At 49.1% G+C, this 68,426-nt stretch overlaps 1 protein-coding gene, 1 long non-coding RNA gene and 1 other non-coding gene across 3 annotated transcripts; 1 reads left to right on the forward strand and 2 right to left on the reverse strand.

Annotated features, from left to right (window-relative positions):
• Window positions 1-26,729: 26,729 nt before the first annotated feature.
• On the reverse strand, window positions 26,730-31,898 carry EVX1 (even-skipped homeobox 1). The gene is made up of 3 exons (XM_027075167.2): window positions 31,167-31,898; window positions 29,325-29,572; window positions 26,730-28,701 (listed from the first exon to the last, which is right to left on the reverse strand). The coding sequence occupies exons 1-3, from the start codon at window positions 31,591-31,593 to the stop codon at window positions 28,162-28,164; spliced, it is 1,215 nt and encodes a 404-aa protein (XP_026930968.1). The 5' UTR covers window positions 31,594-31,898; the 3' UTR covers window positions 26,730-28,161.
• A 6,446-nt stretch (window positions 31,899-38,344) lies between these two features.
• On the forward strand, window positions 38,345-44,106 carry LOC113604077 (uncharacterized). The gene is made up of 2 exons (XR_003425891.2): window positions 38,345-39,173; window positions 42,569-44,106. It is a non-coding gene; the product is annotated as an uncharacterized LOC113604077 (long non-coding RNA).
• Window positions 44,107-51,844: 7,738 nt separating this feature from the next.
• Window positions 51,845-51,951, reverse strand: LOC113604260 (U6 spliceosomal RNA). Its single transcript, XR_003426138.1, has one exon. It is a non-coding gene; the product is annotated as a U6 spliceosomal RNA (small nuclear RNA).
• Window positions 51,952-68,426: the final 16,475 nt, after the last annotated feature.

Here is a 68,426-nt window from a genome sequence, read left to right on the forward strand (position 1 = left end):
CATTTTGATTCCAACATTCTAGGTCAGCTTCTATATGGCACAAACACAATAGGAGTATTTATTACCACTTAGGGTCCCCATTTTAACAAGAAAAGTCCAGAAACACTAAAGGAGAGCATGGCCCTGAGAGGTACATGACATTAGCCGAGGCTAGAATGGATTAAGAAATTGAATTGTGTACAATAAGAACAGAAAAGAACCTAAGACCATGTTCTACTTTTAAGGAAATGGCATGTCTGCACCAAAGACCTTCCTTCACTTACCAATCATAGAAATATTTAGTAAGCTAGCGAGGACATACTTAATATTTGGCTCCAGGTAGCAATTCCCTGTTTATCAGGTATTCCTCACATACAACCTCCTAGAGATGAAGGGAAATTCATGCTAAAATGGACATTAATACACAGAGATGAAATTGGTTCACATCAGAGCATGATAGATAGAGCTGGATGAGAACTTGAAATTCGTTCAGGCGATTTCCCTCTTTTTATCATCAGTCGTAGAAACAAAATTCCTCCTTATGTTTCAAGGGTAGTAGAAGAGAGGCCCCAACTCAGGACAAGTAGGAGTGAGCACACCTCACTCTGTTTCTCCCACTGAATGCAGCAATAAAACCTAGGCATAATTCGTGGAGTATCTCTTTGAGGATTCTGAAAAGTGAATAGTAGGAGGAAAAGAGGAGAAAAAGAACATAATTCGAAGTATTACTGAACTGGTGGTAAGTTTCCCATTTTTCCTCTGGTATTCCTGAGGCTGGATTCAAGAAACCTGAACCCAGAGTGGCACCAGGCCACTGACAAAGAGAGCTCCAGAACAAGCACTATAGTGTGGCTTGAGAAACAGAAAAGGGGACTCATAACTCCCAGCGAAAATGAAGAAATTCCCCCGTTTTTCTTTTTTGGCTTTTCGTTTCTCCATTTTCTCCTGTCGCAGCCACCCCAAGCAAATTTATAGTAGTAATAGTTGTGTCAGCCACTGTGGCAACAGCAGAAGATACAGGCATCTAAAAACCTGATGAAGATTCTCTGGGATCCAAGAAACTAAGGTCTAAAGGGGATGGTGTGAACTCCCAACATCTTACTTCTGTCTCTCTCTCTGGCTGCTTGGCTCCAGACACTAGGTCAGCCATAAGAAGTATATAGTAAAGCAGGATAAATAAACTCCAGCTTTCAGGTCAGAGGACTAAAAAGGTGAGCTTCAGGGAACTTTCCAGACAGATTGCAGAGAGAGTCGAGCTTGGGAAAGTGAAACCATAAAGCTTTTTAGAATTCCCGGGCTCACTGCTATCTTGTGTATGTGTGGATTTGATCCTACACAGCTTATGAAAAACTTTGAGAGCTGAACTAAGTATATAGTCCACTGTCCAGGTGCCAGACTGACCACTGGGTGGCACACATGTGAGACAGACAGCCCTCAACAGCCCTACAAAGGCTCTGAGAATAGAGCTGGCATTGAAACCACAGCCCACATAAGATTAGTCAGGACTTGGGACCTAAGTACAACTGGACTCATTGACTGATACAAAAAAAATAATATCCAGGATACAATCCAAAATTGCTTAAAATCTGAAGAACTAGGAAAATCTCAACTCATATAAGGAAAGGCAATATGAACCCCAAGATTAAACGGCTGTTGGAATTATTGAAAAAGAATTTAAATTACAGAATTTAAAGCACAGATGCTCAAAGAAATAAACAGTTTGAACCAAAAAGAAACCCAGAAAATTTCAGCAAGGACATAGAAAATATAAAGATGAAACAAATGGAAATTTTAAAACTTCAAAATATAATGTCAAATTTAAAACTCAAGACAAGAACTTGATAGCAGAAGAAAGTCAGCGAACTTGAAAACAAATCAAGAAATATCCAATATAATGGGGCGCCTGGGTGGCTCAGTCAGTTGAGCATCTGACTTCGGCTCAGGTCATGATCTCCTGGTCTGTGAGTTCAAGCCCCGTGTTGGGCTCTGTGCTGACAGCTCAGAGCCTGGAGCCTGCTTCAGATTCTGTGTCTCCCTCTCTCTCTGCCCCTCCCCCACTCATGCTCTGTCTCTCTCTCTGTCAAAAATAAATAAACATTAAAAAATTAAAAAAAAAATAGAAATATCCAATATAATCAACAGAAAGAAAAAAGACTGGAAAAAAGTTAACAGAGCTTTAGGAATTTGTGGAACAATACCAAAAGGTCTAACATTCATGTCATCAGAGTCCGAGAAAGAGAGGAAATAGAGTACAGTGAAGAAAAAACATTTGAAGAAATAATGGCTGAAAATATCCCAAATAAAGTAAAAGACACATACCTACAGATTCAAAAAGTACAGTAAGCCTCAAACAAGATAAAATCCAAGAAATCCATACTCATATCCAACATAATAAAACTACAGAAAACTAAAGGCAAAGAAAATATCTTGAAAATAGCCAGAAAAAATGGCACACTACCTGCAGGGGAATAATAATTCAAATTATTGCAGGTTTCACATCAGAAACTATAAAGTCAAGACACAAGTGAAACATTTTTTTTAAGTGATGAAAGAAAAGAATCATCAATCAAGAATACTATATCCAGCAAAAATATCCTTCAGGAATGAAGGTAAAATACATTCTAAGATGAAAGAACATTAAGAGAATTTGTTGCTGGCAGATCAGCTAGAATTGCTGAAGTCAATTATTCACACATAAGGGAAATGATAGTAAAAGGAAATTCAGAACATCAAAAATGAAGAAAGAGCAATGGAAATTTAATTATCTGGGTAATGTAATAGATTATTCCCTTGAGTTCTTTAAAATACAATTTGATGACTGAAAGCAAAAATTATAAATATAACTTGTATTTAAACATAAATATAAATTATAAATATAAGTATTTATGATGAGTTTTTCAATTTATATAGGTGTAATACATAAAAAATAATATAAAGCAGGGAAATAGCTAGTAAAATGTCTATATTCTGCTTAAAACGATAAAATATTGAAGTGATAAAATGTAAAAGTTGATTGTGAAGAATTGTGTATATTGTAATCACTAGAGCAATCACCAAAATAACTATACAAAGAGGTATATAATATAGTAAAAAACAAACTAGATAAGTTAAAATGCAATATAAAATTTTTTTCAAATAACCCAAAAGAAAGTAGGAAAGGGGAAGTAAAGGAATGAAGAGATGAGAGGAAAAGCAGAAAATACATAAAATATGGTGGGCATAAATCCAAGCATATCAATGATTACATTAAATGTAAATTTCTAAACATGACAATTAAAAGAGATTATCAAAACAGATTTTTAAAAATTTTTACCAAATTATGCACAATATATAAGAAACTCACTTTAAATGTAATGATATAGATAAATTGAAAGTAAAAAGAAACAAAACAAAACCACTAACCAAAAGAAAGCCGGACTAGAAATATTAATATCAGAAAAAGTAGACTTCAGAGCAGAGAAAATCCCCAGGAATAAACAGAGACATATAATGATAAAAGGCTCAATTCACCAGAAAACATAATTCTAAGTGTGTAGGCACTTAACAACAAATCTTCTAAATCTATAAAGCAAAAAAGTGTGCATGTACTTAACAAAGCTTCAAAATACATAAAGCAAAATACATAAAGCAGCATTGACAGGAGAAACAAGGAGAACAAACAGATCAATGGTTGCCAAGGGCTAGGAGTTAGTATGACCATAAAGGGATAGCTAAGGGAGTTTCAGGGGGTGATGAGTTTTTTCTGATTGTGGTAGTGATTACATGAATCTATATATGTGTGAATATTCATAAAACTAGAGGCAAAAAATCAATTTTACTGATTTAATTAACATATTAAACATTTTTAAGGCAATTATTTAAAAAGAAAAAGTATATAAGTGATCCAAAAAGAAGAGCCAAAAGCCTGGACTTTAGTCTTGCCATAAAGGATATTAAACCTTGTGCTTTATAAATCTCAGTTACTTGTCACTGAAATTTCTTTCCCCTAATCACCCCACTCCCACTCCTGCCCCATTCCTACATCAGTATTGGGTTCATGAGGTTCCCTTCTTCTGGAAGACATTTTTCCTTCCATTCTGGTATTTCATCCTGTTCAAATTTTACGTCCTTCAATCCCCAAGTTTAAAACTACCTTCTTTTGATGTCTTACTGACTCATTCTACCCTCACTAGCTGAAGTGAAATTCCCTTTTTCTTGAAAATAGCCAAATTATTCTGTCTGGACCTCTTGTACAGCACTTGCCAGTTTCTCCCTAGTATCATGATCCTCTACACTGCCTTATTGTCTCTACCAGGCTATAGTCAAGAACTAGCAAGGGTCTGAGATTTTTCTCCTGTTCACAAACTAACCAATTAGCCTGCTACTGTTTCATAGATGTTGGCAGAAGACATGAGACTCTTGGGTCAGAGACTAAAGACTTTATTACTCATGGCATAGCAGGCAGGATCAAGTTCCTAGGTTGTCCAAGTCCCGTGGAAGCAATGTAGAGTGGCTTAAGAAGGTGCTGTGCTCACCGTGGGTCTGGATCACAGCTGAGGTTCCCTGAGCTTGGGAAACCCCCAATCTTATAAGAAGACTGTTAGCAAACCTGCCTAGTTTCTGCCCCAGAAAGGGATATTATCTTTATTATACTGGCCTCTGCCAAGGAGTAAGATACTGTCTCTATCCTCCCAGACCACTTACCAAACAAATAGCCTTGAAAATACAGTCCAGGACAAATGCTGATACATGAAGACTTGCACCTGGGGGAGGGGGAGGATGGCTCAGTCAGTTGAGCTTCCAACTTTTGATTTCAACTCAGGTCACGATCCCAGGGTCATGGGGTTGAGCCCCGTGGCTCCACAGGAGCCTGCTTAAGATTCTCTTTCTCTGGGCAGAAAACATGAATAGACACTTCTCTAAAGAAGACATCCGGATGGCCAACAGGCACATGAAAATATGCTCAACGTTGCTCCTCATCAGGGAAATACAAATCAAAACCACACTCAGATATCAACTCACGCCAGTCAGAGTGGCCAAAATGAACAAATCGGGAGACTATAGATGCTGGAGAGGATGTGGAGAAACAGGAACCCTCTTGCACTGTTGGTGGGAATGCAAATTGGTGCGGCCACTCTGGAAAACAGTGTGGAGGTTCCTCAAAAAATTAAAAATAGACCTACCCTATGACCCAGCAATAGCACTGCTAGGAATTTACCCAAGGGATACAGGAGTACTGATGCATAGGGGCACTTGTACCCCAATGTTTATAGCAGCACTCTCAACAATGGCCAAATTATGGAAAGAGCCTAAATGTCCATTAACTGATGAATGGATAAAGAAATTGTGGTTTATATACACAATGGAGTACTATGTGGCAATGAGAAAGAATGAAATATGGCCCTTTGTAGCAACGTGGATGGAATTGGAGAGTGTTATGCTAAGTGAAATAAGCCATACAGAGAAAGACAGATACCATATGTTTTCACTCTTAGGTGGATTCTGAGAAACTTAACAGAAACCCAGGGGGGAGGGGAAGGAAAAAAAAAAAAAAAGAGGTTAGAGTGGGAGAGAGCCAAAGCATAAGAGACTGTTAAAAACTGAGAACAAACTGAGGGTTGATAGGGGGTGGGAGGGAGGCGAGGGTGGGTGATGGGTATTGTGGAGGGCACCTTTTGGGATGAGCACTGGGTGTTGTATGGAAACCAATTTGACAATAAATTTCATATATTGAAAAAAAAAAGATTCTCTTTCTCTCCCTCTGCCCCTCTCCCTGGATCATGCTCTCTTTCTCTCTAATAAATTAATTAATTAATTAATTAATTTTAAAAAAAGACTTGCACCCCAACAGCTATTACCTCCTTGAAGATCTATATCTGATTTCCTCTTCAGTGACTTGTGCATTTGCCCAAAACATACTTTGGGGGTAGGAGATGTTGGGTATTTGTTGACTCTTTAATCATAGGCTTGTCAAAGAAATTTTAAGTTCGGGCAGAATGAATGTGAAGTCTTGAGTGGAAGAGGGCAGTTAGTCCAAAAATAACTCTGAGTTCATGTGCCTAAATGACACCATTTGTATAAATGAAACATTGTGACTGATGTCAGGACACGGGCATCTACTATATGCCGAATGTTTCTCAAAAGATACAGGGAATTGGGCCACCTGGCTGTCTCACCTGGGAGAGCTTGCGACTCTTGACCTCAGGGTTGTGATTTGGAGCCCCATGTTGGGTGCAGAGAGTACCAAAACATAACAATAAAATAAAACTTAAAAAAGAAAGACAAAGGGAATCATTGGACACGAGGAGAAGATGCTCATCAAAGTAGCCAAGAAGTGGACACGCCCCAAGTTGTCCATAGATAAAGAAAATGCGGCATATATGCACAATGGAATATTACTGTGACTTAAAAAAAAAATAAAAAAGAAGGGAAATCCCGTCACATGCTGCAACACAGGTGAAACTACAGGACGATATTCTGAGTGAAAGAAGCCAGTCACAGAAAAGCAAATACTGTGTGTTCCACTTAACCCTGAGATATCTAGAGTAGTCAAACGAATGGAACCAAGTTGAATAGTGGTTGCCAGGGCCTGTGGGAAGGGGAAGTGAGAAGTTGTTTCATGGATATGGTGCTTCGGTTTTGCAAGATGAAAACAGTTCTAGAGATCTGTCGCACAACAACGTGAATATAGTTAACACTACTGAACTATATACACTTAAAAAATGGTTGAGAGGGTGAATTTTATATAGATGATTTTTTCACCGCAATTAAAAAAATTTTTTTTAATTTTTTTTAATGTTTATTTTTGAGACAGAGAGAGACAGAGCATGAGCAGGGGAGGGGAAGAGAGAGAGGGAGACACAGCATCTGAAGCAGGCTCCAGGCTCTGAGCTGTCAGCACAGAGCCCCAATGGGGGGCTCGAACCCTCAAACAGTGAGATCTTGACCTGAGCCAAAGTCGGACGCTCAACCCACTGAGCCACCCAGGTGCCCCTTACCACAATTAAAATGAAAAAACAAACAAACAAACAAAGAAAAAAACAGATTTCTAGGCCCCACCCGTGATCTGAATGAGAATCTTTAGAGGTTAGTCTTGGAATCTGCATTTTAACCAGCTCCCCAAAGTGGTTTGGCAGGGAAGCACATTCACATGTGAGAAGCCCTGCTCTGGAACATATTTCCAGGGACCTCAGCAAACTGCTGTAGTCTCTGTTTGTGTCCTCTCCCACCATTCCCCATGAACAGGTGGGAATCTACACACAGACATCTCTCTGATGTTCACAGAAAACTCTCTCGTTTCATTATTTTTTATTTCTGAGCTCTTTCGCCCCTCAGCTTTTCTTTTGCCAAGAGGAATCTCTGACTGTTCTTTACTTTGTTCTCACTACTGTCAGGTCACCAGCTCTTTCTCCTGATAGTGCCCAAGCAAGGCCTTCACAGTTTCCTTGGGCCGTTTTCTGCACAGACGCTTGTATGCTCAGACCTGCCCACCCGTCTCCTCCTCAGTCTTCGCTCTCAATACTAGGTAACACAGCACAGCCCAATTAAAAGAGCTTCCTCTACTTTCTCCAGTAATTCACAGCATCAGACCTGCTTCAAGTTGAAGTGGGAAGATACTTCTCTTGATGAAGACTCGGTTGACCCTACCACGTTGCATTGGTGTTTTCAGAGAAGAATGCATCTATACAAGTAAATCTCTAATGAAAATCAATTTTCTAACAAGGAAGTTCAGAACAGAGGGTAGGATGTGGTGACAGTGAATCCCTGTCTTACAAACCAGAAGAATCCGAAAATCTTTGGCTTGACCAAAATTCAGCCACAAAATGTAGAAAGGAACCTCTCCCTTCTAATCATTGACTCCAAACCTCCCCTTCTTTCTGTTAGTAAAAGTAATTCAGAATGCATATTTATAAAAATTCAAACGTGGGGCGCCTGGGTGGCTCAGTCGGTTGAGCGTCCGACTTCGCTCAGGTCACAATCTCACGGTTCGTGGGTTCGAGCCCCGTGTCAGGCTCTGGGCTGATGGCTCGGAGCCTGGAGCCTGCTTCCGATTCTGTGTCTCCCTCTCTCTCTGCCCCTCCCCCATTCACGCTCTGTCTCAAAAATAAATAAACATTAAAAAAAATTTTTTTAATAAAAATAAAAATAAAAAAAAGTTCAAACGTGACCATTTACCGATTATACCCCCACCAATTGTCAAGTTGTTGGTTTTTTTTACATCTCATTTTTTAAAATGTTTATTTATTTATTTTGACAGAGAGATTGCACTTGCAAGCAAGGGAGCATTGCAGAGAGAGATTGCAGAGAGCAAGGAAGAGAGAATCCCAGGCAGGCTCTGAACTGTCAGGGCAGAGACCGATGTGGGGCTCCGTCCCATGAACTGTGAGATCATGACCTGAGCTGAAATCAAGAGTCAGATGCTTAACCAGCTGAGCCACCCAGGTGCCCCTACACCTCGTTTTAAAAATAATTCTTTTCCCAAGAGCCTGGGTGACTTCAGCTCAGATCATGATCCATGACCTGAGCTGAAATCAAGAGTCAGATGCTTAACCAGCTGGGTTTTTTTAGATTTTTTTAAAAAGTAATCTTTACACCCAACGTGGGGTTTGAACTCACAACCCGACATCAAGAGTCACATGCTCTGCCAGTTGAGCCAGCCAGGCACCCCGAGGCACTGTGCTATAATACTTATTTAAGAAAAAAGAATCTGGATGCCTGGGTGGCTTGGCTGGTTAAGCGTCAAACTCTTTATTTTGGCTCAGGTCATGATTTCATGGTTTGTGAGTTTGAGAGCCCCACATCGGACTCCTCACAGACAGTGTGGAGCCTGCTTCAGATTCTCTCTCTGCCCCTCTCTCTCTCTGTCTCAAAATAAATAAAACTTAAAAAAAAAAACAAAAAACAAAAAACAAGAAAGAAGAATCTATATGTTGAGTATTTAAAATCTAACATCAAGCCCAGGAAGGAAAATACTAAAGATGAAAAAATAAGAAACAAAAACTGAATGAGATCTTTGAAGCACTGTATTCCAAATATCAAAAAGTAGAAAATACCCTCCCTATAGGCCTAAACTTTCAGATCTAGCCAGGCCTATTATTCAGCAGCCAAAAGGAGCTGAGATAGCCCACCAAGGTAAATGTTAGGACTTGTTATAAAGGATTAAGACAAGGATATGAGGACCAGCATTTAACATTAATTCAAACATAATCAAGGCTTTCCTTTCCTTTTTTTTTTTTTTTTTTTTTCTAAGTAGCCTTCACACCTAGCTTAGAACCCAATGCAGGGCTTGAACTCACAACCGAAACCAAGAAATGCATGCTCTACCAACTAGGCCAGTCAGACACCCTTCTCCTTTTTTCTTTTTCTTTTTTTTTTTTTTTAAGTTTTTATTTATTTATTTTGAGAGACACAGAGAGTGTTCAAGCAGGGGAGAGGCAGAGAGAGAGGAAGACAGAGAGAATTCCAAGCAGGCTCCTCACTGTCACTACAGAGCCCGATGAAGGGCTTTGAACTCACCAGCTATGAGATCATGACCTGAGCTGAAGTCAGATGCTTAATTGATTGAGCCACCAGGCACCCCACCCCTCTCTTTTACTGACTTAAGGTCATTAACTTACCCTTCCTGGTCTCAGTTTCCTCCTCTATAAAAATGTGAGCCTTAAGGAAGTCCCTCTGGCCATGTATCCATAGCTTTCTGATCCAAATCAGCTGTACCCTGACAATGGAAAGAGAAGTCCAGTCTGGAACCTTCTGGGGCTCTCAAAACTATAGAAAGTATATGAGTGACCCCCAAATAGCTAATTAAGTTCAGGCCAGCCTCTGTGGTCCTGTTACAGCCTGGACAGGATTTGGGGTAAGGTTGGAGGTAGCGTGGGTAGGGAAGGTGAATCTAAGGCTGTTCTCTAGTATATAAATCTGTAACATGCCAATATCACTGAGGAGAAGTCATCTAAAGCTAGTGCTTTTCAAACTGTGGGTCAAGACCCTCTAACGAGTCAAGAAATTTAGTGGATTACCAGCATGTTTTGGAATGGAATGGAATCAGAGTGTATGAGTAAATATGAGTAAATATAAATATTTATATTTACTTTTCTTTCAGGGTGTGTGTGTGTGTGTGTGCGCGCGCGCACTGGGTCATGATTTTTTTTTTCAAAACTTTTTTTTTTCATCATTTATTTTTGAGAGAGAGAGAGCATGAGTGAGTGAGGGGCAGAGGAAGAGGGAGAGAGAGAGAATCCCACGAGATACAGAGAAAGAGGGACAAAGAGAGGGTCAGAGAGTGCAGAGCCCAATGTGGGGTTCAAGTTCACAAACTGTGAGATCATAACCTGAGCCAAAGTCAGGTGCTTTAACCGACTGAGCCACCCAGGCGCCCCTCATATGTCTTTATTGTGAGAATCATTCAAGTGTTTGGAAAGCACAGATCTAGCTGTGTGTGGAGAAAAGGAGTTAGAAGAAGTGTCTTTCCAGGCCAGACATAGGCCTGGGAGAGGGTGGGGAACAGAGCAAGATTGGAATTCATACCATGGCCCAAACCCCCAAACTAATCCTCTGAAAATTATCTCAGGATCCTTGAGAAAAGAGAAGAGAGGAAAGCCTCCCATATACAAAAATTGACCCTGGCCTGTTTGCTGAGCTCCCTGGGCACTGGGTCTATGCCAGTGGCTTGGCTTTCCTGTGTATTTTTCATCCAACAGCTCTCTATGCGGAACCAACCAGGGCTTCTGAGGTCTTTGCACCAGCTACTGTGCCTCGCATCAGCTTGATATTTCCAAATTTCAAAACGGTCCAAACGGGATCTTTAACCTATCTATTTAGTGATACAATGTGCAATTCTCACTCCAAGAAGATTTTAGGTATACATCTCCTCCGGGGAAGATTATCCCTGCTGATACAGCCTGCATTTCAAAGCTTCCTACCTTATCTTCAGGTTCAGGAATTGTTAGAAGGATGTGTGTTACTAATTACTCAGTCTTCAGGGAGTTGGGGGGCAGGGAGGTAGTGGCATTGCTATCAGTTTTACATTCCTTACTACACAGGAGCTAGGTAGGCGTTCTTCCTCAAAGGGTTAGGAGGTTAATTTTCACACACAGAGAGTAAGTGGTAAAAGGGGACTTGAACTCGGGCTTTTCCAGTTTCAAAGGCTACACTTTTTCCACTATGTTATCAGGTCACCCTTTCTGTTCCTGAGCAAGCAACTATGATTTTTATGAATCCGGATCTACTCCCATTTGAGCTGCTTTGTTGATTTTTTTTAATGTTTATTTTTATTTTTGAGAGACACACAGAGAGAGCACGTGCACAGGTACAGATACTGGGTAGAGAGGGGAGGGTACAGAGGATCCAAAGCAGGCTCTGCGCTGACAGCAGAGAGCCTGATGCAGGGCTCAAACTCACAAACCGTGAGATCATGACCTGAGCCGAAGTCAGACGCTTAACTGACTGAGCCACCCAGGTGCCCCTGAGCTTGTTTTAGAAAGTATTCATACTGCTTTCCCAGATGACGAGTTGAAATTTCTCTCAAGCAATAGCAAAACCCAGTGTTGCAGCTTCCACAGAATGTACAATAAACACAGATCACTGATGTTGTATTCAATGGGAATTGAAAATCATATAGGCTGATTGTTTTGCTTGACCAGCTTCTTTAAAAAGACAGTAAGGGGGGGCGCCTGAGTGGCTCAGTTGTTTAAGCATCCGACTTCGGCTCAGGTCATGATCTTGCACTCTGTGAGTTCGAGCCCCACATTGGGCTTTGTGATGACAGTTTGGAGCCTGGAGCCTGCTTCGGATTCTGTGTCTCCCTCTGTCTGCCCCTCCCCCGCTCACGCTGTGCCTCTTTCTCTCTCTCTCAAAATAAATAAACATTAAAAAAATTAAAAAAGAGCGAGAGACAGTAGGAAAAGTAAATGTACAGAATAGAGAATACTGCTTGACATGACTACTAGAAGTCTAAAGCTGGATTTCCAGTACATGTTAGGTCAGAATTATTTATATAAAAACATATTCCCAAAACTATAATGCAAATCATTAGCAAAGCATAATTGAAAATACACAATTCCTGGGTTGCCTAGCTGGCTCAGTTGTATATGTGCTGCCAAAGCGAGCACAGATGGCTCAGTTGTAGAGCGTGAGACTCTTGATCTCCAGGTCGTGAGTTCAAGCCCCACCTTGGGCATAGAGCTTACATAGAAATACACACTTCTTTTTAATAAAGCTTTTTTGTGTGCCCACCAAGCGCATAAAATTAAGTCAACTTATATCAAACTTCATATATTTACAACTAGTGCTTATAAAATCCTTGAGATGAGAAGGTGCTCTTTTTAAATTTTTTTTTCAACGTTTATTTATTTTTGGGACAGAGAGAGACAGAGCATGAACGGGGGAGGGGCAGAGAGAGAGGGAGACACAGAATCGGAAACAGGCTCCAGGCTCTGAGCCATCAGCCCAGAGCCTGACGCGGGGCTCGAACTCACGGACCGCAAGATCGTGACCTGGCTGAAGTCGGACGCTTAACCGACTGCGCCACCCAGGTGCCCCTGAGAAGGTGCTCTTTAAGATATGACTCTCTGAAGGGCACCGGGCTGACTGAGTTGGTGGAGCACGTGACTCTGGATCTCAGGGTTGTTAGTTCAATCCTCACGTTCGGTGTAGAGATTACTTAAGAAAAAATAAAATCTTAAAAAAAAAAAAAGGATCTAACTCTTTGAAAGCCACTTAATGATCTTACGTGAATATTCACTTTAATTTGGCTCATTTTTAGCCCCTGAGATAAAATCTTTTCCTCTGAAATAAACCAGCTGAAGAAGCTTAATTTTTCACCTTTCACAAAATCAACATATATACTGACATACTTCACTGTACCAAGTAACTGATAAACAAAATTTTGGAAATCAATTATCCTCACCCCATCCACACTGCACCGTGAGGTCCTTGGGCCATACCCTGTGTGTATTTCTTGACTCAGGGTGATGGAAATGAGACATCGCCTAAAGAACAGGATTAAAGGCAGGGTGCCTACAGCAAGCCCTAAATGAGGCTGTGTCACATACCCCTTCTCCCAACAATGTGTTGCTTTGTCCTGAAACTGGAATAATTGACTTTGAAAGGAGAAAGGAATAAGGTGCTGAATTCGTTCTAAGCCATGTATCTTAGCAAATAACCAAGGTAACTTTCTTTAACCAATAAGATTGTCCATCAACAAAGCATTCAAACACTTACTAAGTCAAGGCACTCTCTCAGGCAAAATGTCTAAAAATTCCATGGTAGAAAAAGGACAAAACTAAATCTTTATGTCACCAAGACTTAACTTCACAGATAAGGAGAAAAATTAAGGGGTCCACAGTTGATCACTGAAGATAGGAATCCATTTCAGAACCATCACTAATGCAAAGTACCATCCCACCCCTAGGCAAACGTAAATATACCACACATCCAGAAACGCATAGGCTGTGTTAAAATAACAGTTAAATTCGCAACTATCCTTCAGCAGAAACTGCCTCTTGAAAGATTTCTAGTAACCTTTAAAAAGTTTGGTGGATCCCATACTAAGGTGAAGAGTCCAATTTGAAAAGTACTCTTGAGTAGTATTGTGGGTAGAGGGGTCATGGGAAATGGCTCTCCACCTCGGTTCACTGCAGGAACGTTATAAGAAACGCAAAGTTTGCACACTTGGAAATTATTTAATGTTAAATAGCAAATTTACTTCAAAAAAGAAATGCAGAGTTCAAGCAATTAGGGGGCTCCGGGGTGGCTCGGTTAAGCGACTGAGTCTTGATTTCGGCTCGGGTCGTGATCTCGAAGTTCAGGAGATTTGAGCCCAACACCCCTATCGGCACAGAGACTGCTTGGGATTCTCTCTCTTTCCCACGCTCTCTGCCCCTCCCCTCCCACGCATACACTCTAAATAAATAAATACACAAGCAGACGATCATTAACAAAAAAGAAGAAGAAATTATGCGTCCAACACAGACGTCTCCGCTAATAGTCCAGGAGACCAGGACATGCCACAAATAAAACCCTGAATTCCCCTCTGCTTCTCCTCAGAGCCTGTATAAACCTCGCACTCTGTTCTCTCCAACAAGAGAGAGGCGATCCAGTGACATACAAACGGAACAGCTGTTAAATGTCCACCCTCCAATAGGCATGCGAAGTCATCTAAGTTCCTACCACTGTGTTGTCCACAAGCCTGACTCCTCCACAGATGGGGAAACACAACAAAACCAGCAAAGGACCTTTTGTCACATCTTCCTGAAACTCTGTTGTGGATAAAGTAAGAGTGAGACTTTCGCCAGGCGCAAGTGGTAGGTAATCCTAATTTACCAAGAGTATCAGACCTGGGGTAGTGTGGTCAGTATATTCTAAAAGCGTGATCATCACCTTTCCTCCTGGTACCTCGAAGTGAGCAAGGACATGCACACTTTACACCATGAGCCCAAATCAGGCGTGGGTCTCCAGACCCAAATGGCATTTCCTGTTTCCACCAGCCTGCTTTACGACCTGAGTCGTGTGCTGGGATTTGCAGTGATATGGAAGCCTTCCTTTCTTTCTTTTCTATCTCCTCTGATCTGATCCAGACATCCTAGCAAATGCAAGCATCTGGCTATGGCAACGGAGAAAAGACATCCTTACCGTGTCTCCAGAGCCTCAAGAACTACTATGTACATATCGAAGTAAATTTATTTCTTTAAAAAAAATCATAATAATAACCTTTCCCCTGCAGAAAGGAGAATTATTGACTGCTTTTCAGGGATATCACGGTAGTTCAGAAGAAGACCGTGTTCAGGCAGTGCTATAGTTTCCTGGAATTCTCAAAATTCTCTTTGGAGGTGGAGGACTGTTTTTGTACATATTTCTTCCAGACTCGCTGGTACCCCCCAAACCTTATCTCTGATCTTCAACAACCATGATTCCTAAAGCCACCTGACCAGTTCTGGTCATCGAGAAAACAGAAACTGGCAGAGCTCTCCAAAGGTTCTCCCCCACCCCCGAGGAACACTGAAGTCAACATGTACGCTTACCTTTTGGAGTTTGCCAGCAGAACTTGTAAGTCTTTCTTTACACTTCTTTAGTGGGGTAACACCTAGGTGATACCTAGGGCCCGATTGCCCTGTTTGTCTCAGCACCTTGGGTTTCACTAATTTCAGTCACTGATCCCAGAGGAGTACAACTGGAATGTCAACTTGCAATGAAGTTCCCAGACTGTCATTAAGAAATGCAGCTTTGGGGAGCCTGGGTGGCTCAGTTGGTTAAGCGTCCGACTTTGGCTCAGGTCATGATCTCACAGTTCGTGAGTTCCATCCCCGCGTCGGGCTCTGTGTTGCCGGCTCGGAGCCTGGAGCCTGCTTCAGATTCTGTGTCTCCCTCTCTTTCTGCCCGATCCCCACTCATGCTCTGTCTCTCTGTGTCTTAAAAGTAAATAAAATATTTTTTTTTTAAAGGCAGCTTTGACCTTTGGATCTGGATGTGTTAGCATTGTCCAAGTGAAACACCAAAGGAATGTGCAATCACACCCATCTTGGCATCAAAATAAAATGAGAACAGAGGTGGTATATTTCCTATGCAACATCCTGTGTCTGCTCCCAATCCACAGTAGCCATACAAGACCATTTTGCCTAGAGAAAACGGAAAGACCTATAAAGTGACATAGTTGACTACATGATCTGGAGGGTGATTCCTGGTTCTAAATGGCAGGCTGCCTCCAATTATGTAGTTAGTATATCCAAACTATTAAAGTCGGGTTAGTCAGTAGATAATCTGAGTGGATCATCTGTATTTAAAGATAATAAAGAGGGGCGCCTAGGTGGCTCAGTCGGTTGAGCGGCCGACTTCGGCTCAGGTCATGACCTCGCGGTCCGTGAGTTCGAGCCCCACGTCGGGCTCTGGGCTGACAGCTCAGAGCCTGGAGCCTGTTTCAGATTCTGTGTCTCCCTCTCGCTGACCCTCCCCGTTCATGCTCTGTCTCTCTCTGACTCAAAAATAAATAAAACGTTAAAAAATAAATAAATAAAATAAGATAATAAAGAGACCCGGATCCTTTCCTACTAATCCCAATCTCAGTTCAATTACAATTAATAGCATTTACTGAGTACCTAATAGTATTAGGACGTGCTTATGCTTTCCCTTCCCCGGTGGTCCCGAGTTTCGGGGGGTTTTAGGATCACCCAGGGGAGCTTTGATAACCACAGATGTCCAGACTACCGCTTCCAAGATTCGGATTCAGAAAAGTCCGAAGGTGCTTCTAACGTACAGCCAACGTTGAAACCCTCCGTGCTTAAAGCCACCGCGACCAGTCTCGGAACCTTATCTGTCTTGCTGTCCTTACACCAGTTTCTCTTGCCAGTCCCATGGCTTTAATCTTTTACCTCGGACGGCTGAATAATAATGCATTTTCATCTGCTGTCCTTTTGCTACTGGGGTCCGCCTTCCTAACTGAGTAGCCCAGTATCGACAGCTTATAGAATCAGGACTGAGCCCCTTTAGATGCTGCAACTTGACCTCTTTGTTGTCCGTTTTTAAGTCAGCTTGTAGGCAAGTTGATTTCACTAACTAGGTCAGGCAGGGCCAGGAGCCCTAACCTAGTATTTGATACATTGCCTCCCTGCCTCCAGCTTGACACCCATGCTATATCATCTGCTACAGCTCTAGTGGCTGTAACTTCATGAGAAAACAAAGTTAGGCAGCTGAGGTTGCTGAATGTAGCATCGAGGACCAAGAGCTGGAGTGAAACCATCTGAATTTGAGTCCTGGATTCCCCCCTTTTACTAGCTGTGTGACCTTACACCTGTGTGACTGGCTGTGTGCCAGGATTCTCCAGAGAAACAGACCGAGTATATATATTCACGTAATTATGGGGGCTAAGAAGTGCAGACCCAGGAGAGCCAATGGTGTAAAGTCCCAGTCCTGGTCCAAATCTGAAAGCAGGAGAAGACAGGCAGAGAGAAAGAATTCTTCCTTATCAGTCTTTTATTCTATCAGGCCTTCAACAGACTGGATGAAACCCTCCCACAGCGGGAAGGGCGATTTGCGGATACACCCAGAATAATGTGTAACCAAATATCTGGGCACCTTGTGGCCCAGTCAAGTTGCCATGTAAAATCACCTATCATGCTGGGCTTTTTTCCTCATGTCTGAAGTGATAATAATCATAATTTTTGTCTCATGTAGCGGTGGTAAGAATTAAGGATGACAGCGAATGTGGATTTTTTTAAGTTTATTTATTTAATTTGAGAGATAGAGAGAGAGACTGCATGCACATGCACATGAGCAGGAGAGGGGCAGAGAGAGAGAGACAGACAGACAGACAGACAGAGAGAATCCCAAGCAGGCTCCACGCTGTCAGCGCAGAGCCCTACGCAGGGCTCAGACCCACAAATCTTGAGATCGCGACCTGAACCAAAATCAAAGACTTGGATACTCAACCAAATGAAACACCCAAGCACTCCTGGAATTTTTTTAATTAAAAAGCGTGAGCCCAGGGGCGCCTGGGTGGCTCAGTTAGTTAACTGTCCAGCTCTTGGTTTCGGAAGGGTGAACCCACTATACAAATGTCAGTGAGCATGATTACAAATAGAAGAGTACAAGTAGTATTCACTTGCAGAAAAAAAATATCTTTTAAAAGTAAGGAACAGGGGCGCCTGGGTGGCGCAGTCAGTTAAGCGTCCAACTTCAGCCAGGTCACGATCTCGCGGTCCGGTAGTTCGAGCCCCGCGTCAGGCTCTGGGCTGATGGCTCAGAGCCTGGAGCCTGTTTCCGATTCTGTGTCTCCCTCTCTCTCTGCTCCTCCCCCGTTCATGCTCTGTCTCTCTCTGTCCCAAAAATAAATAAACGTTGAAAAAAAAAAAAGTAAGGAACAAGTTAGCTAACGAGAATCTCCTAGTTACCTCTTATCTCTAGGTACCCTCCCCTGGGGTTTTTCCAAAACGTCCCATCTATTTTCTTTCTACTCTGCTTCCTCTTGCCCTTTTCATTGTGGCAGTTACTCCGCCCTGCCCTTCCTACAGTCTTTTACACAGCTTTGCAAGAAAAAAAAAATCGAGAGAGAGAAATTGAAATAGGAGAGTCTAGATGAACAAATGAGTGCGAGTTGTATCAGAAGAATGATCAGAGCAAACAGGTGTTATCCTGTGCCTGACTGGCTCAGCTCGTAGAGCATGCGACTCTTGATTTCAAAGTTGTGAGTTCAAGCCCCATACTGGGCATAGAGTTAACTTAAAACAAAACAAAAACAAACAAAGCAGATGCTGTCCTAAGCTCTTTATATATATAAAGTCATGTAATCTTTACAACAACCCTATGAAATAGGGTCTGTGGGAAGTAGTCTCTTAGATAGCCCCCAGTGACCCCTGTCTCCTGGTTTTGATGCCTGTGTAATCCCCTCCCTTTAAGTGTGGGTTGGGTCTAGTGACTCACTTCAAACCAATATATTATTATGGCAAAAGCAATGGTGGAATGTCACTTCTTTTTTTTTAAATTTTTTTTTTTTTTTTTTTACATTTTATTTACTTTTGAGAGACAGAGAGAGACAGAGCACAAGCGGGGGAGGCACAGAGAGAGAATGAGACACAGAATCCAAAGCAGGCTCCAGGCTGGGAGCTGTCAGCACAGAGCCTGACACGGGGCTCGAACTCACAAACTGTGAGATCATGACCTGAGCTGAAGTCGGACGGTCAACCGAGTGAGTCACCCAGGTGACCCAGTGGAATGTTACTTCTAAGATTAGGTAACAGAAAGACTATGGTTTCTGTCTAGGCAGTGTGATCTCTCTCTATATCTCTATCTCTATCTCTATCTCTATCTCTATCTCTATCTCTATCTCTATCTCTATCTCTCAAGTATGGATGGGCTGCCTGGCTTATTCATTTGAGGAAAAGCCTGAGGCCATGTTGTGAGCTACCCTTTGGAGAGGTCCACACTGCAAGGAACTGAAATAAGCTCATAACCAACAGTCAGTGAAGAAATAAGGCCTTCAGTCAAACAATCCACCAGCAAGAAGCGGAATCCTGCCAACAACCACGCCAGTGACGTTGGAAGCAGATGCTCCCACCCACCCCAGTTGAGCCCTTAGATGAGACCACAGCCCCAGTGGGCTGACTTTAAGCCAGAGACACCCCGTTAAAATTGTAAAAAGATTTCCACCCACAGAAATTGAGATGATGTTTATTGATTTAAGCTGCTAAACTCTGGGGTGATAGCAACGGATAACTACAACAGGCCTAAGATTGTCATCTCCATTTCGAAGATGAAGGAACGATGTGTCAGGGAGACTAAGAAACTTTCAATGATATGAGCCTGTCAGTGGCAGACTGGGGATTCGAACCCAGAAACCCTGGTTCCAGAATCTGTGCTTTTGAGTTGCCTGAATGGTTTATGTTTTAATAAATAGATGTCAAAATGCTTATATTTTATATTTTGTACAATGTGAAACTACTGATGCTGACAATGTACAGGCTCTAAATCAAGTAACATATGAGTTGGCTTTTGCCGGGGTCTCTGACAAGGAAGTGTATTTCCTACCATAAAATCACCCTAGCCACAGTTGGCATCACTAATGAGTTCTTCTCAAGCAAGGTAAAAATTAGTTGTAATAGGTTACAAACACAATCAAAGCCACATCAGTGCCAAACTGGAGGAGAACAAAGACATTGTATGAACCTAAGTCTGGTATTGGCCATATTGTCGGTGTTTAATAAATATTTATGGATTCATTCATTGGGCTAAACTGCTCATTGAATGTCCACCAAAGAAATTGGAGATTAAATTTTTGGAAGGCAGAGTGGCATTGCAGTCTTTAAAAACAGACACACAGGTCCATCCTGCCTCTTATACTACCTTTATCTAATGCATGGAAAGCATAAAACAGTGAATGGCACGTGACGAGTATTCAATAAATGTTAGCTCTTCAACCTTACTGCCTAGCACCACAAGTCTGCTCTCTGGACTTTCTAAGGGTCGGCAGAGAAATGTAGGAGCCACAATTACTGCTGATCTGAAGAAAAATCTGAGTGAAGTATTCACCACCACCACCACCACCCGCCCCCTTCCTTGAGCCCCAATACCCATCAACCAGGAGCTTGAAGAGTTCCAACCTAGCAGCTGAGTTCCCTGTTTGGTGCATGCAAAAAGTGAAGCATTTGGGGAATTAGCTAAAGAATGGAAGTCTAACTACTGGAACAACATATAAATAGAAAACTGGGAATATTAGATGCATGAGTCACAGGTCTTCTACTCAACTTCAGCGATTCTTTACTTTTCGTTCACTGTCAAATCACCAAGGACTCCAGGAGAGGACCTTCTGTCCATCAGGGAACTACTTCTGGGGGTGCCTGGGTGGCTCAATCGACTTCCTCTCAGGTCATGATCTCGGGGTCGGTGAGCCCTGCTTCCGGCTCGGTGCTGACAGCTCAGAGCCTGGAACCTGCTTCAGATTCTGTGTCTCCCTCTCTCTCTGCCCTTCCCCCACCCACACTCTGTGTCTCTCTCTCTCAAAAATAATAACCGTTAAAATTTTTTAACTTTAAAAAGGAATTACCTCTGTATTTAATTATCCTCACTGACCTTCTTGCCATCTCAACAAGATCCATGCTTCTTTTACTGATTCCTCTTCCCCCACTCTACAGTTTCTCTCCCCTACACATACACACACCTATTTTACTCTCACTGCCAAGTTCTTTCTTCCTCGTCTTCCTTTACAAAATATTATATTTGGGAATGACCTACACATGAATATACACATTGACATTCTGCTTTCACAGTTTAAAAATACATACCGCACAGCGGCACATAGCACACCCTCAAATATTTGCTGAATAAAATCCTCCTTGACTGAATTCCCCCAGGCTGGACGGAGACAGTATCTGACAAGGTGTTCAGTTCCCTAACACTGGTGAGAGCTACAGGAAAGAGAAAGAAAGATTATACATCATCTCTATCAAGCCCTAGCTCCTGTCTATCCTACACGGGAGGAAAATGAAGCTAGGAAAATAATGTAATCCAGATGACGCAGCTATTTACGAACAGAGCCCAAGCTAGAAGCCTCATCGTCGGTCTTCCAATCCAGCGCTATTCGCATGTGGGTACCAATGCCCCTAACTTCCCAAGGGTATGACTTTGTCCGGCCTCAAAGGGGGGCCCTGGGTTCAGCCCCAGGCCTCCACTTCCGACCTCAGGCACACTCCTGGCGGGGTCTGACATCCACACTTCATTAGGGCTGGCTCCTACGTGGATTTTCTATTCAGCGCATCAAGAGTGTGGGGCCTGTGCTGACTTTCTGCGGAACCATCCCGAAAAGGGGTCTCGACCTTCCCTTCTCCTCCACCCTGGGGCTACTTGCAGGCTATCATTCCCACCTTCCTCCAGGCTCCAGCCAGCCAGGCGGCTCTGGCACGGGTCTCTGTGCAACTGGCTTCCAGCGCCTTGATGAGGCGTGTTTAATCTTCCACCCGGATTATTTAACCTCCGCATCCTTGTTAACAAACAGCCATTATTAACGAGATGAGAGACCACATGGGGTGGGCTTCTACAGACAATGCGCGCTCCCTTGGCCTTTCCGCAAGCAAATTCATAATCCTCGGCGACTCGGCCGCCCCAGCCCTCCTGCCAGGCCTGAGAGGGAGTCGGGAAATAGTAGGAAGCGGGTGATCGGGACCCTTATCCAGGACCCCCTGCGCCTGCAGGGTCCGGGGTCTGCAAGATGGAACTGTACCTCTCGCTTCCTTCCCTGCCTCCCTCGCTCGCTGGCTCGCTCGCTCTCCCAAGGGACTGCTACAGTGCGTTATAAATTTTACCTTTCCAGTGTGCAGGAGAGGCGAGAAGAGGCTGTGTCCCAGCTCCGGGCCGGCCTGTCCCCGAGGACACCAATTAAAGGCACTAATTGGACAGCAATACATCAAAGTCGCTCCCGGGAGTGGGTCCTCAGAGCGCCAGGAATCCATTTAGTTGGGCTTTTGTTTCAAAACAGAGAAATACAGAGGAAGAGGGAAAAAAAAAAAAAAAAAAAAAACACCTCGACGCGGATGGGAGTGGCGCGTGTGCTGTACCGCATAGACTCCGCTCTGTGTTCTCTGGGAGCCTCTCTCTCCTCTCTTACTCCAGGCTCGGTACATCAAATGATCTTTCCCGCCTCTCTGTTCCGACCCGCCTCACTTCCATCCCCAAAGAGCGCCGCCTAGAAAGGTCCTCTCTTCCCTCGGACCCGCATGCAAACAGGGCCCGTGTAGACGCTGCCCCGTTATACCTAAGCGCGCCTGTACCGATTCCGGAAGAACCAATTCACCGCCCCGCGCACCTTGTTCTGGGTCTTTGCCTAACCCTGGTGAGGAAGGGGAGGCAGACACCTCGGGGAGGCCCATGTCGCCTCGAAGTCGGCTGCACTGGGCTGTCACGAGGCGCCGGGACGCCCGCGGGAGGGGGACGACGCAGGGGGACTGGGTTCACCGGGAGGGGTTACATCAGGATGCGGGGAGGGGCGCTTCGATGGGGGGAGGAAAGGGCGCTACTTTGGAGAATTTGGACGCTGCTCACATGCCGGAGGGCACCCAGAGAAGCCGGCCGGGGTGGGCCCCAGGTCCCCGAAGGAGGCGAAGTGACCCCAGGTGTCTAGGGACCGCAACGATGAGGGGCCCAGCGGCAATGGGGGCCCCTCCCCGGCGTCGGCTCAGAAAGAGGCTGGGCTTCCAGAGTCCGGAGCCCCGCGAGCCCCGCGAGCCCCGCAAGGCCGTCGGACCTGTGCGCGACGAACTCAGATCCGGGCTGATCCTGGCGAGCCCCCAGCACAAAGTGGGATGCGCCGGGGTCGGCGTCCTCGGGGCGCAGTGACTCGGCCTGCCTGACCCGGGTCTCACCCGGCAGCCGCCTGGGCCGGGGAGACGGGAACCTCGCCCAGGGCCGGGGCTCCGAGGGCCATGCTGCGGTTTCCCGCCGGCCCTGCAGCGGGCGAGGGCGAAGGCTAGGCCGGCCCGGGTGGGTACGGCAGCCAGGGCGCAGGATGGAGCCACCGGACTCGGCCTCACCTGGACCGAGGGGAGGCCAGACGCCGAGCCCCGAGCGCCCCGCATCCTGCGGGGGCCGCGCCCGCTCCCTTCCCTCAAGGAGCCAGATTGGAATGGCTGCTTTTGATGCCATTTGTTACCAACCCCGGCATTTGTTTTCCATTTTATAAACGCTTCTCTTTAAGTAATTGTCCCTGTTAACAGCGTATACCTTTCAGCAGCCTCCGCTGCGCTATAAATAATCCCGATGAAGATGCAAGGATATGACTTTCACAAGATTGGACAATTGATTCAATCTGTGACCCGCGATCGCGAATAATATTGGAAGGCTATTTAAACAGATGAAGGCCTAAATTGTCTTGCTTGTATCTGAATTAATTTCTCATTCATCATCATTATGAAGTGATTGGTCTATTCAAGCTCTTCAGCCTGCTGGAACGGAGCGGGATTTAAATGAGATTGTAACACAATTTAAATGCTTGCCGACTTTAACGAGGCCAATTGAGCAGCTGCAATAAATACAAATATTTTTCTAAACAGCCTTGTTTTAAATAATTACTTAATGCTTTCATGTTATTTTTAAGTGGCAATCTTTCTCTCTTTCCTACTCCTGCTCAGAATATCACATACTTGTTTGCTGAGAAGGCGATTTTCGAAAGGACTTTATGTCTCTGTTTGCTTTGTAGAAGGTAGCATGCCTTTTGTGGTTGCCTTTTTTTTTTTTTTCACTCAGGGTCAACATTTCGGGGTCCCACAGCTGGCACACATGGTGAACCGCACCTTGGTTTCCCTCTGATGCAGTCGGATATGTTTGCCCTGGCAGAGCCTGGGAGAAGCTGAGTGATGGGAGAAATTTGCCCTTTGGACCAAGTCATTTATCCAGACGGGTTTAGCTGGATCTTGCAAACGAATCCAAGCGACTGCACTTACGGATGACACCCCGAAGAGTGGTATCGCTTCTGACTTGTTCTGATGACCGTCATCATCTCGAACAAATCAGAATTCCAGCATATCTCAAAGGTGTCCCTTAGGAAGTTCAATCTGCCAGCAGTTTGGCTCCCGTGCAAGTCGACCGGACTGGGTGGAGGAAGGCTGAGAATTTCTTTGTTTAGGGAATAGGCTCGGAAAGAGAACATGGCTACAAAGGTTGGTTGGGGTGGAGTAATTTTAAAAAATACACCCCCCATTTTTTTTTTTTTTGCCCCTTTTCCTCCCCCTACTCCCTCTCTCACTCTGGGGAGATGATGCAAGAAGAAGATGCTGAGAAGGAAAACCTCTTCCCACTTTGAGAATGGCATCCTCAACAACCCTCTGCCATGACACCCACGCTCTTCCATCGACATATGGCGGCGGGTGTTTCCTCAATTGGGGAATAATGGAGGCAACCGAGCGGGAGAAGCCTGGGGAACAAAAGAATCTCTTAAACTTTCGCCAAAAGGCTGGCGGGGGGGGGGGGGGGGGGGTGGGTGGGAGACACGCAACCTGCCCCGGAGACCCAAGCTCCCATTTGCAGCGGATCTGTTTAGGACCACGTCCCTTTGGGAAGCCTAGGGTGAGGGAGGGTGCATTCTGAATCACTTCTCTGTCTGCCTCGGAGGGCGCAGGAGGACTCAACATCTGAGGTGTTAGGGTGCACGGTTAGTGGCTGGGAAGGCAGAGCCAATATGGTCACTAGAGAAACCATGCGTGGGACAGAACACACTGTGGGGGGGGTGGGGGGTGGGGGTGCGATCAAACTGCGGGCGAGGAAAAAAAAATGGGGACAAGGGTGGAGGAACCAAGTGATTTGCTCTGTAACTGGGCAATTTAATGCCAGAGTTAGGGAGCTGCTGGCCGGAATCATTTTGTCTTCGGAGGCTCTGCGGAGCTCATCCTCTTCATCCTGTTGTTTAAAATGAGCATTATCCCAAACATATGCAATGCAATCAGTTTGGTCACACTTACAAGAACACGCTTTAATAAGGCAATCAATCACACGCTAACAAGCCGGCGACGGCCGGCGCTGAGCGTGCACTCCGGCTGCGGGACGGCTGGTCTTGCCCGGCCCGGCGGACTGCGGCTGAGCGCTGGTCTGCTCTCCCAGATCCCCGCGCCGCCGGGTCGCAAGGAGGTTGAGGAGCCCAGGGAAAGTGTGTGTGTGTCGGGAGTGAGGTGTCAGACTTTGCAGGGGTGACGGTGGACTCTGGGCCCCATAGTGGCGCGGGGGAGGGGAGGGGAAGCCCGAACTTGAAGCTCATAGCTGCATGGGACCCTAATAGCTGTGTGAGACCCAGAGCCTCCGTTTTCCCACCTGCAAAATGGGACCAAGATGGGGCAAAGCTAAGCAGAGGCTTTTAGACAGTTGAAAAAAATAATAATACCACGCCAACCCTGTTGTTTGTTTTAGCCTTCTTTTACAGACAAGGAGACTGAGGCTGTGGAGGGGTGGTGCCTTCTTCAGGGTCATCTCCCACCCTCCCCCACTTCCGCCAAAATGTAGGTATCAGGCCAGGGGCGGTTGCCAGGTGCAGGCGGGCAAAACCTGTTTTTAGGTGCAGGGGTGGAGAAGGGAGAGTGAGAAGTGGTGCCTAAGCGCCAAACCGCAAACCTTGGCAAAAGGGAAATTTCATTATGAAGTAATGAGTAATTCCTCCTGGCAAGATGTATTGTTATATCTTCCACTTCAATTTGGAGGAAGAGAGGCTCAATTACCCAGAAAATACAGTCAATTAAAGGCTGCTGATTGGACACGAGGCCGGATCATCGATCTTGTACTTTCCAATATCGCTGCAGACACCTCATTTTCCCTCCCTATTAACTGAAAATACGCCTGGCATTACGGCAACCCGCAGCCCATTTACCTGTCGCAAGCAATCTGGGCCTGCCGCGAAGTAACCGCGAAATTTGCCCGAGTTTGGCACGGGGAGCTTCCCGGGCTGCAGAGGTAGCTGCGAAAGGCTGGGGGTGGAGGAGGGAAGGGGAGGATACTGAAAACCTCAGCTCAAGGCTTTGCTTGGGAGGGCGGGAGGGTTTCTCTGGAACCCACAGAGGGATGGAGGCCGATTGAGGGTTCCCCATCTGCCCACAGAGACACTGGCGGGGACCCTTGAAGTCCACGCAATTCCGCGCTCCCAGTCTGCCCATGACGCCCATCTCTCCCCTGCATGTCCGGGACTCAGAGGCAGCCACGGTGGCTCTCCTCCGGGGATGGAGGTTGGGGGGGAGGTGGCTGAGGGGGGCACCACCCCCTAGCCCTGACCAGGCCAGAACTCCATTCTGGGAGAGGACTTTCAGTCTGAGGAGCATTCAGACCCACCCTTGCCGACCCAGGAATCCGCCTCCCTCCTTTCCCTGAACCCTAAGGTGCAGACTCAGCTTGACCCAGCAAGCCCAGCTCGCTGTAATTCTCAAGCTCCACCCTCACTGCCTCATTCACCTCTAACCTTGGGTTGGGGGTGGAAGCAGGATCCACAGAGACCTTAGTCCAGGGTCCCCTTTCCTCCAGAGTTTGGAGCAACTGGAGAAGAAACCATCGCAGGGGTGAGCCCCAGGTGGGCCAGTTCAGCATGGAAGGCCCCCAGTGTGCAGGGAATTAAGAAAACATGCACCTCGGGGCAGTGAGAGCCTGTCTTCTCCACATCTATGCGATGTCCTGTCTCTGCCAGGGCCAGCAGAAGTTTGGGAGACTGTCTGCAGGTGCACGTCTTGGTTCCTTCTATACCTAAGCTTCTGGTGGCCGACCTAGCAATTCAAAAAGCTACTGCACTGCCTGCTGCCCCAAACATTAAAATGTTAAAGTGAGAATTATGTCCAGCTTTTATTGCAGTATGGTTAACAAATTGCAACAGCAGATTCTTCAGGCTTCGAAGGAAAACCAAACCGAATTCATTCCCTACTGGAAGAACCACTCCCTCCGTCAGGGTGAAGCTTGTTATTGAGGGCTACACGTTCTCCTAGCCCTCAAAAACTGGCTGCAGGAATGAGGGTGAGAGTGAGAGTGTGGGCGCAGCCCCCAAACAAAACCTGGTGAAGGGGAAGGGCAAGGTCCCCAGAAGGGGCGGAAGGCTTCTGCTAGTGTCTGAAAGCCAAGCCTCAGTGGCAGCTTGGGAGGAAAAGGAGAGGAAGAAGGACGTAAAATGCCAACTGTACCGGGAAGAGCCAGAAGGCTCTTGGTGAAGGGAAGGTGAACAGGCAAGGGCTTGAAATAGCCTCTAATTTGCTGGCAGATACTTAGTGAGGGAAGGAGACGAGGTCCCTGCTCCCTAAGCTCTTCCCTGGGCGCCTTGTTAACAGCTCAACTCTGGGCTCCGTGGCACGGTGATCATTATTATACATTCAGCATTCAAAAACCCTCCTCACACATATCACTTGCTAATCAGGGTGTGTATTGGGCCCGGAGAGAAGAGAGACTTGGTAGAAGCTGCCAAGAGGCCCTGAGGCCTCCGCAACGTCTCTGCCAATGCTAAATAAACAAAAAGTGGGGGTAGGACGGAGGTAACAGGAGAGATGATGGAGCTGCAAGTTGAGAGATAGCAGGAAGCTAGGAGAGAGACACGAGATCAGGTGCTGGGAGATGCCAGAACGAGAAAATGTGTAACTGAGGCTCCAGGAAGGCTAGAGAGCCCCTAGGTTCCATGGGAGGGCCAGGATCTTCCGTGGTAGTAAATCACCCCTCCCACTCTCTCCCCTAGGCGGCGGGTGCATCGCCATCCACAAGCCCCTCGCTGTGCCTTGGAAAAGCTGGCAAAGATTAATCTCTACCTGCCCTGCATACACAGCATTTTGTTGGGAGAGACAGCAGTTTCCTTTCCAGTGCTTGGGCTTGGCCTTTGGGGGAGGGGGGGTCCCGGGTGAGGCAAGGGTGTGAGGTGGGGGTGTGAGGAGGGACTGAGGGGCTGGATATCGGTGGCTGCTGCTACTAAATTTGTTTGGCTTTGGAGCCATGGCCTCAACCCCCGTCCGGGGCACGGGGTCCGGTGAAAAACGGCTCAGGGGCCGCCCCAGAGGAAGGTCTCTCGGCCTCTGCCTCCCCATCCCCACTCCTGATCCCCAAACGCGCCAGCCACTGCCGCTCCCCAGGCGTCCCGATCCTGGAGGCCGAGTCCCTCTGGTCCTTTTCGGCCCGCTTCTTTCCCCCTCGGTGCCCTGGGGGGCAGGGAGGGGCGCTGGCTGAGTCCCCACGCGGGGGGCGGGGGGGAGCCCACGGGCGTCCTGGAGCCGGCGGCCCGCGGGCAGCCCCTTATCTGGTGAGGGGCACCTCTTCTCTCTGGTCCAGCGCGACGGAGGAGGCCTTGCTGAGCACGGAGGGCGCGAAGGTGAGGAAGGAGTCCGAGCGGGAGGTGGAGGCACAGGTGAAGTCCGAAGCGGCGGCGGCGCGGGGCGCCAGCCCGTTGGCGGGGCCGCTGTGGCAGGCGAGGCAGGAGCAGGGCCCGCCGGTCGCCGCGCCCAGTCCGTGCGCCGGGCCGGGGTAGAGCGGCGGGTGGCGGAAGGCGCACAGCAGTTCGGGCCGCGGGTAGGGCTGCGACAGCACGCGGAAGGTGTCGAGCGGGCGCAGCGGGCCGCTGAAGGGCGAGGCGGCGGCGGACGCGGCGGACGCGGCGCCCAGGCCCACGGGCGAGTAGTAGGGCAGGGGCAGGTGCGACGGGAAGGGGTAGGGCAGGCCGCCCGCGGCCGCCGCGTGGCTCATCATGTACGTGTAGAAGGCGGGGTCGGCCGGGTGCGGCCACGTCATGGCCAGCCGCTGCCGCTTGTCCTTCATGCGCCGGTTCTGGAACCACACCTGGGGAGGAGAGGGGCAGGTTCGGCGGCTGCAGGGGCGCCGGCCCGGGCGCACGGAGCCCCAGGAGTCCTGTCCCCGCGGCGGGGGACGATGCCTGTGGCGCTGGGAAGAGCCGCGGCAGAGACCCTCTGGGCGGGGGCAGAGCCCCGCCGCCACCACCTGGCGCTGGAATCCCCCGTGGAGAGGTTCGGGGAGTGGCTTCAGGATCTGTCCCTCCTTCCCTCTGCCAGGGCTCCCTGGAGGGCCAGCCCGGTGTGGACGCGCAAGTAGCCCGGTGGACTAAGGACTCTGCTGGTCTGAGGTCGCAGGCAGGGCTTCCCCAGAAACACCGCCCCTTCCAGCCGCTCTCCCTCGGGGCAAAGGCACCCCATGCCCGCTGTTTGTTTGGCTAGAAAAGGCAGAGAGTCTACCGCAAGCCAGCAGGTCCCGCCTAGGGTCTGTCGGGAAGGTGAAAGTGCACACACCTGGCGCCGGCACCAGGCCTCGACACCCCCGGCCTAGCTGCCACGTGGGCTGGGAGACCCCAGGCTGTGATTCTTGGCCCAGGACTTAGGGAGTGGACAGTTGGTATTTACTTCCTGCTGAGTGGGCGCACTCCTTCTCCCCGGTCTCGGGGCGCATACCTTGATGGTGGTTTCCGGCAGGTTTAGGGCGGCGGCCAGCTCGCATCTCCGCGGCCTGGATACATAGTTCTCCCTGTAGAATTCCTTCTCCAGCCGGGCAATCTGCTCTCGGGTGAAGGCGGTTCGGTATCGGCGCATCTGGTCACTGGCGCTGCAGGCCAGGGTGCCCTGCGAGCTGCCGCTGCTGTTGCTCTTGGGGGCCTCGCTGCCGCTGTTTGGACTGCTGGCCGGTGCCTCTGAGCTGGGCCCTGCATAGGGAGCCCAGAGCACATGCACACACAGAACACACAACAGACACACAAAACGCTGCTGATGTGGGGCTGTAGGCCCAGGGCATATGTGAAAGGTGGGGGAGAAGGGGACACAGCCTCAGTTTCTGCCTCTGCTGGGGCCTGGGGGACTTTGAGAACAGGGAAGAGAGGTGGGGGGCGGGGGGGGCGGGGTGGCTCACCATCCAGAGGATTGCAAAGCAGCCCTTAGGCCTGGCCGGGCTGCTGTCTGGGAGACCTCAGTCTTGAGGCCTGCTGGGTACAGAAGCCGCAACCACCCTGGCCCCTTGCCTTGCTTGGGGCACAGACTGGAAGCAGACCCTCTGAGCTTTGTGCCCCCCCGTTGGCAGGAGTGGGCAAGGATGTGCATATCTGCCGGGCAAGTTGAGATGCACCTTTGGTACTAGAGTGTTGTGAGCTCTGGGGTCTTCGTGCCTTGCAGGATGCGGTGCACAAACTGAGTTTCCTTGCTTTTGTGTGTGCCAGGCTGCCGGTGTAGGTGCGGGAATGTATACTAGGCTGCATGTGCATAGGAGTGTGTGCGTGAATATCCTATCGCCTTCATAGATTTGAGCGGCCCTTGGCTTGTTCTGAGGGCATGCTGTGGTTAGGGAGTCTGGGTTGAATGGATAAGATGGTAATGAATGGACATGGGTGCTCAACCAGGTGTTGGCTGCCAAGGCCAGGGGGTGGTTTTCTGCCCTGCCATGGTCTTCCCATCTCCCCCCACAGCTCGGTGGAGGAGTCTGCTGCTGGGCTCTCCCTCCTACTAGCTTTCCACCCCTCTTTGGGAGACTCCCTTCTTGGCCACCTCCCCCACAAACTAGCCCCTCGTCAGGGAGGGGTTCTCCAGTTAAAGCAGCAGGACAGCACCCCTCCTTTTGGGTCTAACCCGAGGAAGGGTGGGGCTCCTGCCCCCCGCAGCTCCTTTTTCCTTTGGGTGGAGAAGTGGGACTGGGAAGGAAAGGGGAATGGGGGAGGGCCAGAGCTCTGCCTTTTCAAATGCAACCGGAGACCAAAGGCAATTAGATCATTGGGACCATTTCCGACCTGGCGCCACCGAGCCCGGGAAGTGACAAGGTAATTTGGACCTCTGACCGACGTGCAAACTGGTCGGAGGGCCGCGGCACCCAGGCAGCCCGAGTCGGCCACGGTTTTACGGTCCTTTATGGACTCTGGGCTTCCGCGCCTAGATGCGCCTTACACCCCGCCGGCCACAAACTGCCCGGACCCGCGTTTGATCTCGCCCACGCCGGGGGGGAAGGTGTCTTCCCCAAGCAGTTGAAGCAGTACCACAAAACTCTGGGGGGTTGGGGTGCGCTTTGAACCCCCCTCAAGCCCAGGGCTTGCGTCTCCCTCCTCCCCAAAAGCACAGCTGTCACCCTCAGTCCCGCCAATGCCAGAGCACAGAAGGAGACCCCAGCCAGGGCGCAGATAGCTGGGGAGAGTTGCTCAGGTGGGTCCCCCCAGCCACCCTGCCCTGGGGGAAAGGAGTGTCTTCCTCCCCTCTGGAGCTGAAGTGGAAGGTGGGCGCGGTGGGAGGCCCGGGAAGAGAAGGGGGCGCGATGGCTACCTTTGCTGTGCTGGTACTCGGCGTTCGCCGTGGCGCAGTCCGGGGTGCAGCTCACCTCGATTTCTTCATAGAAATCCGACTCGGTGTCCGAGCTGCTAGGTTGCCCCTGGCCTGAGAGGCTGTCGGCGGAGGGGGCCGGAGGTCCGGGGCCAAGCACCGCAGCCCCGGCTGCCCGCGACTCGGCGCCCGGCCCGGGAGCGCTGCCTGCTAGTCCGTCGACCGGCTCCTCCTCCAGGACTGCCCCGCCGCGCTCCCGGGCGGCCGGAGGACCGGCCCGCGGGCTCAGGCAACCACGGGGCACCATCTTCTCGGGCGGCTCGGGCAGCGGGCTGCCCACGGCTTCGGACAAATTGGAGACTCTCTTGCCAACCAGAGTACCAAGCTGACCCGCATCCAGAAACATAACCATGTCCTTTCGGCTCTCCATCCCGGGGCTCGCCGGAGGGGGTGGGGGAGGGAGTAAGCCCCAAGTGAGCTCCTAGCCCCCGTCTCCCTGGGTCCCCAGCGGTCCGACAGATCTTGGCTTCGGGAGGCAGAAAGAGAGGCCAGGCGACCGGGCGGGCGCGGAGCGGCCGGAGCGCGATGTCGACGGTGACGGCGGTGGCGGCGGTGGGGAGCTGGGGTCACCTTGTGATGCGAGCGCTCCTCTGTGCCGCACCGCCTCTGGGAGGAAGCCCCATTGCCCTCTTCTTTCTAAGCTGTCATCCTCCTGCTGCAATCGTCATTACAGTACCGCTGGTGACGCCACTCGGCGAGCGCAAGTGGATAAATAGAAACGTCTGCCACAGCGAAGATGAAAGGAGACCCGCAGCTAATGGCTCGGCAGTGATGCGCCAGGTGTGGGCCTGGCTCGAATGGGGAGGAGAGTGTGAAAACAGAGAGATACACACACTGAGAGAGGGAGACACCCAAGCAGAGGGGATGCAAATGGAATTCTGCAGAAAGAAAAAGAAAGCTTAAGGCGCGCCGCGAGTTCCGCAGGAGCTGCGGGACTCGGTAATTGAATAAGCTTCTGTTTTGTGTGTGTGTGTGTGTGTGTGTGTGTGTGCGTGTTTTATTGTTGTTTTGGCTTTTGTTTTCTTAACTTGGTGCCTTGATCTAACATTTGATGAGAGAATCCATAACTGCATTTTAAAAGTGTGAAGGCCGGCTCACAAGCCTCGCTTCTCTCGCCCTTACAACTGCCTGTGCTGGCGGGCTAACCTCGCAGGGGCTCCAAAGTCTTTTTACAAGCTACCGAAAAACATATTCCCTCCTCCCACCGGTTGTCTGGAGAGTTTGAGCCCGGGGTATCCTTTCCTCTCTCTTCCTCCTCCCACCCTCCTACCCCCAGATGTCTCCTTCCTCCTGGAAACCAAAAGAGAACTTTGTTATTTTTCTTCCCCAAGGGGTAGGAGATAAAGGCGCTAATGCTTTTTCTTTAAGGACCTGCTTTGGCTGCTGACTCCACATGCTTGCTGATTTTTTTTTTTTTTAACTCCCCTTCCCCATCTAGGTGGCCTTAAGCTTTCCACAGCTCGGCTTGACCTCCAGGTGGCTATTCATAGAAGAAATCGTTTTCCCATTTGCTTGGGCCTCGCCTGCGCTTCAGGTATGTAGGGCGGGGAGAGGTTCTAAGAGTGGCCTTTTTTTTCTTTTCTTGCCCATATTTTAAGGTATTCGTTCAGAGTCAACGAATTCCTCTGGAAACAGGTTTTGCGAGTGAGGAGACACTAAGAAGTGCGGCCCCTACAGCGGCAGCAACGGAGGCTCCCAGCTGGGAGAAGGTGCTGTTCTCATCTAGAGACTGGGGGGCAGGGGAGGGGTTGAGAGTACCCCAGCACATGACATTGGGGTTCACAGAGCTTGGACTCCCAGGGTCCTCCCCCAGGTCCTGTCTACAGGCTTCAGTGGCACTGGGGATAGAAGAAAGAGAAGTCACTGAAAATGCCCTGAAATATCAAGTGACTAGGGGTGCTCATAATCTTTGAGGGCAAAGGGGAACCTCCAAGGCAAGGTTGGGGGTAGTTTGTAGTGCTTGCTGTCTTTGGAAGCAGCCACAGGCTCCCTCTCTCAGGTCTGCTTCCAGGGAAGGTACACTGGAACCCATTAGGAAACTGACCCCTTGCCAGCTCTGAGCAAGTGTGTTGGGGCCAGGCAGGTGGGCAAGGGCTCTCCCCACTTTGCCAAGGGCAGGAGGCAGCCCTCTTCTCCACTGTCCTATCCCTCCAACTCTCCTCTCTCTGCCCCTTCTCCTTTCTCAGACCTTCTGGTTCTAAGCAGCTAGGGCTGCCCCTGTACGCCGCCCCCCCCCCCACTTCTTCTCAGTGTCCCAAGACAAAGCTCCAGTTTCTGAGATTCTAAAGAAAAGTGTTATCACTATCTTTTATTTTTTTGTCTTCCTATTTTGCTTTCCTCCATATTCTCTTTCTCAACTCTTCTCCCTCTTTCCCCTGCCTCTGTCTTTCTCTCTGTGGGTTTGTGGAGGTGGTGGAGACAGCAAAGCATTCAAGCAAGACAAAGTTCCCTCCTCACTGCTGCTTTCTACTTCCCCTGTTCAGTAAGAAGATGCTCATTCACCTCAGCTGGGGTTGGGGGCGGGGGGGGGGGGGGTTGTGGAGAAGGTAGGGGGATCCGAAAGGTAAGGTAATGTTGGCCTAAACATCTCCACTCCCTGGGACTCCTGAAGCAACCATCTGCTGAGCACTGCTAGATTAAAACTCCCAGGGAATATTCTAAAGGTGAGAGGAGCGACTGGGAGTGGGGATCAAATCCCAGAGCCTTTTGCCGCGTTGCAGAGTTGTCTTCGGATTCTGTCGTGTGCCCTGCCCTGCCCAGCCAGCAGCCAGAGCCTGAGGGAGCACCTGGCTTGCTCTCTCCTTCCTGTCCAAGTCCAGCCCGCGGCGCCTGTGTTGGAGCTGCCTCCGTTGGGCCCTTCCAACCCCGGGCCTGGGTCTCGCCCACCCTCTGCCCCCCCTGTGAGCCTGCCGCCTTCTCACAGCCACTCCCGCTGCGCTCACCTCCTTGGGGCCAAGTCCTCTGAGGGACTCCAGTCTCCCCGCCCCGCCCCCAGCTTTGCATTCAATGGGAGTGCTCTGCGTTTGATCCTCTTTTCCTCTGGGTTTTTCCTGCGAGATGAAAGCCGTGTAGGATTGAAAGATCAAGAGGTACCCCTTGCGTCTCCTTCCTGGGTCCGGCCCACCCAAGCGGGGCTTCCCCCGCCGTCCCAGCGAGGAAGGAGGCTCCAGCCAGGGCTCAACCTCTCCCGGATGGGGGGCATGCCTCCTCCGGGTTTCGGATCTGAAGCTTCTGGAACGCCCCCTCTGCCCCATCCCTCTCTGGACCTCTGCCTCCGCCCTTTCAAAGGATCAATTCCCCACCTCACCCCACCCCCTCCGTCCCCGGTCTCAAGGGGCCTATTGCCCCGTCGGGCGCGGGGGGGGGGGGGGGTGGGGGGGGGGAAGCAAAAAAAAAAAATGTTAACCAAATGTCACTTCTTCCAAAAGCATCCTTTCATCAACATCAGAGGAAGAGAGGTTGGAATTTTCACTAGAGGAAGAAAACACGAGGGGACTGAATAAGAACACTATTTCTGTTTAGTCTTTTTTTTTTTTTTTTTTTTTTTTTTAGGGTGGGGAAGGGTTATTTTAATAGTGTGGTTATTACTGTATCAGGAAGGTTATTCCCGACGACACTGCCCTAGAAGCAAGGTAAATTCGCAGAGGGAGTCAAGTCCGCAGCCGCAGAGGCCTGGGAAACCCCATAAATGCAGAGAGGGGGTGATAGCAACCTAAGTGGGGTCCGTTTTCGGCCCCTACTGCTCCCTGTCTCCCTTCGGCAGGGAATGCCCCCCTCCCCCCACCCCCCTTGGCCTGCTGTCCCCTCCCCCGCTGGGGCGACGGGTTTAGGTCCCGCCGCCTCCTCTCCGATTGAAATTCTCGGGACTTCAAAAGCTTGAGGCTCCGCTTCCGCCCGGGCAGGGCTGGGCCGGGGGGGGGGGGGGGGGGGTGGGAACCCCGGGGAGGCGACGCGGAGATAAGATGCGCGGCTCGTGTTAAATGGAATCGGAAGCCGAGCTTGGGCCACCAGACGCGTTGATCCGCTGGAGCCGCTACGCTTCCCAAGAAAACCCCGCTCCGGAGAGCGGCGGCAGGGGGTGGGGAAATGCCTCGGTGGCCTTTGGACCCTGCTTGGGTGCGATGATCTGCGGCCCTGGGTACCTTCTCCAGCCAGGTGCGGGGACTCCCAGAGGCGAGTACACGTCCCGGCTGAAAGGCAGGGGCGCAGGTTTCCGGGAACTGGTTTGGCTGCTTCGGTGCCAGCACAATTTTGATCAGGAAAAAAATTGTTTGTGCTTCTCACTTTGGTAAAGCGCAAGAACAAAGGGAGCTTCCTTTTAAACAATAAGCGTTGCCCGGCTGTCGTGGATATTGATCTTGGGCCCTTGTACGTCCTCCAGGCCCGTGTCGCGGGCGTGCACATCGAAGTTTTCGCGCGGCTGGGTCTCCGAGGCTGGGATCATAGGGGTGAGGAGACTTCTGAGGTTGGTCCCTGTCTTGTCCCTGGCAGCTGCCAACGCCCATCTGGGAACGCCAAACCCAGAAGCACCGCCGTCCGGTGCCCCCCGCCAGGAGCAAGGTCTGCTGGATCTCAGACGCCCAGAGACGTTCTCCCTGTGCCAGGAGATCACGCCTCCTCTACTTCCCCCAAACCCTTGCCCACCCACCCCATAGAGGGAGGCCCTGACACACTCACCTGCAGTGGGCATCACAGAACAGTCTCTCCTGCAGGGAGAACCTGCAGCTTCTGGAATTCTGGTTCGGATACGCTCCCCTTCTCTCCGTGCCTCCCAGAGCCAGGAGCCAGGAGCCTGGGACAAGAAACTGGATGCTTTCTGACCCTGACACTTCCTGCTCCTTAGATCCTTGGTGCCAGCCAGACCTACAGTGCCTCTTGCACCTGTCAGCCCCAGGGTCCTATAGGCCCAAGCCCAGTGGCTTTTCCCACCCTGAGCTTCAGACAAGTGCCTGAGCAGCCCACAACTTGCCCATCCCAGAGCCAGAGGACCCAGGGCAGTACTGGAGTACTTGAGGACTTCCTCAAGCTCAAGGCTTGCTTCTGCCTCAAGGCACCAACTGGAAGGGTTCATTTTTCCATGGAGGAGCAGTTCCCCAACATCCAAGCAACCAAAGGCCAGACATACCCTTCCTTCCTCTACCCTAGCAGGGATGGTATGTGTTTTCCCTTCACCATTACTCTTCAGACATTTGCTTGCATTACAAGCCCATTTCTCACTTAATCTCCACAACACTCCTTTAAAAGTCCTCAACAGGCCACAGTTCCTTTTCTCCCACAGTGATCGGGTAACCAGCGGTCTTGACTCAAATGGCCAGGCCCTAGACCAATTCTCCTTCCAAGGCTCTGTCCCTCCCTGGCCGGCAGGGATGCCTCAACACCCAACAGTGTCTTAACTGTCCATGAGGCCATCCTCCACAAACCTCCTGCCCCTTCTGGGACCTAGGTGGGTCCAGGGGCCCCTCAGAGAGGTTGCCCACCTGCCCTCAGTGGCAGAAGCCTCAGGGCCCACACACCTGGACTCTTCTCACAGTGCCCCACCAATGATTTCCCAGGAGGGCAAAGAGAACCCCTATCTGGAAATCTGGGAACCCCCACATGATAAGAATAATCACTGTTTTAGGCATTTCAGCAGTTCTAGCTCCTTCCATCCTCACAATTGGCCCGAGGAAGATAGTATAAATCATCGCTACTTTGCAGCTGAGTCATCTGAAGGAGCGACAAGGCCCACATATAAGTGACAGAGTCAGGACTGAACTTCTATCTGTCCCTCCAGCTTCAAGTCCGCACTCACAACATCCGGAGCTATTAGAAAATGCCAAGCATTGCATTCGGAGCCTCTCCTTTTCAAAGCTCCACTTGCGTTTTTTCGCCCAGCCCTTTCCCCTGCCTCACTCCCGGATGAATTCACTGGGGTTGGGAGAAGTGGGGGTAGGTGGGGGGGGGGGGTACAACTAACCTCCGGCCACTCAATTTGAGCATGGAGAAGAGTAAAGAAAAAGGTGGTACAAAACCATTTAGAAATGTATCCTGGAGGAGGCCTCCAGGTCTTGCCCTCTTTTAAGATGGGGATCAGAGGCTAGGTGGGGATTGTGCAGGGGGCCTGCAGCGAGGCTGGAGCCACCCTGAGGGGTTTGGGGTGGGAGAGCCTAACTGCCCTCCCCAAGCAGGGGGGAATTGTTTACAGGGTGTGAGTTCCAAAATATCAGGAAGATAATCACAGCAAGTGATTCTGGAGACCCTAAGAGACAAAATCCAGCCGCTCTTTGACCATAGCAATCCACCAGGGCCCTGAGCCTCTATCTGGAAACGGGCAGACTCACCAGAGTTATCCTCACCTGCTTTAGCCTCTTGGGAGTCATGGCCCCTTCGCATATCTGGCAAACGTCTCCCCAGAAAAATGCACCGAAGCATTAAAGTTAGCCTTCAGCTTCTAAGATTCCTGTACCCACAATAGCCCCACCCCAACCACCAAACCCCAGGCACAATCACCAAATCCCTTTGTGGTTTTACCAGGGTGTTTTCCCTGACAAGGCAGCTGCCTCCCTCGAACTGTCCTCCAGATTGATTGGCCCAAGGGACAAAACCTGAGGGTATGGCCCAGGCCTCTCCACACCGCATCTGGCCTCAGCATATTGGTCAAGCTTTGCACATGCTTCCATTCAAAACCTAGTCACTGGAGGTGCATGCTGGGAAAGAGAATGGCCAGGCTGGGGCTTGGCTTGGCCTAAGGAGCCGCGGGGGGGGGGGGGGGGGGGGAGGGGGATCTGCAGTGCAGGGAATTGGCCGATTATTATCATCAGGGAGTCCTGTTCATCAAGGGCTCCTTTTCCCTGGGGAGGGGCAGGGACTGAGCAGGTTTTCAGTTTTTGTTTTTTTAATAGATTTTGTCCGGGCACAAATCCTTTCCAAGCCCTGGACTGCCCAAAGGCCAGATAAGCCTGAAAACTCTGCCCCTTCCCCAGTAGTGTGCTTCCCACTCTCACCCCGGCTCAGGAAGAGGGAACCGGCCCATTGCCGTCCGGTCAGGGTGGTCCAACCAGGGGACCCGGGAGCCGGAGCCGGGTAGAGTCGTTCCTCAATGGAATCGCTCTTCTACGACTCAATTAGCCCTAAACGGCCCTAATGCTCCCTCCCGGGGGCAAGTTTCTTTCCGTGAGTGATTCTGGGTGCTGCCTGACCGTGTGTCTGTCTCTCCTGTTTCCCGGGCCGAGGAGGCAGCACCCCCTTCCTCTCTCCTCACTGGGCCTTGCCGGGCCAGGAGACGCGGTGGCGCCGGCCTGCAAACGGAGTAGTTGGTCTCCCAGGGTAGGGCGTAGGAGAACCGCCCCCAGGCGAGGAAGTCCAACCGGTTGGGCGGGCTAAGCCTCGCCCTCCAGCGAAATGGAAAAACCCTTGTGTGAAGAGTGCTGGGGACTGATTTTTATAAAGCCCTCTCCTGACCCGGACCAGTTCCATTCCTCCTACTGGAGCTTCGCAGAGCCCTGATGGGGTACAGTTCCTGGCGTTGTGCAGCGGCGAAACTGACTCTTAGAAAGGTTGAGGAACTTGCCCAGGGTCACACAGCTGGGGAGTGGTCGAGCTAGGATTTTAACCCAAGTCGTCCGGCCTCCAAAAGCCAGATTCTCTCCGACGTTAGCGCCGCGCCCCCAGGGCGGAGGATTGCGTTCCCTAACACCGCAGACACAACTAAGGTGCCTTGGGTGTGACTGAAAGACGCGAACGCGGGCCACCCATCTCTGGATGATGGGTGGCTGCGCCTGCAGCCCCCGCAGGGGCTGAGCGTCGGCGGGAGCCGCTCGGGCTGTTACCGTAAGTCTCAGAGGAGCGGGGCACAACGGGAAAGGTAACGAAGAGCAGGACGGGCCGGAGGGCGCCGCGACGTGGAGAGACTGCGTTCCCGGCTCAGAAGCCTGACCTTGAAGGAGTGAGGGTGCGCACGCGCCCGAGGCAGTGAGTTTCGGAGGGGAGGGTACTGGCTATTAGGGGCTCGTTGTAGTGAGGGGAGAGCAGGACGATGTCAGCCCAGAGGACAGGGTGTCACCCGCCCAGGACTGGATTGCGCGCACAGGCTGGGTCCGGACGAATCCCAGTCCTTCCTGCTCCCCCACAGGGCCGTGCCAGGTGCGGCCTGGAGCCCCCAGAGAGTCCCTTTCTGGCCTCGAAGCCGGTCGACCGCCCAATCCTGTCCCCACGGCCCCTTTCTGCGCCCTCCTCCCCTCCCCTTGCTGCGGCGGTGACAAAGCGCAGCTCCCGAATTGCTGTCTTGGTGCGCCCCCCACTGCCGACCGCCAGAGGCGGAAGTCGCGGTGCGTCCTCGCTGGCTGGGATCCCGCGACTCCACGAGGAGCAGGGACCCTCCCTGCTGCTCATCCCGGACAGCAGACTTCCGCTCCTTAGGGAGCCTCACCACGCCCTAAGCGCCCGCCTTCTGAGCTTGACCCCAGGAAGAATGCGTGGCGGTTCGGGGCCCGGTAGCCTGGGCTTCTAGGGATAGGTAATCCACCTTGCGGGGGTGAGGGGCTGGAGGGAGCGAACAGTGCTCAGTATCTTCCCTCTTCCTTTGAAGGGGCAGTGGAACCCACCCCCAACCTGTCTAGCCCGGTAGAAGGCAGGCCATGTAGGGGGAAATGCCTTATAGATTCCCCGGGTCAGTCCGTATGATCAATCATGCTCCCAACACTTGTGTCGACTCTATTTGTCGTGGCCACAAAGCCCAGACATTGGGGAGCCCCTGGGACCACCGCGTCTCCACAGTCCTCAAACGATTCCTGTTTTGAGTCTCACTTAGTTCTGAAGCCCATTTATAAACAGCATAGCCTCCTAGCACCTCTTCCCCTTTCCCTTTGGCAGTGTTTCTTGAAGTGTGGTCCCTGTGCCACCTGGGAACTTGTTAGAAATGTACATTCTCAGGGCACCTGGGTGGGTCAGTCGGTTGGGCGTCCGACTGCGGCTCAGGTCATGATCTCACGGTTCCTGAGTTCGAGCCCTATGTTGGGCTCTGTGCTGACAGGTCAGAGTTCTGTGTCTCCCTCTCTCTCTGCCCCTCCCCTGCTAATACCCTGTCTCAAAAATGAATAAACGTTAAAAAGAGTTTTAGAAGTGTACATTCTCAGGCCCCACCGCAGTCTTATCAAATCAGAAACTCTGGAGCGGGGAACCTGCAGTCTCTTTTACCAAGACCTCCCAGTGATTCTGATGTACTCTGGTTTAAGACCTGCTGCCCTATGGATTCCATCACCCTGATTTCTAAGTTCCCATGATTCTCCATTATGCTTGGAAAGGCTTTTTTTTTTCCCCCAGTGTACCTTGTTTTTGTTTGTCTATGGCACAGAACTTTATGCCTCTTTTTATTCACATTTGTTCTTCCCGCTTTATCGTTTCACTTGCGTGGATCTCTTCTTTGTGCACTAACGTATCACCTAATGATGTCATTATTTAATTTAGCTTCTCACTCATCTTCGGGGTTCATCCACTGCCTAAGGACATGCCTCGCTTGGTAGCAGACCAGAAACTGCTCTGGAACCGCAGCCACTGGAGCAGGGGGGGGGGGGGGGGGGGGGGAGGGATCTTGCCCTCCACAGAGATTTCCCTCACAAAAGGGAGTCAGAGGCCTCGAGATGTGATTGGTTTCCTGGCTGCAGAGTAGAGAAGAGCAGATATTCCATATTTGGGTACCCATCCTGCTAGAGAATGGAAAGAAGGGCCTTGGTGGGGATGAGGAAAGGTGAGGCACACAAATCGATTTTCTATGGGTTGCCTCAAAGGCTTTGGGGAGGGACCCAGCCCCAGCTTGAGATACACAAGTATTTTTCTTTGTGGATGTCTCAAGATGGTGTCTTAGGCCTTTGTTGGTGGCTGGTTAAATGCAAGCAGTTTTAGGAGCCAAAAAGGCTCCATGAAGGAAGATGGAGAAAATAAGTCAGAGGTGGGTTAAATGCTAACTCAAGATCACATGGCCTGTTAGTGGCAGAGGTGATATTTGAATTTTTAACATTTGTTCATTTTTGAGAGACAGAGCATGAGGTGGGGGGCAGAGAGAGAAGGAGACACAGAATTTGAAGCAGGATCCAGGCTCTAAGCTGTCAGCCCAGAGCCCGATTTGGGGCTCGAACTCACAGACTGCAAGATTATGACCTGAGCTGAAGTCGGACACTTAACCGACTAAGCCACCCGGGAGCCCCGGAGGTGATATTTGAATCCCAGTAGTGGGATGCCAGACGCCTGGCCCCTGCTCACTGGATTCAGCCCCTGCCCGTGGAAGCTAACAGGTCATGACCTGTCATCTCAAAGGATTGATTTAATTTCCAAATGTAACTAAACTAGTCAAAGCCCTAGAATAATATTACAACGTCACCAGGCATTACTAATAGTAATATTAATAATAACTAACAGTTGGTCTTTTCCCACTCAGGTAACATTTTCACACCCACTGTCCCATTTGATAAAATAGTCCCATCTAATAGGAATAGGAATATTAATATCATCCCCACTTTACAGATGAGGAAGTCAAGATCCAGAGGGGTTAACTTCCTCCCCCCAAATCACTCAGCTAATGAATGGCAAAGCAAGGAACACCATTACTCCTTTGGCCATCATTGTCTTTGTTTCTTATTTTTTTCTTTCGGCTCATTCACAAACACTTTCATGCTTTCGTGTATCATCATATTAGTCTGTGACACGTCCCCCTCAGTTTAGGCTGCTCCAAAGGACTTCTATGTCTAGCATTTTATTCGCTCCTCCGAAGGTCCCTAATGAGGCAGAAGAGGCCAGCGTTGTTCTTTGCAGTTTCCAGTTGAGGAAGCCAAGATTCCAAGAGTTCAGAGGGCTTGAGTAAGGTCACGGAGCCACAATAGGAATCAAAGTCTCAGACTTTTCATGGGCAAGAGTGAATTTTGTAGAGAATCCCACAGAATGAATGAATCATTCTTACTCCCTGTCTCGTCCTTCAAGCCTGACAATGCTAATGGATGCCCAAAGGAAAGGCTGACAATTATGAAAAACTACCAGTTTACAAGTATTCAAAACCTAATGTGCTATCAGTGCAACTTAAAAAAAATTTTTTTTAATGTTTGTTTATTTTTGAGAGAGAGAGTGAGGGAGGGGCAGAGAGAGAGGGAGACACAGAATCCGAAGCAGGCTCCAGGCTCTGAGCTGTCAGCACAGAGCCCGAGGCGGGGCTTGAACTCAAAAACCGTGAGATATGACCTGAGCCGAAGTCGGATGCTCAACCAACTGAGCCACCCAGGTGCCCCTGCAACTTTTTATTATAATAGACTTAAAGTTGTTTCATAACTTCCATTATTTGGCAATATGTCAACTTTGAAATGTTTTCCTAATTATTCTAGAGTCAGCCTTACTGTTCTTGGAAAGAATTAGAAGAGGAAAGAAAGGTCACTGCTTTAAAAATAGGCATGGAAAGAGCCAAAGGAACCCGGATCCAGGATGTAACTCTGCCCTGGTCTTCGGCCCTGAGGAAGGGGTCTGTACTTTCACAAGCGGCAACAGCCAGGCGATGATTTTCATCTTAAATACAGCCCATCAGCAACTGAAGAACCACATGACCTCCAAAAATTGACCAGTCTTCTTTGGATTCCTTCCTTCCATCACAGCCCTCATTTTTCCCCCCGCATAGGCAGCGGAAAAAAGGAAAAGCTCATGTGCTCAGGCTCTAAGGTAAGAGCGTGACAGGCACACGTTCATTCATGTCTCACAGCAATCCCTGGAGGGGAGCATGGGTCTCCCCACTTTATGCATGAGGAAACTGAGGCAGAGAGAGGTTAAGCAACTGGCCTGCAGTCCCACAGGCCTGAGGTAAACGAGAGCCAAAGGAAAACCCAGGCTTGTAAATATGCAGTTTAACTTCCAATAGCTATAAATCTACTTTCCCTAGGGATGTAAATTCTGAGATCTTATGATCCAGCAAGAAAGGAGCAGCAAGGAGCTGGTCTACAGTGCAGTGAGGCCTGGATTTTGAGTCCAGGAGGGAGAGAGACAGACCCCAGGGACCTTTGGGAAGGTAGAGGATAATCTATAGCTGCGATGAGAACAGAATCCATGGTGGAGGACTGCTCTCAAATTTTCCCAGCCAAGATTTCTGATACTTCAAAGACAGTTGGTGGCAAGTAGGATGATGTGCTTGGAAGCCAGACAGGCCTGAGCTTCAACCTCAACTCTGGCACTTACTGGCCGGTGACCTTGAGCGGACCAAAGCTGCAGGATGTCAGATCTAAGAAACAAGCCACCTGCCTCTCAGAGCAGATTTAAGGAGATACAAAATGGAAGCGGTCCTAGCACAGTGCCTGGCCTCCAGGGGGTCCTCGATGAGAGTAAATTCCCTGTTGTCCCCCCCTTGGCAATGCCCCTACTTCACCTCCTGTGTTTGTGATTCTCCTTTCTCAATATTGTACCCTTGGTGAGTGAGAACCAGCGGAGAATGTCAAGTGAAAGGGCATGGCCCAGGGAACCAATAATATGCTTGTGCCCCTCTCCCTGCATGGTGACTGACATTTCCCAGAAATAAATAACTGCATAGCATTCAGGCTTTCATGCATCTGTTGCATGAAATATGGTGGTAACTCCATTCACTGGGATCTGGGATAGTGAGAAGAAAATCAAGACACGACTCATGTGCTAATGGAATTGTCCCTTCATGGTAGTTTAAAAGCATAGGCAGGGGCGCCTGGGTGGCGCAGTCGGTTAAGCATCCGACTTCAGCCAGGCCACGATCTCGCGGTCCGGGAGTTCGAGCCCCACGTCAGGCTCTGGGCTGATGGCTCGGAGCCTGGAGCCTGTTTCCGATTCTGTGTCTCCCTCTCTGTCTGCCCCTCCCCCGTTCATGCTCTGTCTCTCTCTGTCCCAAAAATAAATAAACGTTGAAAATAAATAAATAAATAAATAAATAAATAAATAAAAAATAAATAAAAGCATAGGCAGATGATCCATAAATAATAATAAACGTAGTGGCAATGTGGTATAATATATAATAGTTAAGTGCACGGACCCAAGTTAGATTGCTTGGGTTCTACTCCGGCTGTGCCGCTCACCGTGCTAGCTGTGTGATGTTGAACAAGTCACTTAACTTCTTTAGGCCTCAGTTTCCTCCTTCGTAAAATGGGGCCATATGAGGTCAAAACGAGTTGGTACGAGTTAGTACCTAGAAAGCACTTGAAAGCATACCTGGCATATAGTAAGCGTCAATAAACAGTACTGTTATTACGGTGGGATGTTACTTCCCTGAATGTGAGCCTAAGGGAGTTCTGTGAATCTGGAATGAAAAAGAAGAGGAGGAAGCAAGAGCCCTTTGCCTGGAGCAAGGATACCAGTGACTGCAACCTGCCTTCGGGGTTTCACTACTGGCTCCACGATGAGTGGGCTTGGAGGAGTCACTGAACCTTCAGGAGCTCCTATTTACTCGCGTGTAAAATGGGTGTGAATAACAGCTGCCTTACCTTCTTCTCGTAGTTATTGCCCCAAATAGAGCCCAATTGCCTGTCACTTTAGCTTTTGATCTTTGAACTCAAAAAGGTTTTCTTCTGCTCATTACGGGGTACGCCCTCCGGGAGGAGCCACATTTTAAGCCATTACCTGCTTAGTCCTTAGTGACACATCAGCACTTTACCAGTATCCTAGGAATGGGTGAGAGGAGGGCTGGAGACACCATTGAGGACAGGAGGAGAGCAGGAGTTGAGAAAACTTCCAAGACCCCTCACTCCCTGCACATGGTTAACTGAGAAGCATCCTGCCCGGTGCCTTACAGTAATGTCACTGGTTTAATCCCACAAGTCTTGTAAATTGCCAAAGGAGAATGGTCCCTGCCAGTCTCTTTTCTATTTTGAGGGAAGAGAGGAAGTTATGGTGGTGTGGGACTTTCTCCAGTATCTACGGGACGTGAATAGTGTAAGCAATGAAAGGAGGGCGCCATGTCGGGTAATTTTTAATGGGACTTTGGGAGATGGAGGGAATGCATTACAAAGAGTTCTCCTTTCTCCAGAGAGCTGACTTAAAGGCACAGCAAATTTGGAAAGCAATATTACCTGAATCCTCCTCACCAGCTTTTCCTCCCAGCTTCTTATTCCTATGCCCAGCAGAAGATTCTGATGCTATTAGTCTTCCTGGTGAAGGTTCCAGGAATCCCCAAAGGACACTTCAGTTTGACTCAATCTAAATAATATTTACTGCGATCCTACTGTGTGCCCCACCCTGAGCTAGTCACTTGGTAACAGAGTTACTGTGACAGAGACAGCCATCTGCCCTTCTTTCATGATGAAAGAGCATCCAGACTTCAGCCGTCCACGTGGCTTTCAGGTCTAAACACCACATTCCTCAATCTCTCTTGCAACTAGTAGATTTAGGACTAAATTCAGCAGACTAAATGTCATCAGGAATGTCATATGGCAGCTTCCTTACGAAACAAACCTATATGGCGAATTATGTAACATCGTCACAGAACTTCAGGTTACACTAAACTTTTTTCCAGGCAGGTGGTGAACCAAAGAAAAAGTTGCTAAAGTACCACCAGCGAACTAATTACTTTTATGTATTATACCTTATGCCACCTATAAGAATTTGTTTTGGGGCGCCTGGGTGGCTCAGTCGGTTGGGCATCCGACTTCGGCTCAGGTCATGATCTCGCGGTCCGTGAGTTCGAGCCCCACGTCAGGCCCTGTGCTGACAGCTCAGAGCCTGGAGCCTGTTTCAGATTCTGTGTCTCCCTCTCTCTCTGCCCCTCCCCCATTCATGCTCTGTCTCTGTCTCAAAAATGAATAAACGTTAAAAAAAAAATTTTTTTTAAAAAGAATTTGTTTTACCTGCGCAGTGATAACATCTCAGTGAGATATTGTGGAGGGGTTGTGAAGAAGGCAAACGAGAAGTTTCCCGGGAGACAGAATGACGACGAACAAGCCTTTCTCAGAAGACCAGTTGCAAAAAACAGCCAACTCTTCTGATTCTATTCTGTTCTCAATTTGCTGTGAGACTTTAAGTGAGCTATTAAACATCTTGGACCTTATTGAAAGGGGGTGGTAATTTCACGTAGAGTGGGTGTTGCTAAGCCTTCTTGATTTTAAATCCAAACTCAGCCTCTCCCACCAAAAAAAAAAAAAAAAAGATGTAGCTTTTGTTCACTTACTGCTGGGGAGGTAAAAGGATATGTCTGAAGAGCTATTGCAGTTATAAATAGATATTCCATATGCCAACTTAACATAAATGCCTCAAACTTTTATTTCCTTGATGGAGAAACATCAGGATCTCTGGCCTGTTTTACATGCGTTAGCCTTGGGTGGGAAATGCCCCGAAGTAAAATAAGAGGCCATTTCAGAAGTATTCCTCCTTTCCCACACGACTTATTATCTCTAACAACTCATTTTCCATCCACCGTGTTTCCCTGTACTGGTTTTATGGTAGGGGAGTCTCCACCACTGTGGGCCCTCTGCTAGTCTAGCCAATTCTTTCTGGCTCCCCAGTGAAACATGGAGGACAAAGCTCAAAATGATGACAGGACTGGCCATGTGATGTGGCTGTTACTTTTCTGGTTTCCAACTACCCTGCAGGTGGCAAGTTTGAAGGTTTGGGGAAATTCCCTGACGGCTGAGATGCACCAATTTCCAATGGGACCAGATTAGCACATTCAACTATAATTGCCATCGTACTGGCAAGGTCAATTTTCAGGCTGTGCATGAGGATGAGAACAGCTACCCACAGGTCTGTAAAGTTTCATACACAAGAACCCAGCACCTGAAAACTGAAACTAAGATGCATGCCAGCCCCTATGGATTACTCTCTCCATTCCATAGGTATAGATGGAGGCAAGAGATGTTTGGCTGGTCTGACCAATGACTACTAGGTCGAAAGCCCAAGAGCCCAGGTAAGAGTTACGTGCAACATCTATGGCCAATGGCTATACTGTATTGAGGCCCCAGGCAGCCCAGAAAATTGGCCAGTGGTTCAAGAAGGTGGGCTCTAGACCCATTCTTGCCATCCCCTGGCTGGGTGACCTTGGATAAGTCGTTTCACTCTTATGGGCCCTCATCAGTGGATAGAGTACCAATCCCAGTTCCACCCCACACTGGGAGACCTTAGCCAACTCACAGCCTGGAGTATCAGAGGAAGCTAAAGGGATTTCTTTTCTTTTTTTTTTTTTTTAATGTTTTATTTATTTTTGAGAGAGAGGGAAACAGAATCCCAAGCAGGCTCCATGTCAGCACAGAGCCTGACATGGGACTTGAACTCATGAACCCTGAGATCATGACCTGAGCCGAAGTCAGATGCCTACCATCTGAGCCACCCAGGCACCCCAAGGGATTTTTTTTCTAGGGTGTCCCCATTATGGTATTCTGTGACTCCGCCAAGGACACATACTAATGCCTATGGGGGCAGCCTGGTAGTAGTGATGAGAAAGATGTCCTTGATCATGTTAGGAAATGGAGAAGACTGGATGACAGATTCTCAGCTCCAGAACTGATTGTGTTGCCAGATATTTCATTTTCAAATGGTGTCACATGTTGTCAACTAATGTGAATTGTTATAAAATTCTGTCTTGGCCAATGACTCGAGTCCAGAAGTGGCCTACTAGGTCAATTGTGGAGTCTTCTGCAGCCCACTGACCGGAGGAAGAGTCAAACTAGGTGGGGACCTGGTAGGGGGGAGTGGTGGATGCAGTGTCCCCTACTTGGAGAGCACAGATGATCCTGGCCAGAGGTGGGCTGGCGAGTCTGAACGGCACCGCGCTGCCGCTCCTACCCCAGCTGCCGTTTCCCCAGCGCACCTGAAACGGCCGACCCCGGTGGCCGGGGGACCGGGGTTGGGGGCGGGGGGAGTGCTGGGGAGGGGTATTTTCCTCTACCAGAGGCGGGGCCTTATTCTCCACCCAAAGATGCGCCTGCCGGTCGCAGGCAGAAAAGGAATGTGTTGTGGGCAGGCACTGAACCATCGCGGTGTCAGGCGTCGGCTGTGGGTCCCCTGCCTCGTGGGTGCAGCCACACCCGAGACGCCGAGACGCGCGGGGATGCACTTTGCAAACACCAGTGCGGGCAGGTGCGGGGTGGCGCCGCGCGCGCGAGCGGGGCGGCTCCCGGCGGCTCCGGCAGTTCCGGCAGCGCGCGCGGCCCAACCTGCCCAGAAACCCCAGAGCGCGCGGCTGGCGGGCGGCTGGCGGGCGACTCGCGTCGCGGGCGTGACGGTGGCAGGGCGGGCGGGGGGCCTGCGTGCAGCCGGGAAGTGCCCTGAAACGAACGGTGCGTATTTGTTGGGAGGAAATTCGATCCTTGAGCCCTTTCCTGCCTGGGCTTAAAAATGGATTCTCCACCTGCTGGGAAAGCCTCGGGCTCCGGGCGGCGGTATCCGGCTCCTGGGAGTCCTGGGGGGGCCCTCGCTCCACCTGCCACTCGGCTCTGACACACATTAGCGCTCGCTGACGTTGGTGTCCCTTTCAAAGCCCCCTCACCTATTCCAGCCAAGCCCAGAGGAGGTGATGCTCTGTCAAGTTCAAAGAAAGAAGCCAGTGGTCTGTATAATCCAGAGCTCTGTTTGTCCAAAAGAACTTTGAAGATGGAAAAACAAACAAAAACAGACAAAACCTCTTCGGAGGCAATTTTGCCATTTATGAATTTACAGGTGTTATTTCGTTTGTCCCCTCAATCTCACGTTTGGAATTTTTTCCTACGCGATGCATTAAAAAAATGTTTACTATGTCATTTTTGTGATGATGAAAAAGTGGGAACAACCCAACTGTTCATCAATATATATAGATAAAATGGTTGAATATATAGTGCATTTACATACCCAGAAATACTCTATAGAAGAGATCTGTGTTCACAGGCAAATGAGTCTAAGCTTATGTTAAATGAAAAAAAGTAAGTTATGAAAGTAAATATGCTATGATTCCACATTCATTAAAATGCAGAAAGAGATTGTAAGTAAATGTCTACAGCTCACTTGGATATGATTAATGACTTCTTATTTCATAGATGGTTATATAGGAGATATATATATATATATATATATATATATATATATATATATATGGAGAAATATATACCCAACTGTTATGGCTTATCTTTGGGGTGATCCTGAGAGGGAGGTATGTGGAACATTAACTTCCCATATTATATATTTAAAAGAAAGTTTGATTTCTTTTAAAATAAGCATGCATTAGTTTTGTATTTCCCACACACTGAAAACAATAAAGATTTTTAAAAATCATACCCCTTCCCACACTCAGACTACCAGATTGTTATCACTTGTCCAGTCCTCCCTGATCTTTTCATTACTATGTTAACTTTCCCTTCAACCTCCTCTCATCCCTGTACAGCATCCAAGAGACTTGAATTCCTTTCATTTCAACTTACAAATTGCCTGTTTCATGTGTGCAGTTTTTAAAATCTTTTAAATGGAAAGAAGTGAGACTATTACTTCCACTTTAGCTACCCGTACTTTTCAAACAACAAGATTAGGTGTGGGGGTTTTTTTGTTTTGTTTTGTTTTCGTTTGTTTGTTTGTTTGCCCTTGAAAGCATTGCAGTTGTGAATCTATTACTTCTCAAGTTCTGTGTGGATACGGCACATATTCTCTCTCAATGCAGCCAACCATGAGAGATCTTTAAAACACAGTTCTTGTTTCTATTTAATCCAGACAAGTGTTATCCTCTGTGGAGGAAATACCACTGAAAAGTTGAGCAGGGTGGGGGGGGGGCACCTGGGTGGCTCAGTTGGTTGAGTGTCCGACTTTAGCTCAGGTCATGATCTCACAGTTCGGGTAGTGGGTTCCAGCCCAAGTCAGGCTGTGTGCTGACAGCTCAGAGCCTGGAGCCTGCTTCAAATTCTGTGTCTCCCTCTCTATCTGCACCTCCCCCCCTCACACTCTGTCTCTTTCTCTCTCTCAAAAATAAATAAACATTAAAAAATTTTTAAAAAAGAGAAGAAAAGAAAAGTTGAGCAGGATTTGACAGGACAGGAATTGGAGTGGGAAGGGCACTGTTGGTTGAAGGAGGGACACCGTGAGAGGCTGGGAGAGGGGAATGTGACCATGGGCTGGATTCTGGGATTGTTTAGTCTGAATGTTGTCTCAGAAGCATGAGCTCAATTCATACTATGGGAAACAAGTACTTCAAACATGCAGAAATGAAGGAGTTGTCAGGCCTTTTTAAATATTCATCTAAAAAAAATGGCACCCAGCAGCATTAAACTGAGAGGGTCCACACCCACCAACATGTGTGATATGGTTCTTATTTACATAAATCAACATCATATTTCCTTAGGCAAAGGTCTCAGAATATTCCAGAATCACACACACACACCTCAACTTTTGCTCAGAACCCTGATGTCCTTCTCCTCCCTTTCATATACACTAAAAGCATCATTGTAAAATGCAAGTGTTCTGGAACAAACTACCTGGGTTCCGATCTTGACTGCCATATATTAGCTTATGACTTTGGTCAAGTTATTTAACTCTTATGTGTTTCAAGTTTATGACCTCTGAAATGGGGATAATAACACTCATTTTATAATATGTTATGCAGTGTAAACAAGATGATGTGTATACAGCTTTTAGAACAGTAAGCTTTTTAGAATACTAAGAAAGCTGTAGAATATAAAGCTTGTTCTTTTTATTTATTTTTTTAAGTTGGCTCCATGCCCCATGTGGGGCTCGAACTCACAACCCTGATATCAAGAGTTGTAGGCTCTACTGAGGCAGCCAGCCACCCCAAGAATATAAAGCCTTTTTTTTTAAATTTTTTTTGTTTGTTTGTTAACGTTTATTCATTTTTGAGACAGAGAGAGACAGAGCATGAACGGGGGAAGGTCAGAGAGCGAGGGAGACACAGAATCTGAAACAGGCTCCAGGCTCTGAGCTGTCAGCACAGAGCCCGATGCGGGGCTTGAACTCATGGACCGCGAGATCATGACCTGAGCTGAAGTCGGACGCCCAACCGAGTGAGCCACCCAGGCGCCCCTATAAAGCCTTTTATAATACTAGAAGTTGAATAACAGTCTCAATTACTACTTTTTTACACCCCCCCCCCAAAAAAAGCTTATTCTTCCTCATTCTCCCTTCCTTAAGATACTGCCATCTCTACGTTCTCCAAATTGTCTTTGTCCCATCCCTTTTTCATGAAGATTCTAACAGTAGCTCCACCCCCCCATCCCCCCACCCCCTTTGCCTTCTCTCTTCTACCCAGTGGGAGGCAAAGACTGGGCCATAGTCTAAAGAACATCTAATTGAATACTTGGAGTCTCTTCTTCCCTTCTTCTGTGACAGTTTCTGAGTTTTTAAAACAACTTTATTCACACATATTTTATATATCATAAAACTCACAGGGCGCCTGGGTAGCTCAGTCGGTTAAGTGTCTGAATTTGACTCAGGTCATGATCTCACGGTTTGTGAGTTCGAGCCCCATGTCAGGCTCTATGCTGACAGCTCAGAGCCTGGAGCCTGCTTCAGATTCTGTGTCTCCTTTTCTGCCCCTCCTCTCTCTCTCTCTCTCTCTCTCAAATATAAATAAACATTTAAAAATTAAAAAAAAAACTCTTCAAAAAAACCCCACTCGTTTTAGGTGTACAAATCAGTGATTTTTAGTTACTTTACCTAGTGATGCAATCATCAAAATAAATCCTTTTTTTTTTTTTTTAAATACAGAACATGTCATGAATTTGCACATCATCCTTGTGCAGGGGCCATGCTAATCTTCTCTCTTCCATTCCAATTTTAGTATATGTGCTGCCAAAGCGAGCACAAAATAAATCAGTTTTAGATCATTTGTATACCCCCCCCCACCATAGGATCTCTTATGCCCTTTTACAGTTAATCTCCCTTCCCACCTCCAGCTTGAGGCAATCATAAATCTGCAGTTTGTTTTTATAAATTTGCCCTATCTGGGCATTGTAGATATATGGAATCATGCCGTAGGTGGTCTCTCGTGTCTAACTTCTTTTACTCAGCATAATTTTTCAGATTTATCCATGATACAGCATATATTAATAGTTCACTACTTTCTGTCAGCCGTCAAGTCAGAATGACTTCTGCCATGTCTGCAAGAATTAGATTACATGAACATATTGGTAATATATAATTAAACCTATTATTACACCTGCAATGCTCTAAGCACTGGCTAAGTGCTTTATTTGCATCATAGAATTTCAACTTCACAACAGCCTATGGGCTAACGAGATGATACTATCATATACATTTTTAAGTCGAGGACACAAGTATAGAAATGTGAACAGAGTTGCCCAAGGTCACAAAGCAAGTGAGTGGCGGGGGGGGGGGGGGAATCAAATCTAAGTCTGTGTGACTCTAGGGCCAAAGCCAAAGTCACCGTCAAAATTAACAAGGGGTTTTGGGTTCCATACCCGTCCATCATCACAGAAACAGAACCCAGGGACAGCATTCACGTTAAAGTCCACCAAACAGTTGGAGAAATGGTCTGCTTTGTCAACTGTAAATCCCCACTTGTATGTAAGGAACTGTTACCCCATCATTTTCTCCATAACGGATGCTGCTCCTGTTCTGGGGACATCTGACTCCTTTGGGAAAGAGCTGGTGTCACAAAGGATGCAGTTCTATAATTTTTTTAATTTTTTTTTAACATTTATTTATTTTTGAGACAGAGAGAGACAGAGCATGAACGGGGGAGGGTCAGAGAGAGAGGGAGACACAGAATCTGAAACAGGCTCCAGGCTCTGAGCTGTCAGCACAGAGCCCGACGCGGGGCTCGAACTCACATACCGTGAGATCGTGACCTGAGCCGAAGTCGGACGCTTAACCGACTGAGCCACCCAGGCGCCCCATCGCAGTTCTATAGATAAAGATTTCTAATGTTTGAAGAGATTTTCCTGGGCACTGTCCTAAGGCATCCCCAGGCCAGGCAGCTCAGGAAAACAGGTTGGACCTTCCCCCATCACCCCGTCTGGCAGGAAATGAACATGCAGGGAAAAAACTCCTTAAGATCCGTGCCTCCCACTGTTAACAGTGTGTAGGTTGGAACTCATGGCCGTGCATGGTAACAATGAAGGTGGGCCATTCTAGTCTACCATCCCGTGGAACGTGAGGTTCTGCTCAGTAGGAAGATTCTGCTGCTACAGGCAGAAACACTCTTCTCTGAAGATTTCTAAAGAAGCCTCCAATTCTTATTTAAAGTCATAGAACCTCTGTGAGGTTTTGTGATGAATCCCAGGCCCCACAGGTATGCGGAGCCTCAGACTGGAGACATTCACTTTCAAACATGTGTTGTTATTATTATAAATTCATGAAGAACATTGGTTTTAGTAATAATAAATACTGCAATAAGCCATGCTTCCAATCTGTCCTAGTATTTCTGAATAATATTTAACCACCCTCGTTAGTCGCAGAAGGAAGGGTCCTCAGAGGGAAAGGTCTCATTCCACCAAGGGACCCCAGGGATCACAGGAGGTGCCTAAGTGGTCTGGGAAGGGGTGGGCGTGAGAACCCAGGTTTTCAGTCCCTTGAAAAGATCCAGGAAAAGCAAGCACTCCCACAAATCCTGTTCTGGCTCAACAGCAACTAACTTAGGGAATGGAGCCTCTTATTAATAGCACTCCACTGGTCATGTACAATGCCCTTCCGGCATCATTTATTTGTTGAATGAAAAGAACAATTTGTGGCTGTTTGATGTCAGGGTAGCGGCTCCCCTTGGCGGGGTAGTGAGATCCTGTGCTCTGCTTCTTGAGCTGTTGCTGATGTCACATGTGTGTTCACTTTGTGATACTTTGTGGATTTTAGCCACTTTGGGGTACATAATATTACAATAAAACTTATCCAAAAAGACACGAATAAAGAGAAATATTTTAGAATGAAAGAGCCTAGTGCGGAGCCTGCCATGTAGTAGGTGGATATCACATGAGTGTTTATCGAATGAATGATCTCATTCGATCCGATCGCGTGGGGCAAGCAAACGCCTAGAGTACTGTTACTGTTGTCACTATTAACCTTTCTTAGCAGATTACAAGTTCACGCCTCTGCCCCGGTCCCGCGGTCGGTTAAGTCGCAGAGCCCGGAGCCTCCGTTCTTCTCCGGAGCAGAACAGAAAGAGAAGAGGGTGGGTCACTGCCCCATTTCGACTTGGCCGCCACGCGGGCTGCCGAGGCCCTGGGCGAGGAGGCCGAGGAGGCCGGGCGGGCCGAGCGAGCTCCGGGGACGCGATCGGCCCGGAGGAGGCCTCGCCACGCCTCCTCCCGGCTCGCGGGGTCCCCGCCGCCGTCTCTGGGGCTTCAGGTTCATTCTCGCTTGGCCGGCCCCGCCTGTCCTCCCGGCAGGGTCCGTCCATCCGTCCACCGGTGTCTTCACTGTCTCCCGCCGACCTTCACACTCTAGTCCCCTACCCCGAGCAACGGTGCCGCGGGACCTACCCCGGAAAAAGCACCCAATTTACCATCGCTCCTGGATATCTTCCCCAGCTGGAGATGGCGGCGGGCGGGAGGAAGCACAGAACTGTGAGAACAATACAGCCTTTTCTCACGCGGACCACAAGGAAAGCCTCCCACCCCGGGCTCCCCGTTACCTGGACTTAAGGCACAAGCTCGCCTGAGGACCTGGCACAGAGTAACCGATCGATCGAGTCGCACAGATCCTGGCCTCTGCCACCCAGCTGTGGGACCTCGCAGAAGTCACTCACTCATTCTATGCCTCGGTTTCCTCACCTGCAAAATTAGAATAACAACACTGCCCAACCCTAGGGGTGTTGTGAGGGCTGAATGAGAGAGGCTTTGCAAAGCACAGCATCCAACATAGTGGGTGCTGGACAATACTTCCCTTACCTTCCCCTCCCCTTCAGCCAAACTATGTTCCCAACATTTCTCTCGCATCTCCCGCGGAGGAAATCCCTCGCTCTGCCCGCCGGGGTCAGGGACATCCTGTGGGACCAGGACGAGTACCTCAGCTTCCTTGCTGTCTGCCCCCACGGGACCCCCACGCTGGAGCACGCTGTTCATACTGATCCATCCCTGGGTCCTTATCTCCGCCCCCAGTGCCATCACTCAGTTGTGCCACCCCACCGTTCTCTCACACACAGACCCACGCGAGCATGCAATTCCAGACTGTTAATGCTGCTGAGGGTAAGTACCGCCTCGCTCCTGTTAAATGCCAAGTGCTGCCTAGCACGGGGCCTTGCTGACTCAATAAATGGCTGTTCCCAGGCAGTAGGTGCAGAAGGTCTCTCCACCTCCAGCCTCCCCCTTCCAACCCCCCTACTGCCCCTCCCCCCATTCCTGCAGCTGCTGGTGCTAAAGACTAAGCCTCCACCCCCTCCCCCCAACTCAGAAGCCATATTCACCCTAGCCGTGGTGACAGGTTGATGACTCCTATAACAGGCCCCTTTCCTCCTCTGGGGGGTTCCTGCCTGCATGGAGTCTGGTGGAGGGGCCACCAGCAGGGCCGGAAACCTGGGGAGAACGTCTCTGGCTGCCACTGATTTCTGTTACTAGACTTGATGTTTTTCTACAATTACAACCTTCCCTCCTTCATTATGTCTCCTGTGTTCCCGAGGTAGTAAATACTGGGGTTATACATTACACTACCCATAACTTACTTTCAATACTCAGAGAAGGCATCTATTAATTGACCCACTGTTGACAGAGCATCTGGCTCTGAAGTTCAGAGTGAGGCTTCTAGAGCGATGGCTATCCGCTGAGCACAGCGATGCCCACCTCGCCAACTTTTGTCCTCTGGACCACTGTCTCTACCCGGCACGCTAACAAGAGGCAGGAGAGATTAGCTGCTGAAAATACCCAATGCCTGGGTTCAATCCTAGTGTTGCCCCTTACTAACCGGATGACCTTGGGCAAGTTACCAAACCTGACTGTGCCTCTGTTTCCCCATCTGTGCAATGGAAGTGATGGTAATAATAGTTCCTAGAGTTGTTAAGCAGATTAAGTGAGTTATTGTTTGAAAAGCGATTAGCACTCTGTAAGCGCTCAATCAATGATTTTTGTCAAGCACCTAAAGCTTAATACATCTGAGACCCTGACTCCTAAAGATGCCTAGCAACTTCTAGGTGGTTATAATCTGTTCTAGAGGAGAGACTCAGGAGCACCCGATTTAACCCTATTCTTATTACCGATTTTCAAGCCTGATAGAATTATCCTTAGAATTAACCAATTGCCCTCAATCTTTACTTTTCTTCATTTGTGTTGTATGTATGTAGACACATTCTGGAAGGAAAATTCAAAGGAAAGAGAAAGGGAGGAAGGAAGGGAGGGAGGAAGGAAAGAGGGGAGGAAAAAAGGAGGGAAGAAGGATTTGGTTGAGATGGTCAACATCTTTTTTTATTATTTTCCATCAGCATGATGGAATAATAATGCCAAATGTTCAATACATTTTGCCAAACTCATACTTTCCTGGACCTTACACTTTCCAGAAAATCTAGGCGAGAAGAGGTTGCTCAGAGTCAGATTGGCCGGGTCTAAGAGCTGGAGGAAAGAGATGACTACAGAGCTATAGGGCCACTTACTGGATCAGAATCAGCCTAAGAGTATCCTAAAGGTCAACTCTCACCTCAACATTTGAGATGGGCTCTCTATTCCCTGAAAGGCAGCTGGTTGTACAAAAGCTTAGCCATTTCCCACCCCAAGACTAGGTATGCTAAGGAAGGAACTTTCTTCTACTCAAGGCTGCAGGAAAAAGTGAGTGTCCTGGATCCCCCTCCCCCAGCATCTATGCTAAATACACACACACACACACACACACACACACACACACACACACATCCTAGTGTCAGTGAGTCTAAAGGTCTGGATTATGTGCCTTGGAAACTACATGTTTGTCCAAACGCTTCATGCAGGTATCGCGATGGAGGTTTAAGACAGCCCTTAAAAAGGTGTTCATGATCCAAATGGCCCGAGAGGTCAAAGACGAAGAAGTCGTCTCCCATCCTGGTCCCCTAGCTCCCTGAAACCCCACAAAGATCATTTCCAGCAAAGCATTCCCCTTTTTCCTCAGAAATGCCTGCACCATAGAGACCCAAACTGGGCGTTCTCGACCGGGGGCAGTTGTGGCCCTCAGGGGACATTCGCCAATGTCGGGAGACAGTTTGGATTGTCACAACTGGGGTAGGCGCTACTGGCATCTAGTGGATAGAGGCCAGAGATGCTGCTAAAGGTTCTACAGTGCACGGGACAGCCCCCGCGGCCAAGAATGATCCAGCCCAAAATGTCAATAGTGTCTAGGTCGAGAGATCCTGACGTAAACCAAACTCCCACTGCCTCAAAGGAAATAAGGTCTCAGAATTCCTCCAGCCTCTTAAGCAGACAGCCAGCGAGAGCATCAGGAGGGGAGCTCCAGAGAACCCTTTCTCAGGCCCCACACTAAGAATGGGGAGGTCCCAGCAGAGCCTTCCTCCTTCTGCTTTGCCTCCAGAACACAAAACCCTGGCATCTGAAAAGATTAAATAAAACCCATGATTCCCAGCCCCTCAGGCTGCATAACCCTGCCCCTCATATCCTATTTCCCTCCTGCACCCCCTCAGTCTTGGAACACAGTTGGAAATTCAAATTGCAATCTTTACTGTCCAGCCCTCAAAGGCTCGGCCTGCTTCCTCTCCCAGGGACAAAAATCTCCTCAACATCCTGCCTCCCTTTGAGATGAACCCCCCAACCCTGCCTCTTTCACCAACTGTAAGTTGCTCTTCCCCACCTCCCTCTACCCGGCCTTCTCTTTCTAATTAAACCACATCCAGGGTGTCGGGAGGGAAGGGGAAAGGATCCGAAGACTTCCGTGCTGCAGGTTCTGGGGGCCTACGGCCTCATGTTTTTTTGTGAGGTGCCAACCACACTGTGATCATTAAACCCCACAGTGGTGGGGGGATTTTCTCGTTGCTGTTAACCTGGGAACCAGCTACATCTTGTTTATCAGACTCGTTTTAATTCAGCTTGGTCAGGTTCCAAGTGTTGAGGTGGAGATTAAAGGCAACTGAAGAATCCAATTAGCCGCCCAGTCTTCTTTAAGCCAAAAAATCAGGTCACAAACTAGATCAAAGTGAAATTATTTCTCGACAGCTCTGTTCATTAAGGAAGGGCGGGAGCTCACACTGCTAAACTGGGCTCATTACTGGGATTGGCATTTTAAATACAATATCTCCCCCAAATTACATGTTTCAGAGGTCGGAGGGAGAAACCGAGATTATCTTACGTGAAGTCTCTCGTTGGCTAATAGAAAACAGAAAGTCGAAGAATGAGCATATAACTTCTAGGAAAAGAATTAAACGAGGCCCCAATTTTCCTGGGCCGGAAAACCAAATCTGGAAACTGGAATTGGCAGCAATCACTCCCAACCAGAGAATTCCTCCTCCAGGGAATCTAGAGAGCTGAGAAATCGACATTTTCCAGGTGGCTCTATTCACCCATTTTCCTGAGAGCCCTCCCCTTTCCCCCTGGCTGGGTGCAGCTGCAAGGGAGCCCCCCTGGCAGCCCGGCCTAGCCTTCCCCCAGCCACGGGACCCAGGCAGACTTTGAAGAGAAACCACTCACTGTTTCTGGATTCTGGGTCCCGGGCAGAGTCATTTCCAGCAGCAAGAGACTCCCCCTGGACCTTTCTGAGTTTCTGTGGGCTCTTTTGAGGGGCCTGGAGAACAGAAGAGGAGGAGAAGAAGGAAGGCCCTCATCAGATTCACTTCCCAGAGGGAGGATCAAATATAGTACTGCTTGGAGGACATTTAGAACCCTTGAATCTACATGAGAGAAAGACGGAAAGATTACATTCAGGAGAGCAGTAACAGGACACATGCCCTCCTTCTGTGAGCACTGATTTCGAACAGAGCCAGGACATCTGCAGAAACAGTGGCCTTTCCCCTTCAGCTTGCAAAATTCTGCTTAGCTTCTCAGGCAACCGGGAACCTCTGGGTTAGAGAACGGCATTTTTTTAGGTCCTCCAGGCCACAAGCGTGGGGGACACGGAATGTGGCTAAAAGTTCTTTTGGGGTCTTTGGCTGGTAGTCACTCCCCGGGGGTCTCTGAAATCTAAACCCCGAGTGAGACCCTTCCTCAAACTTCCCAGTCTCTCTTTCCCCTCCAAGCAGGGCCTGGGAGCAAAGCCACTAGTACATGGGGGCCTGGTGGGGGGGGGTGGGGTAAGAGAAGGGTAAGGGAGACACAGAAGGAAGGAAGAACAGTGAAAGGGAGTCGGAAAGCTTTAGTCTGCACCTCTTGCCAGGGTGTTGCTGTCCCCCAGTTTCTGGCTGCTGCTAGCTAACCAGCTGCCTCCTCCAGGTCTGGGAGCCTTGGCATCCAAGGCTTGGAGTTTAATTTGGGGCTGAAGCCACCCAAGACCCCCACTAGGCTTTCCCTCTCCCCTTCATTTCCTGCGGCCCGGAGCCCGCACCCTCAAGAGGAAGGTGGGGAGCACACATTTCAGGGAACCTCTCCCACCATTGGCAGGTAACTGTCGTCCAGAGGGATTCTCCTTGGATGATGCACTTGGAGCAGGAACAAATCCCGTCTGGCAGGTTTTGTTTTTCTTCTCTGTATTCCCCTCCCCCGGATTATGTCATCCTCCCAGATCCTTCCACACCCGCCCATTCTCCATGCCCTGGAGCCCGCAACAAGCGCTGCCAGACTTCAGAAAATGCACCCCGGATCCCACACAGATATTCTTAAGTGCCCCTCAACGCGAAATGATCGCCAGATTGTTGTGTTGTGTTTTGTTTATCAGTGGCCTAAAATGAGTTTCCAAATGTGGTCATTTCCTAAGGAGAAAGGAGAGCGGACAGGCCTACCTCGCCCTAGCGCGAGCCCAGACCCGCTGATTTCCGTAGGGGAGTCTGCGGGCCTCCGGGAAAGGAGCCCTGGCCCGGGCGGGCACCCGCAGCAGCCCCTGGCAAGCCTCGCAGCAGGGTTTTCTCTTCCGGGGATCGGGGATCGGGGAGACCTCTGAGCCAGAGTCCCCCTCCTTCTGCTACACCCACCGGCTGAGCGTTGCCCCTGCACCGCACCGCGCGTCCTTGTTTTTGTTGTCCTAAAAGCCTGAGCTGAAACGGAAATTTGGGAAGGTGAGAGTTGCTTTGGGGCACACGTACGCCTTTGTCCCTCAGGGGGCCGGCCGCGGCCCGGACTGCTGTCCCTGCACTGATCACTCTCACTCGGCGGGCGGAGCCGCTGCCCGAATTCGGACCGAGGTGTATGCGTCGCAGGGTGGGAGTGGGAGGTGCCAGCACAAGACCTTACAAGGTTCCCAGAGAGCCCCTGTCGCAGGCCTTCGCCCCGGTGGGGGCGGGGAGCGCTGGACCTGCCCCTGGGCGCGGACGTGCTGGCCCGGGGGTGGAGGCGGGAGGTCCCCCCCGTCCCAGCTGTTCTTCTGGCCCCTTAGCACATGGGACTCAAAATAGCAAGTTCACCCCGGGTCAGCCCAGTGAGAGCCGACCCTGCAGCCCGCCCCAGTAAAGGCTCGGCCTGCGCCGTTCGCCTTTCGAGAACTGCTCCAAGGCCCAGGGCCTCGGCCTAGCGGTGGCATTTCAACCCGGAGCAAACTCGGAGTGGGGACTGCGGGTGCGCGGACCGGCGCCCTGATGGGTAGGTGGGGAGGGTACCGAAAGACCTGAGCGGCCGCAAAGGGTGGGAGGGCCAGACTCTGCCCGAGGTGCGGGCTGCCCGAAGCCGCGACGGCCCCAGGCCACCAGCCCCAGCCGCCTCCCAGCGCCAGGCCCGGCCTTGGAGGGCCACGGGCTCTGCGGACCCGCGGGGGGAGGGGGGGGCAGTTGTGCTGCGCTCCTCCGCCGGCGCCTTCTCTCTGGCGCGCCCGCGAACCTGGCACACAAGTGGCCCCATTAGACACTTCGAACAATACGGGAGGGAAATCAGAGACAGAGAGAGAGAAAGCAAGCTAGAAGCCGGTTTGTCCGCCTAAGCTCTACGAGTGACTCTGAAACTTTTCCTGGCTTCTCGTAAAGGTGGCCCGTAAAGGTGGCCGGGGCCGTTTACAGTAAGAGCAGAATAATGTTTGTGACTGTGCGACATAATTATCTCCAGATTTGCCTCTCCCCCGCTCGCAGCTACGGTTTTCACCAGCGAAAGCGGCTAATGCATTTGCACACATTAAACATCTTGAACGCATAATTACAGGCTGCAGACAGGCGGGACAATAAAATATCTCGGCTCGATATTTTTGGAAGCCTTTTGCGACTGTGCCTGGAATAAATAATCGCTTTCTATGTCCTCGGCCATCTAACTACGGCCACCGTTATTTCAGAACACCCCTGCTCCACCCCCGCCTGTTTTTGAGCTTTTGGGGGGGGGGTGGTGGTAGAGGGGGGCAGACGGGACGATATGACCACCTGGAGAAGTCTCCCGGGCCTCGGGGTCTGCTGCGGGGTGCGCCTGGGCAGGGGTGACTGGAATAAGGGAAAGAAAATATATTCCGAGCCCCGGAGGCCGCCTTCCTCATTAGAGGGATGCGAGCGGGGCCATCTAGGCCTCACAGCCTCTGAGCACAGTGCCCTCCCCGTCTCTCCCTACTCAAAAGCTAAAGAATTTGAAGAAGGCACAGATTGCGGGTATTCCCGTCTCACCACCCTGAGGAGAGCATCTCTAGACTGATACCTGAGAAACGTGCTGGAAAAGAAATGGCTTTCTACGGAAGCCACAAGACCAGGAGGAGGAAACTGGGAGCGGTTATGTTCTCCCATGGAGGCCTGGGACGTTCTACCTTCCCTTGAGTCTTACTTGCCTTGTCTGTAAAATGGAGAGATTATAATAACCCCGGGACCTACTTCACAGGTCGTTATGAGGAAGCACTTAAAAAAAATTTTTTTTATTGCCATATAACTTACATATAGCAAAGCATAAAAATCTTAAGCACCTAGCTCGCTGAATTTTTATATGTGTATACACTTGTGTAACTACTACCCAGATCAAGATACAGAGCATTAGTAGCCCCCAAAAGGCTCCATGAAGAAGTACTTTTAAAACGAACTTTAGTTAGTGATAATATTACTATCCCTTACTCAAGAAGTCAACACCCCAGTAGACTATGTGGGGCTTCTTGGTACTTGAGGACAGGAATTGACAAACCAAATATACATATACAGGATAATTGCAATTCACAACATGACCAGGAGCTGTGGGAATAAATCTCTAGCCCAAAGGAGCACGTAGGGCCCTTGTACTCAGACACTCAAGGGTTGGGGGAAAATTTATGACCAGGCTTTAATTCACTTTGAGACAATGGAGTTCTCTTGCTATGAATAGCTGGAGTTTATATACTGGGTTGGCATATTCATTTCCAGGTTAGGGTGAAACTAGCTTCTTTCCAGAAGATGGAAATCTGAGTGGATGTCTATGACGCTACGTTCTAAGCTCTGAGGTGCTTAGTGACTTATTTCAATGTCTCCCCCCAATCCAAGTCTGGGTCTGATGTGTGGAGGGAATCCCCCAGAGGAATGTTTGGCCATGAAATAATCAATTGGGGCACTCCGTTTTCTGAAGAGTTTACCCCAGTGGATAACACATAACATTGGCCCACGTTACAAATAATATTAAAAACTTGTACAGCAAAAAGTGAATTCTCTACCAGACCCTCTGACCCAAGTTCTCCCCAGAGGAAGCCATTGCTACTGATTACTTGTCTATCCTTCCAGCTCTTATATACACACCCCCTTTTTATTTTTTTATTTATTAAAAATGTTTTAATGTTTATTTATTTTTGAGAGAGCAAGAGACAGACAGACAGACGGAATCCAAAACAGGCTCCAGGCTCCGAGCTGTCAGCACAGAGCCCCACATGGGGCCCGAACTCACTAAACAGTGCCAGATCATGACCTGAGCTGAAGTTGGACACTTAACTGACTGAGCCACCCAGGCACCCCCACACCCCCACTTTTGAAAGCACCATGGTAGCCCTCACTGTACATACCGTTCTGGCTTTGAATTTTCTTCCTAGATAACTGCCCAAGACAATTCTCCATGATTAGCTCAGAAAGTTATGTTCAGGAGCACCTAGCTGGCTCAGTGGGAACAGCATGAAATTCTTGATCTCAGAGTCATGAGTTCGAGCCCCATGTTCGGTGTAGGGATTACCTAATATACATATAATATTATATATATATTATTATATATATACCTAATATATATACCTAATATATATATACCTATATATACCTTATATATATACCTAATATATATAATATTATATATATTATATATATATATATATATATATATATATATATATACAGACTTGCTGACCCAGCTTAGCTAAAAGACAAGCTAACTCTGTGTAGCCTGGCAAGGGTAAGTGCCACTAGAGGCTGGGTAGATTCTGACGTACCTCCACCCGGGTTGGCAACCTTCAAAATGGTCAGCTAATTTAGCTGCACCATTATTACCCACAGCCCCCCAACCTCTCTTGGGTAACCAGAACCGTGCTGGGGGAAACAATCCAGGCACTGGCTATGACTTTGGACCCACAATTCTCTGCAGTTGGGGGAAATTGGTAGTGCTTCTTGGAATTTTTAACTCTTCTGTCTAGTGGCTGTAAAAAATAGCGCCGGGGGGGGGGGCGGTCATTAGCCCATCCTGGATGTCTGCCTCCGATCCTATTTCCTCAGTCCTCTTTGGAACCCGATGGAATGGCCCTCATCCTGACTCCCATCCAGGCCTGGGCAGAGGAGGGAGGGCACAAGTGAGGCCCTCAGCCCCAGACCTTGCACCCCACAGTGGGAGCCGAGACGACGGAGGAAACAGCGTTTACCACCTGGGCGACCTTGACTGCAGCCGATTAAAGTTTAATCCGAGGTGTGTACTCAGCCTTGCTATGTTATTTAAACACATCAAAGGTCATAAAGATTCCAAAGGCGTGAGCAGGTCCCGACGCGAGCCCGCCGGGAGCCAGCATTTGATTCTGGTGGATTTCCAGAGCCAGGATTTGGAGCGCGGGGTGGGGAGAGCGCCTTAAGAAGAAAGAAAAAGCTTTGCTTTCCCCATGGAACACGACTTCAAAAAGTGGCGGGGCAGGGGGGCGGGGAAGGGGGAACCGAGTCTCGGGCCCCGGGAGCAGACAGCGCCCTTCGATTCCGATTAACTGGGAAGACATCTAGTGGGAAGAGGTCGCAACTGCAGCCCGCCTTGCGCGCATCCTCTGCCTCAGCCCCTAGCTACTTGACTGCCCCTGGATTAGGTGGGGGTGGGAGGGCAGAAAAGAGAAAACCCTCTCTCCTCCGCCTCCCCTAGAAGCATCCCTGGTCTTGAAGATCCCTAGTCAGGGCCCCAGACGCTTTGTCCAACTCGGCCAGGAAAGGTCCGGCTCTCATTGGCTTTCCTCTCTCCAGGTTGAGGTCCTGGTCAGCGAGGTGAGGGCTCATGGGGCCCAGGATACCTGGATTCCCATCGATCTCTTCCTGGGACTCCAGAACCCAGGGAGGGTGGAGTCCTGGAGCGACCATGTATGCGATCTTCTCAAGGGTCCTGAGTGACCCTGGGGACCAACGGATCATCACAGAATCCAAGTGAGGCCGGAGGCATCCCACCCAGCAGTTGCCCTTGACATCTAGCAGCCTGCAGGCTGCTGATCTGCTGATCGCCAGACACATTGCAGAGATAGGAGCCCAGCTTCCTAGCTGCGCAGGCAGTATTTTCGCCCCAGCTCTTTCATGGGGCCATTGAACTTTGCCTGTCTGCTTCCTCTCACCCAGACTGTCTAATTTCTGTGGGGGACTGGGTGTTCTGTCACAGCCTTGGGGGAATGAGCCCCACATGCGGAATACTGTCTCTTACCTTGGCTCTCGCCACCTCACCAATGCCTGTGTAACCTGAAGGCAGGCAGAACGATAGACTCTGTGCCATCTGCCTCACAGATGCCAACTGAAGCTCCTCTGTTGGCCCACGTCACCTATTTAAAGCAGGGTATCCCTCCTCAGGGCCTCCTGGCAGACCATTTGGGCTGGATCTAAGTTCTCCCCTCTGGTTCTATGTATGGTGGCATTACATCATCTTACAATTGTCAGGGAGGAGAAGCATAGCCAGGATGCCTTCTGTATCATCGAGGGATATGTACGCACCACATTTCAGTGTGTGAATCCCAGGATTTTATGGAGCCACAATTAGGCACCCTGCAGGGGGGCTCCACTGAGGCTTTCCAGACCTTACAGGGGACGGTGATGGCTGCTAAGAGTTGCCCTCTGTCGGAGGACCTCACCTTATGCTCAGTCCACAGTTGTCAGGAGTGGCCTCCCCCTCCCCCACCTCCTCTTGCCCATCAAGGTGCCTTCCCCACACCTGCCCATACCCAGGGCTTGGATCCCCCCCCTGATTCTCAAAGGAAGGCTCGGGGACTCCATTTCTTTGGCTTCGTGTTATCGTCCCACCACCTCAAAATCTGAAAGTAACTGGAAATTGTGAATGAGATTTTTCTGGGCAAATGCCTTAAAGCCCTCCACCAAGATGTTAGCCAGCCCCAGCATACACTGAAGTGCATCTCCGAAGGATGGTAAGGGTTATGGCCCCTTTTGCCCTCCCCTCTTCATCACCTCTCAGGTGGATGAATCTTGCTCCTCAGATAGGGAGACTCCCTTGGGTTTTATTGAATCTGATACAGAGCATTGGAACAGCGGCGGGTGGGAGGTGGGAGGTGGGAGGAAGGACTGCGGCTGGATTAACCAGCTTTACTTTCAGGGAACTGAAAAACTAAGACTTGGGTCCTGTAGCAAATGAGCCTAGGATCCAAGGGCCTGGAGCGGTCAAGATTCCACATGAGTTCAGTGGGCCAATATGTGTGCTTGGAACAGAGCTGGCCCCTCATTCCCTGCACTGCCGCCCATGACCGTGAAAGCTCCTTCCCAGCCCACCTGGCTAAGCCAGCACCAGACCGAGGCTGGGTCCCTCCCACAGTCCCAGCCAACCTTGCTCTGCTCTGCTCCCAGCTCAGACCCGTGGCGACGTCTTTTCCTCGGGGTGACAAACGAGTGCGCTTGCTCTCGGTGACATCAAATTACTTTGCACTAGCCAAGGGTCCCATGACCTGACATAACCCCACATTAGGTCCTAGAAATGTAAAGAAATATGGCCTTTTTAAAAGTGGTTGAGAGCATGTAATTGCTAGCAGGCTTGAGGGATTGTCCCAAGTCTGGCTCATAACCTATGCTGGGGCAGCTGATACCAGCCAGAAACCCTTGCTTGGGCTCTCCTGTGGAGAGAAGTTCATGCCTGTATTTAACTCTGAACCCCAATCAGTTTCTCAAGACCCAGATTATTTTTGTGCAGCTAAAGAAATCTCAGGGAGGCTTGCAGCCTAAATGTCCCCTCCTCGCCACCAGTGGGGGGCCCCCAGCCAGGGTTCAGAGAATAGGCTTCCTGAGAGAACAGGTTTCTGCAGATCTTTAAAAACACAGGCCTGCTTTGGGTGGCTGTACCTTGACTTTTTGCTGGAAATTTTGGTTTCCTTGCTTCTTGTTTTTTGCCTTCCCATCTCTCCCTTCCTCCCCCCCCCCGCCCCCAGCTTTTCTGGGGCATCTCTCTTCTGTCTCCCTCTTCCTCAGAATCTTCTCACTTCTGCAGTCCCCAACCTGACCCTGACCCAAACCCTAACCCTCTGGTGAACTCCATCCTAGAGCCAGGAGGCCAGGGACCCTCAAAACTGAGGGGCTGTTCCCAAAGCACCAGTAGGATTCGATCTCGTTGAAATGCCCCACAGCCTGCAAGGAAGGGACTCATGACCAATGTCCCCAGGGACTTTTGCTGGGTACAGTTGGAGCGGTCAGAGAGTTATATAAAATCTGTGCATGTAATTCCTCCTCCTGTTTAAATTACACATCCCTTATGAGTTTAGACAAATAGCTCTTTTCTAATTCAATGAGCAGTTATTTTAGCATATATTATTAGCGTAGAAGCGTGCCTGAGTAAAAGCTCCTAGGTATTTAAGAACTCCTCAAAAACAAAACAAAACAAAAGATCATTAAGGAACCATCAACAATGTAAATGTAAAATAACTCAACATTCTGCCACAGAAATGACGACCAACATTCACTGAGACAAGTGGTCTTAGAACTTAAGTAGCTGTCTGGTATAGGACTTATCGAATTCAACGGCTCACTATTTTCTATTTTTGCATCTTTGCTTTCTAAAGTCGCCAAGGCTGTTAGTTAGATCACCCTCATAGCTTGCTGGGGAGGATCATGCTGATTGTCAATTAGACCACTCAATTAAAACAAAGCAAAACAAACCACAGTGCTTTTGTTAATTAAAGAAAAATGTTTTACTGCTGAGGAGAGTTTAAAAATACATAGAGTTGCATTTTTTTTCCTGAAAACTATGGCTGCTGAGATGAACTGCAGACCCAGTACAAACATTTCCTCACTAGCTCAATCAGGAGAAATCCCTTTGTGATTTCTACCGGGGAAAGAGGTGTGTTGAAATGAGAAATGGTCATTTGTCCAATCAGAAGGGGATATAAGTTAACTTGGAACATAGAAAGGACTGAGGCATGGTTATCATCGCTCTCCAGATCCTAATGGAGCAATACAAATCTTCTATTAAAGGATAACAAACTCATGAGAAGAGGTAATATAAGTCTCCCTCATGCATAGATATTTTCGATTAAGAAGAGACATATAAAATTTCAGGCAAAATGCACTCACATTCCCAAACTCCTTTTTTGCCCAGATTTCTCTTGGGTGGATCCTCAAGTTTTTTCTAGATTGTAACCGGAACAGTTCAAGTTCAAACGCACTGACCGCTTACCCTCAGACATAGGAAGAATTTCTTTTTATTGAGTAATATTGCTCAACCTTGAAATTTATCCTCAAAATCCTGTTGGGAGCGGAATGATTCGATATCTGGGATTTACTTTAAAATGCTCCGGGGGGGGGGGTGGAAAAAGAGTGGAAGTGGATGATGAAACATAAAAAATAAAATGATAATTTGTGGTTGAAACTAGGAATCGGGTACACAGGGGTTCATTATACTTTTGTGTGTGTTTGGAAAGTTCCACAATAAAAAGATTTTTTGAAATGTTGTATTAAGCAAAGGTGAAAAAATTATCCCTGCCAGGGGTTTCGAACAAAAACTCAGTCAGTTGGGTAGCACCTGGAGTTTACCCACTTAATCTTCTTTTTCCAAGAACGGAAAATGACCTGACTCCCTTTTCATTTCTCCGGAATCAGCCGGCCATCCTTAGGCTTCCTTTCCGGCAGGCTCCCTTTCCCAACCCATAAACTGAGCATCCAAACCCGAGGTTGGGGGCTGATTAATGGAGCTTCCGTACTCAGCTCCCCTG

The sequence above is a fragment of the Acinonyx jubatus genome, chromosome A2 (genome assembly GCF_027475565.1).
Source record: "Acinonyx jubatus isolate Ajub_Pintada_27869175 chromosome A2, VMU_Ajub_asm_v1.0, whole genome shotgun sequence".
Taxonomy (NCBI): domain Eukaryota; kingdom Metazoa; phylum Chordata; class Mammalia; order Carnivora; family Felidae; genus Acinonyx; species Acinonyx jubatus.

Excerpts from the sequence above, each read along its gene's own strand:
- EVX1 (XM_027075167.2), bottom strand. The coding sequence starts at position 31,593 with ATGGAGAGCCGAAAGGACATGGTTATGTTTCTGGATGCGGGTCAGCTT. Across the intron at positions 29,573-31,166 it reads CGAGTACCAGCACAGCAAAG|GGCCCAGCTCAGAGGCACCG; the intron begins GTAGCCATCGCG and ends CTCCCTATGCAG. Across the intron at positions 28,702-29,324 it reads TGCCGGAAACCACCATCAAG|GTGTGGTTCCAGAACCGGCG; the intron begins GTATGCGCCCCG and ends TCTCCTCCCCAG.